This window comes from Cupressus sempervirens, chromosome 2 (assembly GCF_028749045.1).
Source record: "Cupressus sempervirens isolate cs-2001-9-10 chromosome 2, ASM2874904v1, whole genome shotgun sequence".
Lineage (NCBI taxonomy): Eukaryota > Viridiplantae > Streptophyta > Pinopsida > Cupressales > Cupressaceae > Cupressus > Cupressus sempervirens.
Genome location: NC_143119.1, coordinates 620432483 through 620504571, shown reverse-complemented (window position 1 = coordinate 620504571; position 72089 = coordinate 620432483). Strand labels below are relative to the sequence as shown.

General features: G+C 32.8%; 2 pseudogenes; both read right to left on the bottom strand.

Moving 5' to 3' along the window:
* Nucleotides 1-42122: 42122 nt before the first annotated feature.
* LOC149574907 (DNA-directed RNA polymerase II subunit 4 pseudogene) lies at nt 42123-42973 on the bottom strand (annotated as a pseudogene).
* Nucleotides 42974-49972: 6999 nt separating this feature from the next.
* On the bottom strand, nt 49973-50386 carry LOC149574906 (DNA-directed RNA polymerase II subunit 4 pseudogene; annotated as a pseudogene).
* Nucleotides 50387-72089: the final 21703 nt, after the last annotated feature.

The following is a 72089-nucleotide window of genomic DNA, read 5'->3' as shown; positions in this document are numbered from 1 at the left end:
TCAATATTACCTCCCTAGTCTACATCAGTGTAGGCTCTCAACTCAAAATTTTCACTCCTCTTGTAATATAAGCCAAAGTCATATGTTCCTTTTAGGTATCTCGGTATTCTTTTTACTGTAATTAGATGATTTTCTCTTGGATTTGTAGAAAATCTTGCCACTATCCCAACTACTAATGCAATGTCTGGTCTACTATGTACAACATACTACAACTTTCCAATCATTGATCTATACATTGTCTGATTCACTTCAGCTGATTGATCATTCTTGGATAGCTTATGTGTTGTTACCATTGGTGTACTGACTAGTTTTGAATCTTCTAACCCAAATGTCTTGAGTATCTCCTTGATATATTTTGATTGGGTTACAAATATGCCATGCTTTAGTTGATTAACTTGCAATCCAACAAAATTTTTGATTTCTCCAAACATTGACATCTCAAACTAATGTTTCATTTGATCAACAAAATCTTTGCATAGAACATCTTTTCCTCCAAATATTATATCATCAACAAATATTTTAGATATCAAAATATCTTTACCTTTTTTTGCCTTGATATACAGATTTTTGTTGTCATCTGTTCTCTCAAATCCTATCTTCACAATATATTTGTGTAGTCTCTCATACCATGCTCTAAGTGTTTTCTTCAAACCATAGAGTCCCTTGTGCAATTTGTAGACCATATCTTTGTTGTTGTCATCAACAAATCCCTTTGGTTGTTCTATGTAGACTTCCTCTTCCAGTATACCATTCAAAAAAGAAAAATTTACATCCATCTAATAGACTTTGAAACCTTTGTAGGTAGCATATGCAAGTAATGTTCTTACTCCTTCCATTCTTGCAACAGGGGCAAATGTTTCCCCATAGTCTAGTCCTTCTTCTTGTGCATAGCCTTTGCAGACTAGTCTAGCCTTGTTTCTTATGATCTCTCCATTCACATCAAGTTTTTTCCTAAACACCCATTTTGTACCAATTACATTTTTATTAGCTGCTCTAGGAACTAAAGTCCAAGTTTTTTTCTTCTCAATCTAATCTATCTCCTCTTTCATAGCTTTATATCAGTCATCATCTTGTAGTGCATTTTTCACTATTTTGGGTTTAATCTTGCTCATCAGACATGATTCATTCTTTAGTATGTTCCTTGTCATTGTTTGGCATCCTTGTCACCAATGATTTTTTTTGTAGGGTGATGTCTTCTCACATACTTGGCTAGTCTTGGTTCTATCCTTCTTTCCATGTTTGCTTCTTTAGCTTCAGATTCACTTTGCACATCACTGTCTAGTATTTCATCATCTCTCCCATGTCCACTATTTTCAAAATCAAAATGTACATTATCTTCATTCTACAACTTAGCTTCTAAATGTAGCTTGACATTCACTGGTTGTGACTCGGCTGATACTGAAACTTGTTGTTGATTTCCAACTTGATTTGCAGTTTCATCTTTAATAGGAATTCCTTCATAGAAGTATGAAAAAGATCTATAATCTTTTGATTTCCTAGATTCATCAACTTGGACTTCTGCATGCTCATCAAAATTTACATTTGCACTCTCCACAATCTTCTTAGTGTTAGTATTCAAACACTTATATGCCTTCCTTATAATGGAGTATCTAAGGAATATGCCTTCATCACTCTTTGCATCAAACTTGTCATTTTTAGTATCTTTAAGAATATAACATTTACAACCAAATACTTTGAAATGTTTTGCATTAGGTGAGTGACCATACCATAGTTCAAAAGGTGTTACATTTGTACCTTTCTTGACGTGGACTCGATTTAGGGTGTAAACAGTAGTGCTTATAGCTTCTCTCTAGTATTTGAGTACAACATTCTTCTCCATCATTAATCTTCTCACATAGTCTATCATTGATCTATTCCTTCTCTCAACAAAACCATTTTGAGGTGGAGTTCTTGGTGTCAATGTTTCTCTCTTGATTCCTTTATCATTATAATATATCTCAAATTCCTTTGATGTAAACTGATGCAGAGCCACACCTTGGAAAACTCAAGAGAAAAAAACTCACTCAACTGAGTTGCTTCAAGGGGCATCTACAATCTCCAGGATCAGACTAAATCTGAAATTTCATGATTTCCTAACTGCATCTCATTATATGCATACTCTTCATGGACATTTATAATAGGATTTTTATGAATCCCCTTTGCATCAATACTGGATAACCACCATTATATCATAGGACACATTTTTGCTTTCCTTCAACGGCTATCTCTTCTTTAATATGCGAATTATGAGTGACTACACAAATTCGATTCCACCCAATGTTTATCTCATTCTCCCACCTTCACTATGGTCAAGCTATTATCAATTTCTTCTCATAACCGAGCCTTCTAGTTTGCATGTAAATGACTATCTTCACCTACCCTTGCGGTGTCACACGAGCTTCTTGCAACTCACCTCCACATTGATGGCAATCGAGTTCTTTCGCAACCGAACCATACCAATAATAATGGTTCTTGAAGAAATGCCATTTTAACTCTCAAATTTATACCATGATCAATGTGTTTCATAACCACTGAAATTATTTTGCTGTGGTTCTGTTATGATCCTAGGACCCATCACAGAGACTTAGTGAAGATCTAACCAAACTGCGATTCCCAACCAAATTTTATTGCAGTTAAACTATTCAAATCAACTGGCTACGGCTGAATCTTTACAACAGTTCAAAATGATTTCTCTATGACAACGTATCAATATATATAAAAAACTAAACATTCTATTCTCTATGACAGAAAACAGGAATCTCAAAATCTTGGAGAGTTTCAAACAAACAATTTCATTCTAATCTGAAAATGCAGGAAAGCAATATATAAAACTAGACGTACTCTCAGGCTTTCAAATCTAGAAAGAGAGTTAAAAGGATGCCATATTCTCTGCTGAAAAATGCAGAAGAACACCAAAAGAAAAATTGAAACTTTCTAATCTTCCCTACTTTCGAATCACACAATTACATCCAAAAAAAACTGCCCTCTTTCTTCTCTATTCGATTTTTCCCTTACATAAAATTTTCTTTCTCCATAAACTCGTTCATCCATATATTCTTTTCTAAAAAATTGACCCTCAAAAAAATGGACTTTCTTTCCTACATAAAGCATATGAAACATTTTCTTTTTATTCCATAGTCGTTTTCTAAATCATGCATATTCCAAAAAACTGCCTACTACCTATGATTAGATTCTAAAAATCATTAAACACTCCAACTACGAATTAAAACAACTATTCTAATTTAAAATCCACACACCTAGCCCTAAGTGGCTATATCTAGAGAGCTCATCAAACTGCTACTCCAGGTATGCCACCACATGTAGGACGTTATTAAAAACATTTAAATTTAAACACACACAAAACATAAAGATTACTTATCACATTTTCCGCTCTGCTACTGCAGCATAAACTCTCCTCCTCTATCTGATCTTAGGAACTTTAGAATCTTTCCTATTTCCTTCTCCACTCTGGCTAAATATCACTTAAACATTTGAAATACATCATATTTTTGTTTCAAGAACATGGCAACCATCATCCTGGAGTAGTCATCCACAAATAACATTATGTATCTATCTCCTTGGTAGATTTTTACTTCTATTGGACCACATAAGTTAGTATGGACTAGCTCTAACACTTCTTTGGAAGTGTAGGTTATTCTTTTGAAGCTTGACTTGGTCATCTTTCCTAGTTGACATTATTTCCACATTGTATTTTCAGGCTTCTTTAACTTAGGAAAACCTCTGACTTTCTTCCTGTTGCTAATGCTAATCAGATTAACAAAGTTAACATGACATAGCATGTTATGCCATAGCCACACATCATCAAATCTAACAACAAGACAGGTTGCATCTTCCATATCTAGGTAAAACAAGTTAGTCCTAGTTTGTTCACCTTTTCCTATCAAATTTCCATCAATTTCATAGATTTTGGTAGTTTTGTTTCCAAATTCTACTTTGCAACTTACATTTCCTAACTATCATACACTTAGAAAATTGTAGTTCAATACTTCAACATAGTATGCATTATCACATGAGATTTTCTCTGTAAGTTTAATAGAACCTTTTCCTTTGGTTTGACATGGAGCATCATAACCAAATCTAACATTATTTCCATCATACTGAGTAAAGGTAGTAAACTTACTTTTGTCTCCTGTCATGTGATGTGAGCATCCACTGTCTATGATCCACTTGTCATTCTTGTTCACATAGGTTACCAATGATGTTGCTTCATCTTCATCTAATTCATCCTTCATGGCTACATAGACTACTTCATCATCATTCTCATTAGAATCTTCTTCAAAAATGTAGCATATTTTGCCTTTGTTGTTGTAATCTCTACTATCATCTTCTCTTTTGTTCTTGTACCTATTTCCCTATTTGTGGTTCTTCTTTTGTGTACACCTTGCAGCAATGTGTCCTACTTCATTGCAATTTAAAAAAATAATAGGTATCTTACCTTTGAATTTATCTTTGCCTCTATGAAATCTTCTGGCCAATAATGCTTCTAGTTGTTCCACATCTTCCTCATTTGTGCTACTGTTATTGGATGCATGTTTTTCTTTTCTACTCTTCTTCTTTGATTTCATCTCCTTAGTATCTTTCAATGTCAGCTTGGCCTTGAAAGAAGATTGAATATTTTTAGGTTTGTAGTTGTCAAAATTGGACAACTCAAATGCAATGAGTCTTCCTATTATCCTTTCAAAGGTCAATGCATTTCTTGGTACACATATTAACTCTTGGATGGCTAAAATTCTAATAGCATAGATGGGGAGAAAAGTTCTTAAGTATTTGTTGTTAATAGTATCATCTTCCAATTGACCACCCAAACTTATTATTGCACTTACCACTTCTTTCATTCTAGCAGCATATTGAGCAGCATCCTCACCTTCCTCCATTTTCATTTCATCAAACTTTCCTCTAAGGGTTTCTCTTTTTTCTCTTTGAACATTCTAATATCCTCCATAGATATCTGAAAAGGCTTTCCATGTCTTGAATGCAGAATCACATCCTTTGATGTCATCAAATTCAACATAACTGAGTGTAGAGGCAATCTCTAGCATTACCTGATTGTGCTCCTTCCTCTTGTTCAAATCATCTATAGAAAGGGGTCCAGTTGGGTCTACATGTTCCACTCCAATTGAGGTTTTTGCATATTCACCTATTGATCCAAGATGCAGATTCATTAGGATTTTCCATGCAACAAAGTTATCTCTATTAAGCTTGGGAACTTCTCTCTTGGACATCTTGATCTTTCTGCTTCTAGTACCTTTAAACTAAATTAGCAGATGGCTCTGATACCAATTGTTAGAAATTCTTTAGAATAACTGGTGGGGGGGGGGAGAATCAGTTATTCAAGGTCCAAATGTCCAGTTAAAACCTTTTCATCAAATAAAGTGTACCCATCAAAATATTCATTCATCCAAGCTTTAAGCTTTCCTACTTAGGAAGTTACTATAAATCAACATGCAAGCATCACACATGAAAGATCAACACATAACACAATGATTTACATGGAAACCCAATTTGTGAAAAACCACCAATAACATGCCACTCAATTCTCACTCTTTTGAATTGATTCCTTGTGAAAGGCATGCCCTGTTAAAGGCTACAACACACTATTAAATGTAACTTGGTTAAAGGATTTAACCACCCTGTTAGAAGTGGACCTGGTTAGAGGACTTTAGAACATTCACTTGGAATGTCACCCTATTAAAGGATTTACAAATAACCATTAAACCAACCTAAGTCCATAAGATTTTTACCCTAACTGATACAATTTCTAGAGAGTAACAATAAGGGGTTTTGATCTGATTACAACTTACAACTTATCTTGCAAATTTTAGATCTCTTCTTTAGCTCATAACATTTCCTAGCTTTTAGTCTCTACAACTCTGACAACTTGTCCTCCTTTCAAGCTTTTTCTCCTTGAGTCTTCATACTAAATGTACCAATGGAATCCTCTCTTTCTGACCACTTATTGAAGTAGAGTCTCTGTGCTCTGTTATTCCTTCTCCTTGATGTCTTCTCCTTGACACCCTTCAACCACTTCACAATTTGGCACACTAGCAACTCATGAATTGGCCTATGACTTTGTGAGGCCTCACCCCAACCCTTCATAGCATAGTTGATACCTTATTATTTTGATACTCATGACTCGAGATGTCGAGACACTGTCAGATGCTTTGAACATATTATATTATTTCATGTTGAGTGATATTTACTTTCAGATATTTGAATTTTCATTTAATGCTTTATGAACATGTATGTTGATAAAACAAGTAAATGCAAGATTTAACACTTTGATTTCAAAATGGTAATGATTAATAATATGAGTATGATGAGAGAAACCCTGATTGATTGAAAGATGTATGTTTTAATTTATGTGAATCCCTGATATGTATATACATATGTGCATGTGATTTTATGGGACTACTGATGTGTGCAATTAGTGTGCAGGATATTTTAGCCAAGAAACCCGAAGGAGGAAAAGAACTGATCCCCATGTGCTATTTGTGGAAACCTTGTTGTTTGTAACTTAATTATTTTGTGAGATGTATGAATGTATCTTTTCGTGATCAGTAAATGTTAATGTTTTGTAATTGTGTTCTTATAGTGTCACTTGACACTCATGAATTTGCATATGCATTTCAGCATGCTAGTTAGGGTTAACTGTGTAACCTTTGGACCTAAGTCAGATTAAGTTAGTGTCTTTTTGCTAATTTGTTTCTTAATCAAGTTTAGTCACCCCTAATCTGGATTAGTGCTTAATCTTCATTTTGGATTTGTTAGATGGTCCTAATTATTCCTAGCATTTGTTTGGTCCCAAATAATTTCCTAAGGCCTTAAAACATGAAATATTTATACCCAAGGGGTATGGGTATGGGTTGGGGGCATTTTCCACCCCCTAAGCCTCTTTTATTGACTTTTGAGGTCACTCAAAAAGTCTATTTTTGCCTTTTGTGCGAAAATGGAAAGTGATTACCATGAGTTGCATAACCTCAACTCCACTTAGTGGTTAGCCTTAGGATTGGTTGAGTTAGAAACTTCTAGATTTTTAGGTGAGTGGGGGAAGTTATTGCCCTTTTTGGTGGTTGAGTTTGGATCTTATTTAGAGGCCCTTTTTGGAGTAGTTTTGGTTGTTACCCAATCTCTACTTTTAGAGAGAAGTCTTGAAGATTGAAGAAAGGAAGGAAAAGCTCTTCTCAATTTGTTCATTTTACCATAACCTCTTGTGAAGGTAGGAATTCTTCATCTCCTTGTTCATGTTGTTCATGTTTTTTTTCATGATGTTTCATGCTTGTTTCATGCTTATGCTATTGTGTTGTTTATTGGTATGCTTGTATGTATGTTGGGTATGTTGGGAAAGGATTGAAACCATGTTTTCTTGAATGTTTTTCTTTTATGTTTTTGTTTCAATTTCAAAGTTTTCTTGTGTGGGTGTTTTGGCATTACTCACCCTTGGATAGGGAAGAAGTGGCCAATTTCGGGAAAGGTCTTTTTAGTTGGACTCCAACAGTGTAGAGTCTCTTCTCAAGATGAGAAGAGGGAGAGAGGGTAGGGTGTTATGGGCCCCTACCAGTCAGCACAAACCTCGTATGAGTTTTGGCATGTTAAAATGGAAGAACGGAAGTTCTTGAATTATAGCCTCGATTGGGCATCTATTTTGGTGTTGTGTCTGACATCTCCTGTTGGAAAAATCCACCTTTCCCTAGTCTTGATTCATTGTGAATCCTGTTGTGAAAACCTAGTATGAATATGCATGTTTGATTTTGTCTCTTGGTCATGCTTGTTTGACACCTGATTAGATTTTGTTCCCTTCATGATTTTAGAAATGTATTGCAAAAAATGATATGGATCCCTTGATAAGGGAAATGAAGGAAATTATTGGATTGTTAAAAATTTGGGATTGAAATCCTATGCAAATTGTATTTAATAACTTTGTGGTAATGGCAACGAAGCCAAGTTTTCTTCCTAGTTCTTTCCTGGCTGAGCCTTTGAATCAGGTTGTCAATGAAATAGTGATTTAGTATTATTGCTTCTCATGAGTTTTCTTTGTAATTTTTTAATTATATGGATGCACATCAAAAATAAGATGAAATGATGATGTTCAATTAGGAAAAATTCAAGTTTCGTATATGTTGAAAACAAAAAAATTATGATTATGAACGTAGGTTCAGTTTTTGTGATTATTGGAAACAAAACAATTCTTGCATTGTTGTTAAAATGGATCATTCAAACTTTTGGTATATTTAGTTTGTAACTAGTCCTATTAGATTTATTTTTGAAAAAAGAAAAAAAATATAACCCCTCTTGGTAATATATCAACTTGAAAATCTATACTTAGCATAAATAAAGACCTTCCAAAAAATAATATCTATCCTAGAGCCAAAAAGGTCTCTGGATTTTGTATGGAGAAATGATTTATTCTTTTATTTCAATAGAGAATCTTTAAAGATTCTCTTTACTATGTTTCTTTGAATAAAATGAATAAACTAAAAATTGAATTAATTTATATATATATATATATACATAAAAAAGGTAATTCAAAATATCTTTTCCAAAACTCCCTTTACTTCTTACCTTTCCTCTCACCAAGAAAACTTTTAAACTTAAAGTCTCCCCCTCCTTCCTAGGTGTTGATTGGAAAAGTGTCATCATGATGAGATGACATCACCCTGTCATGTCTCTCATTTTGGTCATTGCATTCTATTGTGAGGGAAGTGGTTGTCTTATGTTTTGCTTTAATTCAACCCTTCTCATCCACCAATCACCATGGAAGGAGTCCTTGATTGGTTGACTTGCTATCCCACGTACCTGGGCCAAGTCTTCTTGGGGCTGCGTGTTGTAGACCTTGGTCTGTGTGGGGATGTTTGGGGATTCGCCCAAGCTTTCCATTAGGTGGAAAGTGGAGGGTTAGAAAGGTTAGGGGTTTGGGGTATATTTCTTATGCATGGATAGAACAGGAGTTAGTTTAGTATTTTTTTTATAATGTTTAAATGAGTTTAGTTTAGATTTAATTTAGTTAGTATTTTAAAATATAGTTTAGTTTAGTTTTGTAAATGAATTAAAAATAAATGTTAGTTTATTTTAATTATTAAAAGGATTTAAATTAAATTTTGTATTAAAAATTAAGATAGAATTAAATTGAAGTTAGTTTAGTTTTAAATTAATTTAGTTGTTTTATTATTTAAGAAAGTTTTAAATTAATGATTAGTTAATAATAGTTAGTTAGTTTGGAATTTTATCTTTGTATAAATTCAATTTTTGTGATCTTTTTAAATATTAAGTTTTGATACATGGTTCATATGTTAGTTTGAATCTAAGTTAAATTGGTTTATTTTATTAGTATTTGATTTTAGATAAGAATTGTTGTTAGATAATATTTATTTATTTTTGTTTGTTAGTTTTAATATTAGATTTATTAATATTATTAGAGTAATATGTAGAAAATGGCTTGTTTGATTTATTAGTCAAAAAGTTATAAGTTATTATTATTATTGGATGTAAATTTAATTTAGTCAAATGAAATTTAATTTTAGAATTAAATAGAATTTTAGTAGTTGATACATTATAAGTTAATTAATAGATTTTATTAAAATGTTAATCAATATGATTGCTTTAAAATTATAGCTAATATTGTTTTAGTTTTGTTAAAGTATTGTTAAAATTTGTAGATAATGTTTCATGAAATATTTTATTATCTTAGTCAAATTTAAATTTAATTCATATGGTCATTATATTAGGAATGTTTTATTGGATTTATATAAAATTGTGATTGGAATAAAATTAAAGAAAGCATATTTATGTGTATGTTAGATGTGATATTATCTTAGTTAGTTCTTTGATTTAATATTTCAATTTAATAAGAACCATTTTTAGTTGAATTGTTATTCAATATTCTTTAAATATAATGTTATATTAGTAATGAAATAATGAAACAATTGTCGATATCAGATTAATAACGCGAGTTCAAATTTAACGATTCAATTCCTCCTCAAGACTATAAACTTAAGACATTATGTAGAGAACTTATACTTTAACCTTGCACAAATATATATCAAACTTAGAGTGTGTTAATTTACTATCTTTCAAAAAAAAAAAATTGTGTGTTTTTTCCCTCGTATTTTAGGCATGACAGACTCCTTAAATAGAAGTTTGAAATTTCTTTTCCACTTGATTCTTCCATCCTTTAATTTTAGTTCAAATGGATTAGGTAGGATTCATTTAATCTAACCCATATCTTGTTCCTTCTAGAAACATCTTGAAGAATCCTCTTGAATTTGCTCAAAAATGGTTTACATAAAATTCTGTGCCACTAGCTCATCATCCTTATCCTCCAACTAGTTCACAAAATTAAAGGTAACAACTTTGTCGGCTCAGATCTGGTGAGTCTTTGACTTTTCTAATAATGTAGCAGCTCAACTTTATTGAAATTTTGGTGCTTGGCACATACTGTGTTACTCGGCATCAACTACTTTTTACTAATGCTCAGCGCCTACTATGGATTTACTCAGCATCTGCTAAGTTTTTTGTTTGCTCAGCTCCTTCTATATCATTGGGCACTTGAACTTCACTCAGCACTTGAAGTTCACTCAGTACACACTAGATTTTTCATTTGTTCGACACTAACTGAAAATTTTCTCAGCTCTAACTAGCTTGCTTGACACCCACTAATGAACTTAGTTAAGCTTTGCAGTCAACCTTGTTACAACTTGTTCTCTCACTACTTCTAAGTGTGGCCAACCTTTATATTATCAATACATCATTCTATCATTGTCTTAACCAATCCTTGCACTTCATTACAAAACCATAACTCAACTTTTCCCTTAGGTACTTTTGTTACATCTTGTTGATTAAATCTTCTTCATCAATCAACTAAGTGATAGTACTTGGATCTTACAAGAAATTGTCATTCCAATAAATAGTAGGGCTGATATCAATGACAAAACAATGATTGAAAACACTCTTTATCACCCACTTCCTTCTTCTCAACAATCTCCCTCTTTGATTGTACTCTTTTTCAATAATGATCTTTTCAATCAGATTTCCAACACAAAGATAGGTCAAAACGTGACTCAAGAAGAAAATTCCAAGATCAATAAAAGCCTTAATACCATAAGAAACCTCACCAAAGTCAAATCCACATATTACTCAAACTATTAAGAAAGAACACACCACAAGAAAAGAGAAAGGATAACTCCAATGTCATACCCCCATATTTCTTCATATTTAATTTTATTTAAATATAAATATATGTATTCAATTTATTACCCTTTTTATAAACATTTTGAATAAATAATATTATTGAATATATTATCTAAATAGTAATATGTTTAATTAATAAATTAATATTAATATAAGTCTAAATATCATTTACAAATTAAATGACATTAATAATAAAAATTGAGCACTTAATATTATTACTTGGGGTCGCACCCCTTAGTAATGTGCCACGGGCCACATATAAAATAGAAAATAAAATAAATATGATGGGGGGAAGAAACATATATAGAAAGATATATGAGCAAGGAAAATGAATAACACAAAAAAAGAATATTGTCATTGACCAAGGCATACTGATATAAAACAAGAATACCAAATATAATATATTTGGAAAGAATACTCATCAAACATATGATCAGCACAAAATAAGAAAGTAACATCGACACCATGGAAGGAAGGGGAAAGATTATAATCACTACCCTCAGGACCCCTCAAGTCATCCATCACACCAGTATGGATATGGATCTGTAGTAGAGGAAGTGGTACAATCTATGGTAGAGGTAAGTACAGGAAGGACATTGCATTTCAAAGGATAATAGTAAGTATGACCAAAGGAAGGTAAGTATTTTTTCTTTATTAAATGACTACAACAATATATATTGCTTACATTATTATTCTCATTTTTATATAGATAATTGTACAATAAATTGCTAAGGTATTGGTATTGGTTTAAGAAGTGATATTTATGGATATAAGTTAATTAATTAGTTGGTATATATATTTCTTATAAAATGATTAAAGAACCCATGGTGCTAGTGTAAGGACATTTCTCACCTATATAAATGGCTTCATATCAGTATAGAGTCAGAAGGTGTCTTTATATAAATGGCTAAAATGGGATGGATGAAATATTGTAGTGCCAGTGCAGGAAGCGAGATCCTCATATAAATGGCTATCATGCCAGTGTGAGAGATGAATAACCCTGTATAAATGGCTAAGCGAGATATTCCTACTTTATTTTTATTTAATCCTAACATTTATTTTGCAAGTATCAGTGACCCAACCTAACCCTGATAGTGGGGACATTACATCCAACATATTAATGAATTAGTTTTTGTGAACATAGGACAAGGATCCATGATAGGTCTTGATTAATAATCCAATTGTGTGGAAAGAGAAAGCATGAACAACAAAGGTTGTTCCCCAAACACTAGACATGAACAACTAAAAGGAAATATTTTTGGTTGATGCAAGATTGCCAAAGTACCCAAGATTCTCCTACATCATTTGAGCATTATTATTAACTCAACTTTGGAAATCCATCTACTCTTCTAACCTTGCATATTATTTATACAAATTCTAATCATACTTATTCCATATATTTTATTTAGATTCCTTGACAAAGTGAAAAATACCTAAAAATATGTATGGTAAAAATTATGTTTTAATTCCCAAGATATTTGAAATTTCTAGTTGTTTCTCAATATTAGCATTGAAGAAGAATACTATTGTTATATTTCAATAGATTTTTTTCCTTGAACTTATACTACATTTATCTAGTGTTTCTTTCATTACTCTTGCTTTAAATGAGGATTCTCTCACTATAAGGGTGGCATACACAAATTGCAAATGAGAAGTAATCAGGGAAAACTTTAAGAAAGCCCCTCCTTGGAAAAGTATAAAATCCTGGTGAATCCTACATTATTTGGGTAGAAAAAAAAAATTTGTACTAGCGAATTTTTTTAATTTGAATGTAAAAATTTATTTATACTCACAATTTTTTTTAATTCATATACAAATTCTATAAAATGTTGGAAAATTCTTCATTATGGAGCTTAATTAATTATCATACTTGAAGGTTAAATCTTGCCCACTTTTATTGCTACAATTTCCCTCCACATTATTAAATGGGGGTTTGGGGACAACACCCCCAAAATGGGATTAATGGGTAGCACCCCTTGTGGGGTCTAGGGGATGTGCTTGTAGTGTGTTCCCTATAGTAGTATAGGGCAAGGTTGAGGTGCAACACCCTTACATGGGTTTTAGGGGCATCACGCCCAAAAGCTCAAATAAAGTTTAGTATTTTAGTAAGTTGTCTTACTTAATTTCTAATATCTGACATTTACTAACCTAGTTTTTTGTGATTATTGGATGATCCTATATCAATGGCTTAAATTCTATTCGGACCAAAATTTTAAAGGATATATATTTTTATGAAGTCTCCAAAATAGAGATGCATGCCCAATTTTAAATGTATTTTGGGCCAAATTTTAAAAGGAAAAAATCTTCCTTATAAAGTATAGAGAATAGAAACACATGTAAAATATATATCCTTAACTTGATCCCTATCCTTAAATATTGACCACATATTGGTGAATATGGTCACTAATTAAGGCAAGTTGTGGAAATTGGAAGCAAATATATTTAATTTATCTTGTGGAAATATTAGGTTCTATTGGTAAAGTCATCATTGAAACACAAATAATTTTGTATCATGATTGTTGATTGGCCTATGCATGGGATCTAATTTTTATAAAGTGTGGGTGACATGAACACATTGAAAGTGCAATTTTTTAAGCTAAATTATGGGTCCCCAATGTGAAATTATCCAATTGGCACAAATTAGCCACTAAAGTTATCCATGGAAGTAATTTCAATGCCTTCAACAATTCTCACCCCTTTCCAAAGATCTTATGTCCTCCTACCAATGAATCGCTCTAAATTTTTTACCATTCACACATTTTATTTAGTTATCGCTTACTTAAAGCTCCCTCTACCAACCCATGGCACCATGATCACTGAGCTATGAGATATAAGCCCGCTCCATATGCTACCCTACCCTACCCATGTTCATCCTATGACAAGTGCCCATGGGGATGCATATTCCCAACCCAACCCCAATGATCATAACTTTTGGAAGTACCATGGAAGATCAGGCCTTGCAAGTCACCTGAAAAATGTACATGCACATACTCATGTGTGGTGCACAACCATCAAGAACATCATAACCCAAGGACTAGATGAGAACACAAGAAAAATATAACTCAACCGAAAACAACTTGGGAGGATAGATTCTCCACGAATCCCTAAAGAATCATAAAACCATACATCATGAAATCAATCAACCAGCCTCAATCTGGGAGTATGGATTCTACATGAATCCCAATGATGCAACAAGACCAAACATCATGAACTCACTCAACTAGCCTCAATCTAAGAGCATGGATTCTATGTGAATCCTAGTGTCCACAAAGCAAGAACAAGGGTCCAAAAGAAACCATAACAACAGGTATAAAATCACTCAACTGAACATAACGTCAGAAGTACAGATGTGACATGCATCCCAATGCAACATAAAAGTGAAACAATGGTCTGACTAACATCCTACAGATAATCCAAGTCAATGACCAAACTCGTTCCAAGAAAAGTTGAGAAAACTAGGTGGCATGCAAATCAAGGTAAAAACCCTCAAAACTCAAAAACTTTGAAATCAAAACCCATTTGGCCTTTGGGTACAAAAGCCCCCAAAAATCTAGAAATAATTGAGTTCAGACACCGTATGCAAAAATGGCCAACATAACGGTGCAAAACCTCAAACCCTCAACCTGAAAAATAGGGAAATACTCATACTCGACCAAGTGGGTAGAACTAGCTAATAGAAATAGAGGGAAATACTAGTTCTTAGCCTCCTCAAAAATGGCTACCAAAAATAGAAGTTGAAATAGAGCAGAAACAATAAAACAAGAGAGCCCTACCTCATAGCCAAAAAAGAAAAATGGGAATCTGAACCAGAAAATAAAAAGCCCATAGAAGTAGCTGAAAATCACAACAATCCAAGGTCTCCCCGAGCTAGATCCAATGAGCTCAACCTCACAATGAACAAAATAGTAAATCTTCATGAAGAGGATTTTGGGTTTTACTCTCCAACTTTCTAATTCAAAAGTGAGAAGTGAGGAATTAAATTCTTTTTTGGATATTTATTCATTTTTCAAGTAAATAATTTATTAGAGAAAATAACCAGCCAACCTAGTTAAACCCTGAATAAACCCAATCGAAATAGGCTATTCCTAGAAATAGGAATTCATCTATGGAAAAGTTGCTAGAAATTAAAATAAATCGATTGAAAAGCCCAAAAACATAGAAATTTCCTTAACAACTTTTGTGATAATGTGAAACTCTAAATGCACAGACACACTCATTGGTCTAATCACATGATGCAAATGAGTTTGGATTTAATAATCACTGAAAGGTTTAATTAAATAATTAAAATAAGCATACATCGACCAAATAAGGATGACATTGGTAAAATATGAATAGTTGAATCACTAACTCCATGTGCCACTACCAGGGATATAAATCCTACACACTAAACAACACGATCAAGTGCAATTGCATATAATAACATAGCCAAAGTAATAAATGTATCAAATCCCCTCTTTGAACTATTTATTTAATTATATTATAATAATCTATTTACATCATTCACATTCTCATAAAGCATAACAACGTAGGAATGAAGTAAATAACCATATATTGTCATAAAACACATTGTCATCTCAAAGTGACATCATCATGAAAATAGGATCAACTGAACAATGTAGTAGTCTAACATCTATGCTATTGAAATCCAAGTATAACATCTACCCCTTAGGTCATCTCACATGTAAAACATAACACGGGTAACAAATATCTCTTGGATCAAAATATAACAAAGGTAAATATCCGCAACACATAACCAATGAATCCAACAAGGACAATCCATTCCTAGTGATTTAAGCAGTAATAATGCTTGTTTAAACAAAAACAAGGAACTTAAAACACATAAGAAACCACAATCATAAACATGACTAACCATTGCTATAAGAACCTAGTCTAGTGTAGCATGGTAGTAGTACATAGTGTAGCCTCTACACATATCTTAGGAAAATCATGGAACAACATCATGATACCACATTGATCCTAATAACCACTGGCACAAACCTCAATGAATCATAAATCACATCATAATCTCATAAATTAGTCGTAAGCATAATCAAATCAGCTGATACAAAACATAAATCCAATCGCCTCAATAGTGTAGACTACTCATGGTCACAATCATGATCTCATCTCAATGAAAGATCAACAAGGTTGCATCCATCAGAATGACTTACAAAAGTCAAATGGGAGAGGCACTACATGAACATAGGTTGCATTCATGAAAAAGTTTGTCTGTAATGCCCCACCTGTAAATCCTTGGAATAAGGATAGATAAAATCCAATACTTTTTTTTTTAACAAGCATGGTATCAAACACATCAACATGCAATTGATCAAAAGATCACAATGGAAAACTTATCCAAGAAATCTAGGCATCTAATGAATCTTTTAGTGTCACTACTTACAGACACATCCAAAACCAACTATGAAAGTTTATGCAAACAAGCAACCAATAATCTCTAACCTATCAGGGCCTAAGAAGGGGTGCAATCCATGAGGGTACCCAAAACACTCTTCGACTTTCAACCAACAAGTCTAGAGATACCTGATGTTTTCTCGAGTAGATTTTTGCAAAGAAATCAGGTGATACTTTTCTAGCGTCATACGAAACTTCACAGTACTACCAGGTGATACTTTTCTAGTATCACACGATACTTCTTATAACTACCATGTGATACTTTCCAATATTACATGATATAAATTACTACTATCATGTGATACTTTACCAATGTCACATGATAGAACTTCTTACTATTGTATGATACTTTCCAATATCACATGATATTTCTCTCCAAGGTGTGCAATACTTTTCCAGTATCACCCAATGTTGAACTTTTGTCATCCAAGATTGCAAAGAAGTAGCTTGATGAGCAATTTAAAGGGGGAAAGAGTTACAACCTCCACAGCACAAAGTACCAGATCCACAATAGTCGAGGAGTAAAAACTTGAAAGAATAGGGAAGATTGCATACAACTAACATCTCAACCACACATCTAATCCAAGCATCTAATGTAATCATGTGGAAAGAAACATCACGGTGAAACTACATGAGAATAAATCAACTATCTCTATAAATTGAAATAACATAAATCACATGAAAACATATTCTAGAAGATATAAAGGACTGTGTGAACATCTTGCTCCAGAACTAAACATGGAAAATTTCTAACTCTGTATGTCAATCCCCAACAGTGGTAAAGGCAGCTACACCTCCCAACCATGTGGAACTCGTAGGCCCACTCCCACCATGTTGATGGAGATAGTGATTCAACCACAATCATAGGAGACAATCACCCATGGATAACACACATGTCAATCAATAACATGATACAAAATTTCTATATGATCCAAAAGATAATGCAGTACAATAGGTCACTGGTCAAACTCACTAAGGATAACTATGCAAGGACTCTAGTGGAGTGTCATTACTTGCGATTAGGTAGTGCAAGTACTTTGAGACTTTGATCAATACCCTTGAGAATCTAGACTCAAAATGTACCTTCAATCAATTCTCATAGGAGGCCAAATATTGTGCCTTCGATCAACTCCCTTAGGAGACCAAACACATACACCTTTGCTTGACTCCCTTGGGAGGCCAGGTGCTCTTTAATCTTATCTTTCAATAAGTTTATTCTTTTCCTTTTTTATTTTTGGTTATCACTTGTTAAAAACCTCTTCACGTTTCCTTGTCAGCCACTTCTAGGCTAGGGTACATGAGAGAAGTCACTCCACACATCTACCCTATATACCCATGGTCATCACATTATGAGTGCCTGCAGGCAATGCAGTTTCCCAACCCAACCTCCAAATGAACATAACTCCACTGATATCAACTGGGAGTTTGAACCTTGCAAGAACCCAACTAGTGTATGTTCACATGCTCGTGTGTAGGCATATCAACTACACAAAGATCATAACTAATAAGATTTGGATTAGAAACATATAAAATACAAATAAAAATAGATCACTCAACTTACCTATATCTGGGAGTACATATTTGGCATGAATCCTAAGGCAATAAAAATACATCAAGGGTTAGATAGATATCCCTATAGATAATCTCGAACTGTGACCAATTTCCATGCCAAGAAACCCTGAGAAAACTAGGTGGCACACAAATCAAGGCAAAAACCAAAAATGACAAAAACCTTGAAATAAAAACCCATTGTCACTAGGTATAAAAATCACAAATATCAAATAAAATTTGGTTTCATAATCTGTATGCAAAAATAGCTAGCATAATAGTACAAAACCCCAAACCCTAAAGTCCAAAAAGGGACAAACACTCATACTTGCCTAACCAGGTAGAGATAACATGCAGAAATGGAAGGGAACACTAGTTCTTAGCCTCCAAATTTTTTATTACCAAAAATAGACTCCAAAACAAAGCAAAAACAAATAAACATGAGAGCCCTACCTTGTAACCCAAAAGGGATAAAATAGGAAAGCGTGCAATAAAATAATCACCCCATGGTCACCATTGAAAATCTCAACAAATGAAGGTCTCCTCATGTTTGATCCAACAAGCTCAACCTCGCAATGATCCCACACCTGTAGCTCCTATAGTGAATAGAATGATAAATACTTTAAAGAGGATTTTGGAATTTGCTCTCCAAATTCCTATTTCACAAGTGAGAAGTGAGGAAATAATTCCCTTTTGGGATATATATTCACTTTTAAAAGTGGAATATAATATTAGGAAATTAACTAGCTCACTTAAACAACCCTTTTCAACCTAGAAAAAATCAGGCAAATTCAATTAAATGGAATTCAACTACGAAAAAGCTACCGAGAATTAAAATAATTAAATTAGATATAAAATTCCCAAAAATTATTAAATCATAATATTCCTTAATAACTTTCATGACAATTATGAACCTCTAAATGCACAGAAATGCTCACGGGTCTAATCACATAATACAAATGAGTACAGATTTATTATATTATCGGAGGATTTGATTAGTCAATTTATTAGGGTACATCAACCATACAAGGACAACATTGGCTAAGTAAGGACAGTCAAATCACTAACTCCATGTGCCACTACTGGGGATATAATCTTGCACACTAAATAACACGCTCAAGTGCAATTGCATATAATAATATAGCCAAAGTGATAAATGAATTAAATTACATTAATAACCATTTATTTAATCACATTAAAATAATATGTTTAAATCACTCACTGCATCATAGAACATCTCAAAGAAAGAATGAAGTAAAAAACTATAACATCAAATCAAAGCATCTAGAATCCAATAAGTCCATCATATAATCATAAATAGAGTATATGTCTGAATATAAAATAACTAAGTATCATCATAAAGCATCATGTCACATTAATAAGCATCATCATGCAGATATACTCAAACTCAACAACATAACATCTAACATCTATGATGCTAGTAAATTAGATATAATATCTAACCATCAGGTCATCTCGAATGTCATCCAACATGAGAAACAAAGTATCTCTTGAATCCAAAAAATAACAAGGTACAAAATGAAAACACGAGAGGCACTACATTATCATTGATGTCAACGTATTGATTAGTTTGTGAGACTGAAAAAGCAATAGATAGAGTTTGGCTTTGTACGATTCAAGGATTGTATATTAGCTTATGTGTAGTTGTGGAAATGTTCTACAAAGTATCTTGATGCTAAAGCTAAGTGCACATATGGAAATATAAATATAGTGTAGAGTTATTCGAGATTTGTTGAAGATAATGTTTAGACAAAGTTATTTTTTGAGAATTTTTTTATGTTTTGAGTATATCTCGTAAAAGAGATAGAAATTGGTTAAGTGAGGTTGTATAGAGGTAGAAGACATGCTCAAGATGGCATGGTAAAGTAAGGAAAGTTAGATGTTACACATGTGAATAGTTATGAATGCCATGAGCTAACAGTTTGGTTGTAATTTTGAAAAGTTGCAATATTGTAATTTAACATGTAAATGTAATATCTTAAGTTGGTCCTATATTATTATTGTAAACTAAGAAAACCCTAAGGATGACTCAATAGCTTATTATAGGACTTTTTATAAAGGAATGATGTTTTCCTTGTGGTAGAGTGTGACTTTTATGTAATATGAGTATGCAAACTTGTATTTGAGATCCAGTGAACCTGATATCGAATATGTTTTTATCATAGAAGTATTTGGTGTAGTCAAGACATGGTGAGTGAACAAAGAGACTATATCTAGCAAAGAATTTTTTATTGAATAGTGTTGAGGTAGATCTATATTATTCAATGAGGATAGTACAAAGATTATTTGGATAATGGGTCCTTCTGTCTTCCCATCAACTCTAACAAGGTTGGAATCTCCTAATAGGGATTGATATGTACTTAATGTATTTCATTGACTCCTAACAGGGTCCATCCTCTTACAAGAAACTTATATATTAATACATCATTTTGTGGGTACCATCCCCATTGGGGTTTTCCTCTGATCAAGTGTTTCCCTAGTTAACAAATATAGAGTTATTATGCATAATGATCTTTATATGGTTGTTGTATCTAATGTTTACATGTTTTGGAATTAATAAGGATATTGATTTTTAAAAAATGCATGATTGATTCAACCCCCCACCTCACCGTCTCTTATTATCTTGGTGGAATTTAATTTCGAACAATTGGTATCAGAACATCAGGTCCTTGGAGGAAAATCTTAACAACTTTAGGAGATCTATGGAGAATAAGAATTTTAGAAAAGAAGGTTTGAAGTTTTATGGAGTTAACTATGATAGTTGGAAGGAGAAGACGAAGACATGTTTTCTATGAATGGGTCTAGGATATTATTTGATCTATAAGAGCAAGAAGGATGTGGTTGATAAAGATAAGCTTGAGTCTTGTATAGAATCTCAAAGAGACATGTTTATGTGCATTATGCTTGCTAGAAAAGAACTCTTGACATCTCTTCTTGAAAATGAGTTTAGTCATGTAAAATCTTTACAACTAGCTCATGAAGTTTGGAAATATTTGGAATCTATATTTGAAGGTGATAAGCATGCTAGGAAGGTTAGACTATAGAATTGGATATGTTTATTTCAAGATGATAAGATGATGGAAGATGAATTCGTAAGAAGTTATTTTGAAAGAATATGAGATATTGTTGTAGGAATTAAGTCTTTTAATGGAACAAAACGTGAAGATGAAGTTATATGGAAAATATTGAAGACTTTGAACTTGCATAGAAACATACAACACATATTATTGCACGAATTATTCTGTACACACCTAATTTCACAAGAGAGACTCTTCTTGAAATATTGGAATCAACTGAGATGTGGATGAGACAAAGTGAATAATTTCCAAGAATTGAGACTACTTTTTGTGCATCAAATGTTTGACCTATGCTGACAAGAAGTGCAAGTACAATTGGAGATTATGCTAGTAGAAGCCAAGGAAAAATAGAAGAAGACAAGAAGATTGAGGATGGACTTACCCTACTTATCCATAGAGAACCCAAATGTACAAAAATCTTTAAATATTGGACATGTAATGAGTATGGTAATTATTCTTCTAAGTGCCCGAAAAGAGAAAGAAAGTTTAAGAAGAAGCCTTATAAGTTAAAGAAACGTCTATTTGATAATGATGAGAAATTAGATGCTTGTGTGGAAAGTGAAAAAATAGGATTTGTTGCGATTAAGGAAGAAAGTCTTGAAAAAGAAGAAGTTAGAGAAGAAATGACATTAGTATCACAAGTTAGAAGAAATTTGGTTGGGTTATAGATAGTGGTCACTCTCATCATATGACTAGAGATATGAAAAAATTTATTGAATTCAATAGCTATGATGGTGGAATTGTTAGAGTTGGAAATAATGCAGTCTATCCGATTAAGGGAAAATGATCTATTACACTTGATGAAAAGACTAGCATTGATGATGTTTACTTTATTGATGGTTTGAAACATAATCTTTCAAGTGTTGGACAACTAGTGAACAATGGATATCAGTTATAATTTACAGAGAAGACATGTATTATTAAAGATAAAGATGGTAAGTTGATTAGTACTAGTACAAGGACAAGAGGTAATGTATTTTAGTTGAATCCTATTGAGATGACATACTTAGTTGCTAAAGAGGATGAGATTCAGTTATGGCATAAAAGGTCTTGTCACATAAAATTTGATAATATTGTAAAGTTTAGTATTGCATATCTGCATATGATGTTAGAGATTTTCCTAAGATTGTGAAACCTACTAACAAGGTATGTAAGGAATAGAAAAAGAAAATTTCATTTCCAAGAAAGGGATTTATTACATCTACAAAGTTGGAGATTGTACACATAGATTTGAGTGATCTCACAAAGATAGGAGCTTTCTATAGTGAAAGTTATTTCATGATTCTTGTTGATGATTTTACAAGAACAATGTGGGTAGCATTTCTTAGAGAAAAATATGAAGCATTTGAGAAGTTCAAGTTGTTTAAGAATAGAGTTGAAAATGAAGCTGGATTAAAGATTAAATGTTTGAGATCTGATAAAGGTGGAGAGTTTACTGCAAATAAGTTTAACAGTTTTTGTGAAGAAAATGGCATTAATAGACATCTTTCATCTCATAAGACATCTAAGAAGAATGATATAATAGAGAGGATAAACATACATGTAACTGAGGCACCAAGAGCTATGACGTTGGAGAATAATGCAGCAAATATATTCTAGAGAGAAATAGTAAACATAAGAGTATACACTATGAAAAAAGTACAAATTAGACAAGGTACTTGTAAGACCCCCTATGAACTCTGGTTTGGACATGTACCATTAGTAAAATTCTTTAAAATCTTTAGAAGTAAGTGTTACATTAAAAGGGATTATAATATTGGAAAATTTGAATCAAGGAATGATGAAAGTATGTTTCTTGGTTATTCATTGAAAAGAAAAGCTTACAAATGTGTTAATAAGAGAACTAAAACTATTGTTGAGAGTGAAAATGTTAGAGTGGATGAAAAGTTTGGAATTCAATAAAGAATACTTGATTATAGTTCTAATGAAGAGACTGATCCAAGGAATAATAGAGAAAATGTTGAAGTGTTTTATGAGACTAATACAGACTTGCAGAATGAGATACAAGTATAGGAACAGAGAGAGGAACCTAGAACTAAACCTAGAGTAGAAACCAGAGTTGAACTAGTGAAACCTAACAAGAATTTGATAAAGAATCACCTTGTTGATCAGATTATTGGAAGCAAAGACAAATGAGTTATGACAAGGAATAAGGTACATGAAGAACTATGTTTGATTTATCAAGTTGAAACTAAAAGTGTTCATGAATCTAGTAAAGAGGCCTTTTGGATTAAAGATATGAAAGAAGAACTAGAGAAGATTGAAAATAACCATACATGGGAATTGGTTCCTAGACCTAAGGATAAGAATGTTATTGGAACTAAGTGGGTATTCACAAACAAGATGAAGTTGTAAGAAAAAAAGAAATATCGGTATGTGAAGGTTATTCACAACAAGAAGGTATTGATTATGAGGAAATATTTGCACCTGTTTCTAGAATAGAAGTAGTTAGAATGTTTTTGGCATATGTAGCTAACAAGAAATTCAAAGTATATCAGATGGACATCAAATCAACATTTTTGAATGGGGAATTAGAAGAAGAAGTTTACATTGAGAAACATAAAGGATTTCCTTTGAAAAAGGAAGGAGATATGGTTTGTAAGTTGAAGAAAGCATTATATGGATTGAAATAAGCACCTAGAGCATGGTATGCAAGATTGGATAAGTATTTGTCAAAATTGGGATTTCCTAAAGGCAATGCAGATAGTGATTTTTATTTCAAGGAGATTGAAAATGTCTTACTAATTATTGAAGTATTTGTGGATGACATCATCTTTAGAGGTGATGATGAAGGAATTAAAGCATTTGTAACAAAAACTGAAGAAGGAATTTGAGATGATTATGATTGGTGAGATGAAATATTTGTTGGGATTGCAAATTGAGGTGAACAATGATGGTATTTTCATATCACAAGCTAAGTATTTGAAAGATTTCTTGAAAATATTTGGTTTGGAAAGTTGAAAACCTATTGGAATGCCTACAATAATTGGTCACCAGTTATCTAGCAAAGATGAAACCCCTACCATTGAGAAGAAAAAGTATAGGTCTATGATTGGAGGATTTCAATATCTAACACACACTAGACCTGATATAGCTAATGCAGTTGGTATTGTGGCAATATTTCAAGCTAATCCTAAGGAATCACATTATCCAATAGTGAAAATAATTTTCAAATATTTGAAGGGTGCATCTGATAATGGATTATGGTATGATAGATCAAATGACTTTACCTTATGTACATACACAAATGTGGATTGGGTAGGTAGTGTAGATGATAGAAAAAGCACAAGTACTAAAGCATTTTTCTTAGGAGGAAGATTGGTTTCTTGGCTAAGAAAGGAAGAAGACTATATTTCATAGAGTATGGCAAAAGTAGAGTATATAGCAGTAACAAATAGTTGTAATCAAATCATTTGGATGAAACAAATGTTGAAGGACATTAGAATTGAATTTATAGAGCCTATTATCATACATTGTGATAAAAAAAAGTATAGTGAGAATGTCAAAGAATCATGTTTTACATTCTAAGACAAAGCATATATCTATTAAGAATCACTTTTTAAGAAAAAAAGTTGCAGAGAAGGAGATCAAAGTGAGTATGTGAGTACAAATTAGTTTATAGTGGACATATTTACAAAACCTTTATCAAAGGATACATTTGAGTACTTGAGAGGCATTCTTGGGGTTATGTCCCAATGTAATTTTGAGTAGTTGATGTAGAGATTGCATTAGTCTGCTGGTAGCACACCACTATTTATTTTATATGGATTGGATAATTGATGCTTCTTCTATGGGGGATCATCTATGTTTGAGATGAGTCATCAAGCACTCTTGTTAATTGGTACTTGATAGTTTCTTTGAACACTTGAGCTTATTTAATATCATATACAATAGATTGACATAATGATGTCTTTGTCATTAATGTCCATGGGGGAGAAGATACACATGAAAAACATCTCTTGATATGTATGTTTAGGGGAGAGATATATTGATGTCAAAGTGGGGGATTGATATTCCTATGAGAAATTGATTTGATTGACAAAGAGGACTTGAAAAAATGTTGATGGATGTATATATGACATTCATAAGTAACATGAATGCAGGAGCAAATGCAAAAGAGATATGTTTGGTATTCATGGAACTTAGATGTTTTTGATCTATGTTGTGATCAATGTCAAAGGGGGAGAATTCTAGCATGAATTTTGATGATATTCCTATGGGGAGTATCCTAGAATTATTGGAGAGATGATACAATGATCATATGTTGCATTCATGATAGAGTTTGTCATTGATGTTAACCTATTATTTATTATGTGAGACTAGCAAAGAAGTAGATAGAGTTTGGTTCCACACAGTTTGAGGATTGCATATTAGCTAATGAATAGTTATGTATGTGTACTATAGAGTGTCTTGATGCTATGGAAAAATTTACATAAATAAATATGAATATAGTGTAGAGTTATTCAAGATTTATTAAAGACAATGTTCAAACATAGTTATTGGTTACGGATTTGTTGATGAATTGATTATATATCCTAAAAAAGATAGAATGTGGTTAAGAAATGTTGTACACATGTAGAAGATATGTTAAATAGGACATGGTTAAGTCAAAAAAGTTATATGTTACATGTGTGAAGAGTTATGAAGACAGCGAGCCAATAGTTTGGTTGTAATTGTGAAAAGTTGTAATATTGTAATGTAACATGTAAATGTAATATCTTAAGATGATCCTATATTATTATTATTAATTGAAAAAGGCACAAAGACAACTCAATAACTTATTCTAGCACTTGGTATAAAGGAAATATGTTTTCCTTTTGGTAGAGTGAGGCTTTTATGTAATGTGAGTATGTGAACTTGTATGTGAGATCTAGTAAACTTGGTATTGAATATCTTTTAATTAGAGAAGTATATGGTGCAGTTGAGGCATGGTGAGAAAAAAAAAAAATTATCTAGCAAAGAAGTTGTTGTTGAAGAGTGTTGAGGTACATCTATATTATTCAGTGAGGATAGTACAAAGATTGTCTAGACATTGGGTCTTTCAATCTTCCCATCAACTCCTAACGTTATTGGAATCTCCTAACAGGGATTCAAAGTCTCCTAATAGGGACTTATATGTACTAAATGTATTTCATTAACTCCTAATAGGGTCTATCCTCTTACAATGAACTTATATATTATTACACCATTTTGTGGGTAACATCCCCATTGGAGTTTCCCCTCTGATCAAGGGTTTCCCTAGTTAAAGAATGAGATGTTATTATGTATGGTGATCTTTATATAGTTGTTGCATCTAATATTTACATGTTTTGGAATTAATAAGGATATTAAGAATTTTTTTAATTGCATAATTGATTCACCCCTCTCCCCCTCACCCTCATAATTATCTTGGTGGGCTTTACTTTCTAATAGAGTTGGAGTCTCCCTATACTATCCCTCTTGATTCTCGAAATAATCATTATGGACTCTCATTAAACATAATATAAAAATGAGGACTGTAATAGGATATCTATTTTTGACAAATTCCACAACAATCAATGGGAATTTCCTCTTAACTTGATTGTAAGATTTCCTAGTACATGGTCTTAAAAAAATCCTTTGTTCAAGCACTTTGTATTGAATGATTTTTTTTTAGCAATAATAATACCTTATACAAATAACCTATTAGGAGCAGAGCCTCTCTACTCTCTAGAAACAATACTAGCTTTTGAGCCAATATTCCTTAGATTTTTTTTTTACTGGTCAAAGGTCAAAGCCCTATAGATTATATTAATCATAAAATTTTTACAAGAGTATCCATTCAAACAAGCACTAGTAGGAAAGAATGAAGAAGAAAACCTCCAATCTTGCTTGGGAAAGTCCTATTTTATTACACAAAAAATGGGGGCATACCCTAGTTTACAATTTTTGTTAGGAGACATAACCCCTTTTATGTCTAATGTCAGACATCTTAAATTTCAAAAATATTCTATAGATCCCCTTTCTTATTTGGGGTTTGGGAAGGTATTTCTTCCTTTATATTTAATTTTCATAATTTGGATTAGGATATCTAGAGGCTTGGTTTGCTAAATAGGACTAGGGGAGAAGATTGGGAGTTGAAATGATTAAGGAAAAATATTCTTTAAACTCCCAAGAATGAGGGGTGGAGTTTTAAGTTCTTTAAAGTGTATGGAATGTTAATGGACTTTCTAAGGTGTGAGGCTTTCCATAAGATACTTATCTTTAATAGTTTATTTAGTTTGAGAGTTTCTAAAGTCTTTTTTAGGGATTATATTTTCTTAATTGGCCACTGTATTTGCTAGCTTATTATCTTTCTTGTTCCCTTCACAATAAATGTGTAAAAATTGAATTTCTTTGAGTTTATCTATTAGAATTAAAGCATTCTCTAATTTTGAAATGAGCTTCTAATTTGGCATGATACTTTTTTATTAAATCATTTATAATTATTTGAGAGTCTCCTTCTATGATCACTTTTCCAATACCCAAATCTTGGCTAAGATTGAGACCCTCTATTGTGATTTCTAGTTTTGCAAAGTTTTTTTTTTGTTGTTTTGATTGGTTTTTCTCATTTCATTATCCATTCACTGGATGTTGAGTTTATAATACAACCTATTCCTACTACACATGAATTCCCTCTTAAGGCTCCATCAAAATTTAGTTTAGACCATCCTGGGGGAGGAGGTTCCCATTTGTAACTTGTTCTTGCTTGTGTACTCACTTTTGAATACAACTAAGGGGGGTTGATTAATTTATTTCAATTTTTCTTCATTTATGCATCCTAGTCTAAAATGGTTCCTTCTTCATTAGATGTATTCATTAGGTTATCATTGACTCCTTCAACTATATTGGTTGTTGGAAACTACAATTGGAGCAATTATGATATTGTCATTGATGTCAAACCTATTGGTGAGACAGCTTGCTATCTGATCTAAATGTCATGTCTATTTGATTGATGAAGAGGATTTGAGAAGTTGTGCATAACAAAAGAATCTAAAGGATAGGTTGATTTATGAAGAGGAAACTAAAAATGGACATTTAATTAGTTAGATTTTCACAAGATAGATTGATTGTTTAAATCATGCTACAAGTGGAGAAGACACTAATGTTCAAGTCTTGAAAGTGTGAACAAAGATAGATCAAATGCATAGGCTTGACCAAGTAAGAAAGGAAAACACTAAAGAATTTTGAAGTACGTTTTGAGTGATGCTAGTGTCAACCAAGCCACTATAAGTTTCAAACAAAATTAGTGTTGATCGAGCATCAGTATCAACCGAGTGATAATGCATGAGTTGAGAAAGAAATTTAGTAGTGACCGAGTAACCTAGTGATGACCAAGTTTAGAACACATTGTTGGCCAAGGAACAACATTTTAATTGTTTATTAGAAATCATAATTTCTAGCTGACAAAGTTAATTTCTTGGAATATGGAAAGCATGTTGAAGATAAGGATTAATGACTTGGATCATTTAATTCTAGGAGAGGATTAGGTAAATAACCTAAGGGATGGTTTGCAAGAGAAGTTTCCATAAAAGAAGAGATAAACAAAATGTCAATTAGATACATTATATTTTATGGATCTAATCGCAAACCTTAAGATCTACAATGTTGATTAAGTGGAAAAAGATCATAATTACCTACTTAAGAAGGTACAAGGGTGAACTTTCAAGAGGCTCAAGTATGTGCAAAGAGTATATGTGTGTGTGAAAGAATTCCAGAGAGTTGGAGAAGATGTTGATGTTATTGACTTGTGAATCTAAGCTGAAGGATGAGATGAGTTGAGAAGAAGTGAAGTGTGATTGCTTGAAGGGTTGCCAAGAAAATCTGAGATAGAGATGACAATGGATGCCTATCAGTGAATCAACTCAAGAACTGAACATAGATCTATACATGCAAAGTGAGTTTTTCTTAATAGAACAAGACCCTATTATTACTTTCTAACCATTGAAAATAGTATTTGAAATCCTTTAATCGAGGTTGACCTAACAAACATATGTAAATTATTTAACATGGTAACATTGTAATTGAATGTTCTAAAGTCCTCTAACAAGGCCACTCCTAACAATTTGATTAAATCTTTTAACAAGATCACATTTAACAATGTGTTTTTTAGCCTTTAGCAAGAGTGAAAATAAGTGACATGTTGCTAGTGGTTTTTCTCAAATTGGTTTTCCATGTTGAATTCTAGTGTGAAACTTGTGTAGATGTTATTATGGTGATTAATGTTTATGTTCTGCAAGTTTATTATATTTAGAATAGTGGATAGCTAGTTGATGTTGCTAATAGTTGATAGTAGAGACCAAGATATGGAATGATAAGATCTAAAGTTATTTAAGTATTTTTTTATTCAATTGGTACACCTAGACCTTCAATAATTGATTCACCCCCTCCCCCTCTCAGTTATTCTAAAAATATTCTCACAATTGGTATCAGAGAATTAGTGCTTGTAGAAAGAAGTTTAAAGGTACTCAAAGCTAAAGATAATGGCATACAAAAAGGAGGTACCAAAGTTGAACAAACAGAATTCTCTAAATGATATATGTTGATGAGGCTACATATAGCTAGTATTGGTGATATTGCATTGGAGTTTCTAGACAATGCACATGTGAATATAACAACAGTCCCTCTAACTCTCAACAACTGAAAGAAAAAAAAAACATAATTAGTCAATGTTGGAGATTTCTTCATCCCTAAGTTATGTTGAGTTTGACGACATAAAAGAGTGCAAGAATGCAAATAAAGGAGATGAAAATGTCTTAAGAGAGAAATTAGAAAGTCTTAGAGGTAAGTTTGATGAAATGAGAATTATAGAAGGTGAGAACATAGTTCAATACTATGCATGAATCAAAGAGTTTGTCAATGCTATTCAAGGAGAGAATGGAAAGATTAAAGATGAAATAGTAATCAGAAAGGTATTAAGAATTCTACTTCTTATATATGATATTAGGGTTTATGCAATACAAGAACTAATATTTACACTAGGTAATGACTTAACTCTAGAAGGTGTAATTGGTAGGCTTACTACTTTTGAGATGTCTAATTTTGATAATTAAACTCCTGCTACTATTGAATTTTCTTTTAAATCACAATTTATTCTTAGCAAGAAAGTAAAAGGAAAACATGTGAAAAGTGATGGTGATGCTTCTGATGATGAACTTGATGAACTTGAGACACTGATAGTGAGGAGATTTGGAAGAGGGAAAGGAAAATACAAAGGTAAACTTCCTATAGTTTGTTTTTCATGCAACAGAGTTGGTCATATTGATGCTAGATGTCATCACAAAGAAGACAAGGATGAGAGAAAGGAGAGAAAATACAAAGGAATAATAGATTACTAAGACTACAAGAAAAACAAGGACTATAAAGAAAAAGGTAAGAAATGTTTTTATATTGCTGAAGAATAAACTGGTACTAAATCTAAAAGTAATGATAAAGAAGTAGTCTATGTTGCTATGAGAGAAGACTCTGATGAAGATGATAAAATTGCATCAATCTCTTATGTGAACAAAAGTGATAGATGGATAATTGATAGTGGTTATTCAAATCACATGACTGGTGATAAAAGTAAATTTGAGAACATTAGATCATACAAGGGTAGTTGTGTTAAATTTTGTAATGATGTTCCATGCCTTGTGAAAGGTAAAGGGTCAATTCAACTAATTGATAAAATCAAATGTGACAATGTTTATTTGGTTGAAGGACATTACCAATCTATTGAGTTTTTCATAGTTTACCAAATAAGGGTATAGAGTTGAATTCCATCATAGAAATGCCAAAATATCTGATGTTGATGGTAAACTAATTGGAAGTGGTGATCAAACAAGAGGTAACTTGTTCTATCTAGATTTATCTAATGAGACATGTATGTTTGCACAACATGAAGATATTTGGTTATGGAACAAGAGGTTGTGTCATGTAAATTTTGACAACTTGGTTAGCATAAGTAAAATGAAAAGAGCAAGAGGTTTTCCAAAGTTAAAGAAACCTAACAATGTTATGTGTAAATAATGTCAATTGGAAAAGTGACAAAGTCTAGTTTCAAGAGAATAACGCATTCATCTAATGATATTGTGGAATTGGTTTATACTAAATTATGTGGACCTATTGGTGTTCAAAGCTACTATGGACACAAATATTTCATTCTACTCATTGATGATTACTCTTGACTGATGGTTGTGATGTTTCTTAATGAGTTTGAAGTGCTTGAGATCCGACAGAGGTGGTGGATTCATTTCCAATGAGTTCAACATTTTCTACAATGATAGAGGAATCAAAAGACATATGTTAGAACCTAGGACCCCTCCTCAAAATGGAATAGGTAAAAGAAGGAATAGATCAATAATGGACTGTGCTTGAACATTGATGATGGAGAAAAATTTATCACAAAAACATTGGAGAGAAGTTGTAAGTACAATTGTTTATACTCTAAACAAAGTGCAAGTCAAGTAAGGTACAAATGATACATCTTTTGAATTGTAGTATGGATATGCTCCTAATGTGTAGTGTTTCAAAGTTTTTGGAAGAAAATGTTACATACTTAAAGACAATAGAAATGGAAAAATTGATGCTGAAAGTGATGAAGGTATATTCCTAGGATATTACACTAAGAGAAAAGCTTATAAGTGTTTGAACTCTAACACTAACAAATTTGTGGAAAGTGCAAATGTGAAAGTAGATGAATATACAAAAAATAATGAAGTTGAAAGAAAGAAAGAACCTAATGATTACAACTCATTCATATATGTGAATGATAGTGCTCTAAGCACTCCACCTGAACATGAAAACAAAGTTGTAGATCCTCAGCAGACTGGGAATTTCAAGTTACAACAACCAGTTGTTAGGTAGTAGTTTGTAGGTGTTGAGCAATAGAGAAATGATGTTGAGTCACAAAAAAAGGAAGTGGAACATCAGGAAGGAAATTTTAAGAGTGTGAAACATGAACCAGAACCTGAACAAGTGAGAGTAAATGGACTTGAAATCATTTTTCAGGATAAATTTGTTAAAAAAAGAAGAAGAAAAGAACCTAATATGTGAGAAGAAACCATGCACCTAAAAAATAATTGGAGATAAAGAATCTAGTGTTATGACAAGAAAAAGACTTAGAAGTGATACATGCTTAATTTTTGAGTTTGAGCCCAAATCTATGAAAGATGCTTTGGAGAATGAAGATTAGATACAAGCAATGAATGGACAAATTGAACAAATTGAAAAGAAAAAAACATGGACCCTAGTACCCAGACCTAAAGACAAGAATTTTATTGGAACAAAGTGGATATTTAGGAACAAGCTGAATGAAAAAGGTGAAGTCACAAGGAACAAGGCTAGACTAGTATGCAAAGGATATGCACAAGAAGAAGGTGTTGATTATGGGGAAACATTTTCCCCTATAGAAAAACTAGAAGGAGTTAGAACACTACTTGCATGTTCTTCTTATAAATAATTTAAGGTATATCAAATGGATGTCAAATTTGCATTTCTAAATGGGATAATAGAAGAATTATACATAGAATAGCCTAAAGGATTTGTAGATTCTAGCAAGAAGAATACATTGTGTAAGCTGCACAAAGCTTTTTATGGTTTGAAACAAGCCCCAAGAGCATGGTATGAAAGATTGCATAACTATTTGGCGAAGATTTGTTTTTCAAGGAAAAATGATAACATCAATCTGTATTTGAAGACTAACAAGAACAATGAGGTATTATTATCTGAGATTTTTGTTGATGATATCATATTTGGAGATAAGGAAGCATTATGAAAATCATTTGTTGATGAAATGAAGAAAGAATTTGAAATGTCAATGTTTGGTGATATCAAATTCTTTTTTGGTTTACAAGTGTATCAAATGAAACAAGGTATCTTCATTACTCAGTCTGAATATATTGAGGAGATACTGAATTTTTTTGGGATGGAAGATTCAAGACCAGTGGGTATGGCTATGTCTATTGGACATAAATTATCTAGGAATGATGATTATATTGATGTGAACCAGACACAATATAGATCAATGGTTGAAAAATTGTAATATGTGGTTCATAGAAAACCTAATATTGCATTAGTAGTTGGGATAGTTGAAAGAATTTTTCAAATTCTAAAGAAAACCATATGATAGAAATGCAAAGGATATTGAGATATCTAAAAGAAACATAAGACTGTGAATTGTATTACAAGAAGAGTGTTAGGTTTGAACTAAAGGTATTCACTAACTTTGATTAGGCAGGAAATGTTGATGACAAAAAAAAGAACAAGTGGGGGAGCATTCTTTCTAGGAAATACGCTATTTTTTTGGACTAGCAAGAAGTAAGTATGTGGTAGCAACAGTGAATTGTTAAAATATCACATGGATCAAGCAATTTTTGAAAGGTACAAAGGACAAAATTACCGATCTAGTGGTTATCTTCTATAATAACACAAGTGTTATTAACATATCAAAGAATCATGTAATGCACACAAAGATAAAGCACATTGGTATCAAGTATCATTACTTGAGAGAGCTAGTTCAAGACAAAGAAGTGAAATTGGAATACATGAATACTAAAGAGAAAATTACTTACATATTCACTGAATCTTTTCCTAAGGATACTGATGAATATATTAGAGGTAAATTAGGTGTGATTCTCTTAGACAAAGAAACTTAAGAAAAGATGGTGCTTTGCATCAAATGTGTTGATCAAACTATCCTACACATTAATGCAGATAATTCTACTTTTGGAGTTGCCTAAGGTAGTAGTGAGGAAGAAGAAGAAATTATGGATCCGTTATACAAAGATGAGAGATGATGTTAAATTTAGAACTGATATGAAATTTACTACATGAAAAAGATGCATGAGATAAAGATAAAAGTTTCTTTGGCATTGTTGTCAAAGAGGGAGAGATTATAGATTACCTAAGTTACCATGGAGGGAGAGATCAAAATAAAACTAAGGATATTAATGAATATCTTATACATTGAGGGTGTTTCTCGAGAATGTACACATTTTGGATTGAATGGTAACTTAAGTATTCTTGAAGTATTCTTGAGGTGTTGTCATCAATGCCAAAGAGGGAGATTTCTGGAAACTAGAATTGAGGGAATTTTTGTGTCATCATTGATGTCAAATCTATTGGTGAGATAGTTTTCTATCTAATAAAAATGTCAAATCTATTTGATTGACGAAGAGGATTTGAGAAGTTGTGCATAACAAAAGAATCTAGATGATAGGCTAAGTTATGATGAGGAAACTACAACATTTGATTAGTTGGACTTTAACAAGATAGATTAATTATTTAAATCATGTTACAAATGGAGAAGATAGTAATGTTCAAGTCTTGAAAGTGTGAACAAAGATAGATCAAATGCATAAGCTTAACCAAGTAGCATAAAAAAAGACTAAAGAATTTTGAAGTACATGTCGAGTGATGCTAGTGTTAATTGAGCCACTGTAAGTGCTGACCAAAATCAATATTGATCGAGCATCAGTATTGACCGAGTGACAGTGCATGTGCCAAGAAATAAATTTAGTAGTGACTGAGTAACCTAGTGATGACCAAGTGTCAGAACACAACATTGGCTAACTAGCAACATTTTAACTGTTTATGAGAAAATTGTAATTTATAGCTAACTAAGTTGATTTCATGGAATATGGAAAGTGTGTTGATGATAAGGATCAATGATTGGATCATTTAATTCTAGGAGAGGATTAGGTAAATAACCTAAGAGATGGTTTGTAAGAGAAGTTTCTACAAAAGAAGAGATAAAAAAAATGGCGATTAGATACATTACATTTGATGGGTCTAATCGTAAACCCTAAGATTTATGGTATTGATTAAGAGGGAAAATATCATAATTACCTATTTAGGGAGATACAAGTGCAAACTTTCAAGATTTCCAAGTATGTACAGAGTATATGTGCATTTGAAAGAATTCTAGAGAGTTGGAGCAGATGCTGAAGTTATTGACTAGGGAATCTAAGTAGAAGGTTGAGACAAGTTGAGAAGAAGTGAAGTGTGATTGCTTGAAGGGTTGCCAAGAAAATTTGAGATATATATGACAATAGAGGCCTATCAGTGAATCAACTCAAGAGCTAAACAAATATTTCTACATGTAAAGTGAGTTGTACTTAACAGATCAAAACCCTATTGTTACTTTCTAACCATTGTAAATAGTATTTGAAATCATTTAATCAAGGTTGACTAAAAGTCATATGTAAATCCTTTAACAAGGTAACATTCTAATGGAATGTTATAAAGTCCTCTAACAAGGTCATTCCTAACAAGGTGATTAAATCATTTAACAAGGTCACATTTAACAATGTGTTTTGTAACCTTTTATAGGATTGGCTCCTAAAAAAAGGTCACTTTAGAAGAAAAAAATTAGTGACATGTTGCTAGTGGTTTTTTCCAAATTGGTTTCATGTTAAAGCCTAGTGTAAAACTTGTGTGGATGTTATTATGGTGTTTTACTAATTAATGTTTAGATTCTACAAGTTTGTTATATTTAGAATAGTAGAAAGCTAGTTGATATTGCAAATAATTGACAGTAGAGATTGAGTTATGGAACTATAAGATTTGAAGTTGTTTAAGTGTTTGTTTGTTCAATTAGTACATCTGGACCTTGAATAACTGATTCACCCCCATCTCAGCTATCCTAAATATTTTAACAATGGCTTCCACTTTATTTAAGAAGGATTAAAATGTCATTTCTTCATTTGTGCATATTCTTTTGTTTATCTCTTTCCAAATTTTCCATAGGAGGATTGAGGGGGAAGACTTCCATATGTTGTTGTAATTTTTATATTTCCCATTCTTAAGCCAACTTGTCAGATGGTCTCAAAGATTTTCTAGTAGAGTTTTCTTCCAATTGAGTTTGTTACATAACCATTGCCAACAACTTTTGGCAAAATTGCATTGAAATACTAGGTGCTCCAACATTTTATAGTTGGTTTTGCATAAGGGGCATCTTGATGGGCCTTAAAATCCTCTTTTATTGAATATGTCTTCTATAAGTGTTCTTTTTTGTATTCTTGCCCATAGCAAAAATCCCTCTTTGGGAAGACATGTTGGATCCTAGCATTAAGATAGAGGGATATCAATATGTTCTTATCTTTGAGAGTTGATGATTAATTAATACCCCCTTTTAATGCTATATTTCCCAGTATTTGATGCCCCCAAAATTAGTGTGTCTTGTCTTTCTTTTTGGTTTACTTGTCTTTAATTAATGAATTGATTATAGATATTATTTTCTTGTTCTGATAGGTTAATCCTTATATTCCCTAAATTTCTACTACCAATACATTTAATCCTTTTCCAGATACCTCTAAGTATTGTGAATCCAAAACATGTTCCTCCATGAAGCCACATTCTTCCATTCCTTGTTGGATAAACTTACTATATAATTCTTTTAGTTTATCTTCAAAAATGACTTTGTCTTCATAAATATTGTTGAAGTGTACCCTATTCCATTACTTCATGCTTGATTTCAAAATTGTAATTTCTCAAAGATATACAGTCCTCCCTTCCTAAACCTATGATATATTTCACCACTAAACAATAAAATCTCTAAATCCTTCATCCCTAAGCCTTATTTCCTAAATTTGAAGGGGCATCTAATGTTAATTTCATTATTTATTGAATCAAAGAAATGAGATAATTACCTAATTCCTTTATAGGAATTACCTTTAATTAAAAAGCCACACGTAAGTTTTCTCATATTCCAACAAGATAAAATTGATTTAATTTCTTTACTATATTGTGAAATCCCTGTCTCAAAGAATTAGTTTGTGTGCAAGTCTTATTGTCACATTTAATATCCAAGATTCCATTACTTAAGATGAATTTTTGAAAGTATGTTTAAACTTTTTCAGAGGGTCATGATCCTCCTCTTTTATATCTCATAATGAGTGTAGTACTATAATCTCCTTCCAATATCAAAGCTTCATTTTAAAACTTTTTGCACAAACACCTTACTAGTAGCACTAACCAAACCATAAATATCAAGAAGATAAATAATTCTTTTTGTAGGAACAACAAAATGCATTTGGAATTTTTTTCTTGACAAACTAACTTTTCTTTAATTGTATTTAGGTCCATACAATCCCTAATCTCCAAGAGACTGCATCAACTTCTACCAAATATTTGTTCCACAATTATAGTTTTTCATCAATATTTTTATCTCAAATATATTTAGTTTTATTTCTTGAAGTAGAGAAATAATTGGTTGTGTTTGATCAAAACTCTACTTGATCATACACCTCTTGTTAGGGGCATGGAGATCCCTAAAATTCTATTAAAATAATTTCATGGCATTTGGGGAAGGGACTATCTCTTCCTTGATATGAGTTTACTTTGATCTTTTGTATTCCATTTAGTTCAAATTTCATCTTGGTCATCTTTGAATCTTTTATTTTATTTTATTTTTTGCAGATATTACTACTACACAACTTTGAGAGTCATTATGATATTACTAAAATGGGCCTTTATCAAAATATTATTTCTTCTCACTTTGGCCAATTAGCTATAATCTTTTTGTGGACCTATGGTATTTTTTTCCACGTAGCTTGGCAAAGCAATTTTGAAGCCTTTTAGAGAATTAGCTTGTTTTTGAATTATGACTTGAGTAACCAAAATACCTTCTAAATCCCTTATCCCCAAAAATACATAATCATTTGAAAAAATTATTTGAGATCCCTTTGGAGTTTGTTGAAAAAGAAGAAATTTCATCTCCATCTTTATTTAATGCCCAAGTAGCAACCATATGTGGATACTTTAAATTGGACTTTCAATTGACACTCTTCATCTATTAATTCCATACTCATTTACAAATTAGAATCCTCCCATATGCTTTGAGGATCAATCCCCTATAAGAAATTGTCTTGAGTTATTTTTTTATTATTTAACAATGTTCTACTTTGAGCTTACCACATCCTATTCTCATAAGGTTTAGACAGAGATTCTTTCAAATCCATTATGTTGACCTTAATAAGAAAGGTTGAATTAAATCCCTTCCTTTGTTATCCATGGCCTTCAACATTATCTCTTTATCAACCCACATACACAAATCATCCTTCTTTTGATTTATCTTTTCCCTATCTGGAGTAGGAACCTCATATACATTTTCCATATGATTAGGGCTCAAACTAGAATCACCAAAAAGGTTGAGAAATGATACTAGATTGACCAATAAAGACTCAAAAAATGGCCCAAGTTCCACTTTCTAAGGCTTCCCTTATCATATATAATGCAATAATCATTTGAATTTTATGCTTCTTTACATATCTTGAATGTTCTATGATATTATCTATTTCAATCTACTACCACCAGACACATTTGGCCAATTGTATTTTAATATCATGAGGGGGGTGTGGTGGAGCTTCCAATAGATATAGATTCTTGTGTAAATACTATAATATTTTAGTTTAATTGCTTTGTTTTCTTTGATGAATTTGACAACCTTATTATGAATGGTTTCTAGGGTTCCAATCTCCCAATACTCGTGTAGGATATTTGTAAAGACAAATCCATTCATGAACTTTTTGTATTGGTATATTTAAAGAGTCAACATTTAGAACCCAATCTTTAATCTAAAAACTGAGGCCTCCCATAAAAATGGTTCGTGATTCACGATCCACCATTTTTTATGAGCATTTTGACAAATGGCCAAGTAAAATCCATTTTAGAGACTTTTGACCATAAATTTCCTACCTCATTGTTCATCAAACCATTTACAAACCTTGGAGAAACTTAAACTTTCAATTACCCATTTGAATTTTTTCCTCCTTGTATAACTTGACTACATCTCTCCATCATCTTTTATGAATTTACACATAAACCACTAAGTTTTGCATCATATTAAATTTTGGTTTCTCACCCATTATTGTTAGATACTAAGACTTCAATTTCCACACTTTACCATTAAAGCTCTTTAAATCATTTCTTGTCCTTGTGAATTGTTGGCTCCTAATTTAATAGTTTTGAAAATAACCAAGAAACCAGACCAATGCATCTAAGGCTAGCAAATTCCAATGATGGATACACTCGACTGCAGTCTTGGGCCAACTATAAGGCATAACTCCTTCTTCACTTTAGGCTCTGCAAGACCTAGGCAGGTTAACCTTGAGGTTTTGATATATGGTACCAATGCAATTAAAACATAAACCTGAACCTATTAATTGTAGATGCAACCCTTATATCTTCTAGTACTTATGCAATGACATAGGAATGAGATAGCTACAAATCATAACCTATGAACCCATAAGGTAAGAGAGGGTTAATTTTTTTCAGCCCACTACAAAATATGAAAAACCTAAATTGATTTTTATTAAAAAGATTTGAGCAAACACCCTTCATCTCAACTTGCATCTGATTTAGTAATCAATGCCTTATCCATCGAAACATAGAGTCATTACTAGCAGGAAGACCTAACTTGATTGCCTTACAATTAAGTTTGTCAACTGAAAACCCCAAATTCCATTCTTATGAAATATCCCCTTCATATACCCAGAAGCCCTATCAGAACACCGAAGCATTTACTTGACTCCTTGAATCAAAAGCAACAATAGATATGATATACAACTCATCCAAGATGTCTCAAATCAAATGCACCTTATTCACTAAATCTCAAAGCTAATAGCATATGAAGAATTAGGAGACAAAATAAGAAAACCTAGATAATTCATTGTAAATCCCCTTTTATATTCATCCTTGGAAAGACCAAATACATTAAACTAGTAATACTGAATGCAACTCAAGATACCTCACATGATCTAGCATCAATTACCATTATCACACAAAATAATACATGAAATGAAATGAAAATCTACACAGGAGCAGATGTGTGGCCTTCACTATTAGAGCATAGCTCAATAGTTAGGAAGCAAAACCAACAACAACCATGGTTTCATAGTGAAAACTAGAACTGTATTGGTATCATAGAGAAAACTGCCAAATTGGTATCACAATAGTGAGAAACTTCTCCAAAACTAGAACCAACACAATGAGAAAGAAAGAGGATGATAAAAGAGGAAATAATTCCCAGATTTGTTCAAAAGCTGACAAGTGTCCCCTCATAATTCTTTCCCAAGAAGTTGAGAAACCTCTCTCTACCCTCTCTTTGTAATTGTAAATCAAATACCCATAATTTTTCTCTCAACAACACAAATATCTCAGATATTTGATAAAAATCATAACTGATTTGGTGCCTGATCTAGAACAAGGCAAATGCAAAATTTTGTTAAAATTGAACTCTAGAAGCCAAGAAAACCTTTTAGAATCACTTTAGGTTTCAACAATCTTCAATTTTTGCTTCCCAACTAACTCTGATGCTCCATGATGAATTCTGGCCCTTTTACTAAGAATGCCCCCAAAAACATAAATTTTCTTGTAGAGCATACCAATGAAGACCTGCTCAAAAACTAACCTCAAAAATGGAAAATTTACTTCTTCCCAGTTCCAATGGTATATTGAAGTGCCTATTTTGGATTTAAAAAACTCCTGTGGTGGCCATTTGAAATTCTGGCTCCTATTCATGGCTTTGCATTAAAATTGAATTTTTTTAAAGATTTATATAGTATAAACTATATAAAAGATTTAAATTTATTTAAACCTTCCAACTGAAAACATCATGTGTTCAACCACTTTGAATTTCACTTTATATTCACACTCTCCCTCCAATCTATAGATGCCACATGTCAAAATTTCATTGGCTCACAACTTGGGTGGGTACCACATCTTATTTTCCATTTGAAATATTTCAATTTTTATCCCGTAAAATCTCAATCTTCACACTAAGCCTCTCTTGATCATACACTAAGAATATTAATATATTATTAATGTTTTAAACCCTTAAACTCCTTCGTAGCATCGTGAGCCTCATTATTTTCCTTTACATTCTTACGCTAGGTGGACATATTAATATATTTTTAATATTATATAATCCTTCTCCCATAGCACCAGAGGGCTTTCAGATCTTGCTTTTCATTCATACGCTCACATGAACCCTGTAGCATTGTGAGACATGAAAAATTGGTTTATGATCACACGTTGGGCTTCAATTTTCGTAACATTGGAGAACTGCCTAATCTCACCTTTCGCTCTTGTGCTAAGCTGCCACGTGGAAGGTCAAAATTTTCCTCAGTCTTCATGCCCATTTGGCTGACCATGGGCTCCACGTGCATAAGCACTCAACTTACAAAAGTCGTTTGTCTTTTAAGACACTATACAGTTGTGTTCTTTCATATTTAAATTGTTGGGAAAGCTCTCCCCTCCCCAATGTGGGATTAATTCTTTTCACTGGCTCCCTCCACGCGTCTACTCTACCATTCCTCATACAATTTCTTCTGCTTCTCTCTATCTTGTTCACTCAACAATGTGGATTTTTGCTTGCCTACAACAATACAATATGCAAGTGCTTTGTGTCAATTGTGTTGGTAGGAACTTGATGAATTCACCCCGCCTCTAAAAAAATCTACATTGTTTCCTTTTCTAGCCTACGAACTCTCTTTTATCTTCGATGGGCATCATGTTTTGCAAGTTCCTTAGTGATATTGGCATCTAAAGTTATGTAAAAAGAAAGGAGGAGAATATAGTTCTTGGTTGCATGGAAGAAAAAATGCTTGAGGCTCTCCTTGCGCTTGGTTGAAACAACTCCCTCCTTGATGCTACAAATGGTGATCTTTTTCATTTTTGTCATTTTGTCTTCATGTTAGCTGGCTACTGACTCTTCATGTGAGATGCCTTATTTTTTGTGGGTGTCTCCTCTTAAATTCGCAAGTCTTGGACTCTTTCATGTTCTTCCTAGTAGTTGGCAACTTCCACCAGGGTAGATAGCTATAAGTAAATCATTCATGAATTGATCAGCACCCTACATAATCTGGGAGTATATAGAATTTGTTATTCAAATTTCCTTATCATAGCAAGATCACTAAGAATTTTTTCAATCTTTTCATCATCCAACCCACAGCCCTTATGTTTAAGTGATGGAACCATCATTGTAGCCACCTCTGTAGTGTCTAGGAAAAGATTCCCAATTATGCAAAGCTTAGATTCACTCAATGAATTTCTACTCAACATGTCTCAAACTTGTTTCACAGCATCTGGATTTTTGTAACAACTAGACCGTGTCACATACTGCAAAGACCTCTCAAACACTTGAGACACTTGAGATGAAGCATCTTCAAATGCTTGCTGGAGCTGATTATATTTTTTCTCCAAAAGTAAGGCCTTAGCATTCATGAGACATTTAGCTTTCAAAAATTCTTCACCAATCTTGAGCTCTATAACATTTTCTTCTTTTTTATGTATTCTCTATCATCTTCTTTATTGGCATCTTTACTTCTTTACATGTGGGTGTTCCTTTTAAACATGTCTCCTACTCTCTTCTAAACGAGAGCATCGCTTAGCTAGTGCCACAAGAATGCCTTTTAGATGCTTGTCCTATAAGAAACTTTTATGCAAAAAGGTATAGAGCTTTTCAAGGGCATTTTCATTGAAGGCTAAGTTTTGCATTTCCTCATTGTTAGCAACAAGGTCTACTAAAGCATATGGAGCTAATTCTCCAACTTGACCAAGTTCTTCAAGTAGCTTGATTAAGATGGATATCAAATCTATCTTCAACTCCCTTTCTAGTGGATAGCTCGATGGAGAAGCTTGGTTGATATTTGAAAGGCACTTGTAGGAGAGCAATCTTGTTCGAGCAAATTTGTCCCTTAATAGCCTAATTATTATAGCCAAAGCACCTTCATTATCCAAAGAAAATAACATTAAGGAAATTCTAGTACTATTTTTGAAAAGTGCTACTAATGCATCTAAGTTGGCTTCTCTTACATTCAAGGAACCTCCTTTTGTTAAACTACTTTTAATCCCCACCTTTCTATTCAGTCTGATGCAATTAGTTGGGCCCCAAGTGGGTTCGGCTAAAAAAAATTTTTGTTCTCGAACAACTGAACTACAAAATTGACTCATCCATCCTTTGGCACTGATTTGGAGAAAAATCAACCGCTGATCTATCATTAAAAACTCATTTTATCACTTATCTGCAAACTGTGACTTTCTGCTAATAGGGCTTGTCAACTGGCTTTAAAAACTGACTCAAATATCTAATCGAGCCTAGAAATCAAACACGTTGATTCTTTGTTCTGCATACTTGCACCCTATCAAATATCATCTCATGAAAAATTCTCAGTCAAAAGATATTAACTATCAAAGTTTCCCTTTCAGAACTGCCTGCAAGAAAACAAGTCAGAAAACCATAAAATTCTTTCAGATTTGGCTTTGAAAACTGGGTAAACAAACACTTGGGGAAACAAAAAATAGGGTGTTGGATCACTATCATGAGGAAAACATGAATCTAGGATTTGGGCTCATGATGAATAACAAGGAAAAAATGGTGATTAGTCAAAGTGGGCTACTCAAATTTGCAGACTGGAAGCACTAGCAAAAATTTTTTTTTTGCAAATGGAACAAACTTGGGAAACTGTGCAAACAGATTCGTCAAAACTTGAAAATTGGCACACTTAGAGTATTTTAGGAGTACAACATAGTGGTTCAATCCATTTAATCTTTTCTATCATGGATTTTTGGATACAACATTATGAATAGGGCTATTGACAACTCTGCAGTTCTTGACACCAATAAAAAGTCACAAGTTGCATTTGGAATTGCATTCGAAAACATATCAAACGAATTCGTCATAAGCTCAAAATTTAAAGATAACATATCTCTGGCCTCTAGAATAAAATTCAATATAAATTTCATCATTTTGGTCAACTAGGTGAAAACTATAACAAGTCAAACAAGGCTACCTAGAATTCAGAATTAATTGCATCAACATGACAGCATTAAAAGACCAACTTTGAGGGATTCAAAACCTAGTCAAACGTATTCAAAATGACTCAAAATCTGAAACATAGGCTCCCTAGTATGGACACTAGACACTTCCAAAGTGATGAGTCATGAAACATAATTGGGTGTGAGATATTTAGATGCAAACAAGGCCTCCTGTCGCTATTGGACACTTCGGTGAAAAATGCAGAATTGTAAATTGTTCAAAACAAGACTTCACGAAATGACTCAGAACAACAATTTATCTTCATGGAATGCATAGGCATACTGAATGCAAGGTGTTGGAAGCATTAAACACCTCTTGGGAATCAAAAGTACAGTTGGGTACATATGCATTTAAAAGCATTTATTGGGCTTAATTTTCAAAGGTACTCAAAATCGAGGCTTTGATTTTGGGTCCCAACAGTGGCTCTATCTAGGGATGCATGCCCCTTATGGGCATGGCAAGGATTTAGATCTCTAGAAGAAGCAGACCACACACCTGGCTTCAAAAACTCCTCTTGCACAACTTTATTGATAGCAAGAAAACTACTCTACTATGTACAAAAAATGGCCCCGGGCCACTGGAAAGTTTTCAAAACTTCTTACCTCTATCATATACCTGATTCTCATTGACATCTTCTTAAGATGAACAAAAATTATCATTCTCCTTTGTTTCACCCAACAAATTAGCACTTTCAATCACTTCATTAGGCAAAACAAGGATATTATCATTATCTTCATAGTGCATGTACAAATCAACATTAATTTCTTCATCTTACTCACTATGAAAATATGAATCAGCATGATCATAACTAGTAATATCTAACTAAAATTGATCATCACTAACTAACTCATGGGCACCTTCAACTAGAAACACAAAAGCTTGGTACTCTACTTCATTCAATGAGTTACATGAATCAAATGGTAACTCACCTTGTGCATCCAGATACAAAGAAAATGTAAGATCTGATTTCTCCTCATTTGCAATATCAGTACTCCATAAATCAGATTGAACATATGTTGCATTTTCTTCACATTCCAACAAATGATTAGATACCAAATCACAAGAATCATCATGAAATTGCCTTCTCAAAATATGTTGATCCGTATCAATGTTTTCCTTAAATAACTCATTAGAATGAACTAATTCATTACTATTTCTTTCCTCCTCACATGAGCAATCTGAATGTATCTCAGCCTCATAAAAACAAGAAAATCATGAACCAACAATAGACCTTATCTCTACATTTTCATTCTCAAGATAGAAGTCATCATGTGCATTGATATACAGATTACCATCACATACACCTCCAAAACTTGACATAGCATATTCTAAAACCATACTCTCTTTAGAATCAAATTTAGGGGAAATGACTTCATTATATGAAATTGCAAAATATGGCAAAGCACAAGCATCCTTGGATAGATTAGCATACCTTTCAAAATCATGAGCCAACAAATCAAAAATCTCATCAATACTTAACAAGACTTCATTACTAGTTTCTTTTCCTTGGTTGTGATTGTTATTTAGATAGCTTGACACATTTATAATAGAAAAATTGTTGGTAATACATTGTGAGAAATCAGAATTTTGATCATCCCATAGATCTTCTTCTTTAGACAATACTTCAACAACTTGCATCATAACACATTCACATTCATCACTAGAAGAAAGACTCTTACTGTTGTTACACGTTTCCTCTTCTTTACAATCATCATCATAACAAGATGATTCCACATTATGCATGTCATCAAATTGCTTATTACTATCCTCTGATTCATAAAACTGAGACTCTTCATTTTCAAGATCATTTTCCACTAATTCATTGCATTCATTATCATTAGATTTATTAGCATTCAAAGCACTTTCAATCTCCATGATAAAATCTTGGATTTCACAAATCTTATCTAATCTTGACTTTTTTGACCAATCAATCGAATGTGGCATAAAAACTTCTAAGAGTACCACTGGTGATCAAGACTCCTCAGATCTAAAAAAACTCATCAAGATTCATAACTACTAATTTAAACTTCATGTAAATTTGAAATCCACTAAGACCCTTAATATCACCAATTGTATTTCTTATCATTATGACAGTCTTATTATCAATCTTTCTTTTCAACCTAGTAATATTTGCACGAACACTTTTCAAGAGTTGGCACATAATTTTCAAACCTAGACTCAAAATCCATCTCTTGAAATAAAATTTCTACCTTTTTTTTCTTAGTGCTGAAACCACTAGATGGAAGCAACCATTTTATTGATTAAATTTTCATGAAAAATGGATACATGAAAATTGTAAATACCTTTATGTGTTGTTGTTTGAAACTTCAGATCTGTTGATTGGCATAGGTGCAAATAGGAAACCCTTCACACCACTAATAGGATCCTTGTAGAGCCACCACCTCCTTGAAGAAGAAAATTAAATAACAATAGTGACTCACTTTTTTATTCAAACTTCTTATAATAGCAGATCAACACAACACTTTAAAACTCATCAGTCAAGAACTCATATATCTCTCTTCTTACTTAAAACTTAACATAACTTTTAGATCTACCTAATTTAGCTGAAAAATCTTGAAAAAATTTATACGTAACTGATCTACACTGGTACAAAGATCCTTTAGAGAGTCGCCACTCACAATTGTGAGAAAGATTTTAAAAATATGATTTATAACATGATAGATCTGAACTAGATTTTCAACTTGTAGAATTTGCAAAAATTGAAACACTTAGAAGAGAGAAATCACTTTTGATCAATTCTAACTCTAAAATTACAATAGTACTTTGAAAAAAACAACTGGCTGAATTGACTGAAGATGAACACCTTTTAGCAAAATAATTCACATTCAACCTCAAAGTTACTATTGCAAATGGATAAAACATAACTAGGGAACATGAAACCTTGCATACAAAACTGAATATGCACAATATATTAGAGATTTCAAGCTCCATAATTCAAGCAACTACAACCTTTGTCCCCAACAGAGTCACCATTTTGTTGGCTCTTGATTTAACAGTTTTGAAAATAACCAAGAAACCATACCAATGCATCTAAGGCTAGCAAATTCCTATGATGGATACACTCGATTGTAGTCTTGGGCGACTATAAGGCATAACTGCTTCTTCACTTCAGGCTCTACAAGACCTAGGTGGGTTAACCTTGAGGTTATGATATAAGGTACCAATGTAATTAAAATATGAACTTGAACCTATTAACTACAGATGCAACACTTTTATCTTTTGGTACTTATGCAATGACATAGGAATGAGATAGCTACAAATCATAACCTATGAACTAATAAGCTAAAAGAGGGTTAATTATTTTCAGCCCACTAAAAAGCATAAAAAAATTGAATTGATTCTGATTAAAAAGATTTGAGCAAATTCCCTTCATCTCAACTTGCATCTGATTTAGTGATCAGTGCCTTATCCATTGAAACATAGAGTCATTACCAGCAGGAAGACCTAACTTGATTGCCTTACAACTAAGTTTTTCAATTGAAATCCCCAAATTCCATTCTTATGAAATATCCCCTTCATATACCTAGAAGCCCTATCAGAACACTGAAGCATTTACTTGAGCCCTTGAATCAAAAGCAGCAACAAATCTGATATACAACTCATCTAAGATGTCTTAAATCAAATGAACCTTATTCACTCAATCTCAAAGCTAATAGCATATGAAGAATTAGGAGACAAAATAAGAAAACCTAGATAATTAATTGTAAATCCCCTTTTATATTCATCCTTGGAAAGACCAAATACATTAAACTGGTAATACTAAATGCAACTCAAGATACATCACATGATGTAGCATCAATTATCATTATCACAAAAAACAATACATGAAATGAAATAAAAATCTACATAGGAGTGGATGTGTGGCCTTCACTGCTAGAGCACAACTCAATAGTTAGGAAGCAAAACCAACAACAACCATGGTTTCATAGTGAAAACTAGAATCCTACTGGTATCATAGAGAAAATTTCCAACTTGGTATCATAGTAGTGAGAAACTTCTCCAAAACTAGAACCAACACAATAAGAAAGGAAGAGGATGATAAAGGAGGAAAGAATTCTTAGATTTGATCAAAAGCTAACAAGTGTCCCCTCAGAATTCTTTCCCAAGAAGCTAAAAAAACCTCTCTCTACCCTCTCTTTGTAACTGCAAATCGAATCCCCATCATTTTTCTCTCAACACCACAAATATCTCATATATTTGATAAAAAATCATAACTGATTTAATGCCTGATCTAGAACAAGGAAAAGGAAAATTTTGGTTAAAATTGAACTCTAGAAGCCAAGAAAACCTTTTAGAATCACTTCAATTGTTGCTTCCCAACTAACTCTGATGCTCCATGATGAATTCTAACCCTTTTACTGAGAATGCCCTTGAAAACACAAATTTTCTTGCAGAGCATATTGGTGAAGACCTACCTAAAAATTGACCTTAGAAATGGAAAATTCACTTCTTCTCGGTTCCAATGGTATATTGAAGTGCCTATTTTGGACCAAAAAAACCCCTCTAGTGGCCATTTGAAATTTTGGCTCTTGTTCATGGCTTTGCATTAAAATTGAAAAGTTTTAAAGATTTATATAGTATAAACTATATAAAAGCTTTAAATTTATTTAAACCTTCCATTTGAAAACATCATGCATTCAACCACTTTGAATTTTATTTTATATTCACACTCTCCCTCCAATCTGTAGATGCCACATGTCAAAATTTGATTGGCTCACAACTTGGGTGGGTCCCACATCTTATTTTCTATTTGAAATATTTCAATTTTTATCCCATAACATCTCAATCTTCACACTAGACCTCTCTCAATGATATGCTAAGAATATTAATATATTATTGATACTTTAAACCTTTAAACTCCTCTGTAGCATCATGAGCCTCATTATTTTCCTTTACGTTCTTATACTGGGTGGACATATCAATATATTTTTAATATTATATAATCCTTCTCTTGTAGCACTAGAGAGCTTTCAAATCTTTCTTTTCGTTCATACGCTCACATGAACCCCATAGCATCATGAGACATGAAAAATTGGTTTACAATCACATGTTGGGCTTCAATTTTCATAACATCGGAGGACTGCCTAATCTCACCTTCTGCTCTTATGCTAAGCTACCATGTGGAAGGTTAAAATTTGCCTTAGTTTTCATGCCCAACTGGCTGACCACATGCCCCATGCACATGAGTGCTCAACTTCCAAAATTCATGTGTCTTTAAAGACACTATGCTATTGTGCACTTTTGTATTTAAATTGTTGGGAAAGCTCTCCCCTCCCCAATGTGGGATTAATGCTTTTCACTATTTTCCTCCAAGCATTTTCTCTACCATTCCTAATTTCTTCTACTTCTCTCTATCTTGTTCACTCAACAATGTGGGTTTTTGCTTGCCTACAACAATACAATACACAAGTGTCTTTGTCAATTGCATTGGTGGAAACTTGATGAATGTGCCCCGCCTCTAAAAAAATATCAATTGTTTCCTTTTCTGGCCTGTGAGCTCTCTTTTATCTTTAGTGGGCATTATGTTTTGCAGGTTCCTTAGTGATATTGGTGTCTATAGTTATGTAAAAGGAAAGGAAGATATTATAGTTCCTGGCTATGTGGAAGATGAAACACTTGAGGCTCTCCTTGCACTTGGTTCAAACAACTCCCTCCTTGACATTGCGAATGGTGATCTTTTTCATTTCTATCATTTTGTCTTCATCTTAGCCAATTGTTGACTCTTCATGTGGGGTGCCCTATTTTTTGTGGGCATCTCCTCTTAAATTCATAGGTCTTGGACTCTTTTATGTTCTTCCTGGTAGTTGGTAGCTTCCACCAGGCTAGACAATTACAAGAAAATCATTCATGAATTGATCAACACCCTACATACTCTGGGAGTATATAGAATATGTTATTCAAATCTCCTTATCATAGCAATATCACTAAGCATTTTGTCAATATTTTCATCATCCAACCCATGGCACTTATGTTTAAGTGATGGAACCATGGCTTTAGTTGCCTTCGTAGTGTTTGGGCAAAGATTCCCAATTACACAAAGCTCAAATTCGCTCAATGCATTTCTGCTTAGCACGTCTCAAACTTGTTTCACAACATCTGGATTTTTGTAACAACTAAACCGTGTCACATACTGAAAAGACCTCTCAAACATTTGAGACACTTGAGATGAAGCATCTCTAGATGCTTGCTAGAGCTAAGCATATTTTTTTTGCAAAATTAGGGCAACCTTAGCATTCATGAGACATTTAGCTTTCAAAAATTCTTCCCCAATCTTGAGTTCTACAATATTTTCTTCTTCTTTATGCATTCTTTGCCATCTTTTTTACTAGCTTCTTTACTTCTTTACACGTGGGTGTTCCTTTAAAACCTGTCTCCTACTCTCTTCTAAATGATAGCATAGCTCAACCAATGCCACAAAAATGCCTTTTAGATGCTTGTCCTGTAAGAAACTTTTATGCAAAAAGCTATAGAGCTTTTCAAGGGCATTTGAATTGAAGGCTAATTTTTGAATTTCATCACTATTAGCAATAAGGTCTACTAAAGCATATGGAGCTAATTCTCCAACTTGACCAAGTTCTTCAAGTAGCTTGATTAAGATGGATATCAATTCTATTCTCAGCTCCCTTTCTAGTGGATAGCTCGATGGAGAAGCTTGGTTGATATTTGAAAGGCACTTGCAGGAGAGCAATCTTGTTCGAGAAAATTTGTCCCTCAATAGCCTAATTATTATAGCCAAAGCACCTTCATTATCTAAAGAAAATAATATTAAGGACATTCTAGTACTATTCTTGACAAGCTAGCTTCTCTTGCATTCAAAAAACCTCATTTTGCTAAACTACTCTTAATCCCCACCTTTCTATTCAGTCTGATGCAATTAGTCGAGCCCTAAGTGGGTTCGACACAAAAAAATTGTTTCTAAACAACTGAACTGCAAAATTGACTCATTCATCCTTTGGCACTGATTTGGAAAAAAATCAACCACTGATCTATCATTAAAAACTCATTTTATCACTTATTTGCAAACTACAACTTTCTGCTAACAGGGCCTATCGGCTGGCTTTAAAAACTGACCTGAACATCTAATCAGGCCCTAAAATTAGACACATTGATTCTCTATTCCACATAGTTGTACCTTGTCAAATCTCATCTCATGATGAATTCTCAATCAAAAGATATTGACTATCAAAGTTTCCCTTTTAGAACTACCTACAAGAAAACAAGTCAGAAAACCATAAAATGCTTTCGGATTTGGCTTTGAAAACTAGGTAAATGGACACTTGAGGAAACAAAAAATGGGGCGTTGGATCACTATCATGAGGACAAGGTGATGCTAGGATTTGGGCTCATGATGAATAATAGGGAAAAAATGGCGATCAATCAAAGTGGGCTACTGAAATTTGCATAAGGGAAGAACTGGTAGAAAAACATTTTTTGCAAATGGAACAGACCTAGAAAAGTGTGTAGACAGATTCGTCAAAACTTAAAAATTGGCACACTTAGAGCATTTTAGGAGTACAACATAGTGGTACAATCCATTTGATCTCATCTATCACAGATTTTTGGATACAACATTACAAATAGGGCTACTGACAACTCTGCACTTCTTGACACCAATAAAAAGTTACAAGTTGCATTTGGAATTGTGTTCGAAAACATATCAAACGAATTCATCATAAGCTTAAAATTTAAACATAACATGTTTCTGACCTCTAGAATGGAACACAATAGTAATTTCATCATTTCGGTCAATTGGGTCAAAACTATAACAAGTCAAATAGGGCTGCTTGGAATTCAAAATTAATTGCATCAACATGACAACATTAAAAGACCAACTTTGAGAGATTCAAAACCTAATCAAACAGATTCAAAATGACTCAAAATCTGAAACATAGGCTCTCTGGTATGGACAATAGACACTCCCAAAGAGGTGACTAATGAAACATAATTGGGTGTGAGATATCTAGATGCAAACAAGGCCTCTTGTCATTGTTTGACACTTAGGTGAAAGATGCAGAATTCTAAATTTCTCAAAACAAGACTTCACATAATGACTTGGAATGACAATTTATCTTCATGGAACACATAGGCATACTAGATGCAAGTAGCTAGAAGCATTAAACACCTCTTGGGGCTCAAAAGTATAGCTAGGTACATATGCATTTAAAAGTGTTTATTGGGCTTAATTTTCAAAGGTACTCAAAATTGGGGCTTCAATTTTGAGTCCCAACATGAGTATCTTAGAAAGTCCCCACCATTTTTTAGGGGGTTTCTTGTGTCATATTTTTTCTTTTCTCTTCACTTAAATTTTGTAGATTCTTCTATTTTCTAGATCCTCCCAAGCCCTACCAATTGGATTTCAAGCATTGTTCCTTAACCTATTCTATTCATAAAAATATTTGGTTTGAGTTGTGTGTTTGCATATTGATCTCTAAAACCTGATCCACTTCTCCTACTTTGCAATGGCTCAAAAATCTAGAAGTAGATATTCAAGTTTTTGTAAATTAATAATGTTGTAATATTAGTTATAATATAATACTATGACTATTTGATAATAGCAAATATTTTCTACATCATGTCATTTTTTTATAGTGCTATTATTATTCAATTGCGTATTCTTGAGTCAAACCCATTGATCCATGTTTCATGAGTAGTGAATCATAAGAACCCATCTCTCATGAGAATGAATAGAACACTTAGAACCCAATGAATCTACTCACAAAGGTGAAACATTGATCCTTCCAAGGAGGTCACCCATCCTGATAGGACCCAACTCAAGCACACTAAACTTTGGAGTGTCCTTCAAGGTTAGACCTTCATAAGGCACATCAGCTACTAAAGGTTTTACAAATGGTGTTGTAGCAAACTAATTGGGTTTAACATTGGAAGAAACTCCATGGTTAAACACACTTTAATTGGAGTAGTTGAGATGGGTGACTTCTTCAGAAGGCCCAATGCTTCACCTCTACAAGCATCACCTAAAAGTGATGAGGGTTAAGTACCATGCGTTCTCATGAGAGATGAGTTCTTGTGAATTACTTACTCAGAAAACATAGTTAATGAATTTCTCTTGAAAATACACAATTGAATCCTAAAAAGAAATATCATAATATAATTATATTTTAAGTAGAATGATATATTATAAGATTTGTATTATTAAATTGTAATATTATTCTATATTATATTTTTATTATTATAATCATATTATTATTACATTAATAATATTATTAAACTTTTAGAGATTTATTTCTATTATAATTTTGCACTCGTGAATCATTTAAATTTTTAATAGAAGATATTTTTACAATAGCAAAATTACGAAAAAATAATAATAGATGAACTTAGAAATGCGACTTTGGTTTAAGAAATGAAATAAGAAATTTTTTAGATTTAAATAAAAAAATAATAATATATTTTGTCAAAAGATGATTTACAATTTGAATATATTACAAAAATGTATGATTTATTTTAATATAAAATTAAATATATAAAGAGACGTGTTTTAGGTGGTCAAATATTTATAATAATACAAATTTATCGGTAAACAACTGAAGCCTTATGGAATATGTTAATAAATGAGCACTGGTAGGAAAGAATGGAGAAGAAAACCTCTAGTCTAGCATGGGACCTAAGTCTTCTTTGAAATTACATAAATAAAAGTGGCATACCCTAGTTTTAGATCTTTATGAAGGGAAAACCCTTCTTTACCATACTATCTATTTTATGCTTCATTTCATAACTTATTTGAGTTTATGTACATATGCCCTATATACAATTAAAGTCTGGGGAAGCCATTCCTCCCTTTACATCTTTAATAATTTGATAGAAAAGAAATCTTGTTTAGATATTACTCCATTTTTTAGTTTCTAGAGTGTAGCCACATGTAAGCCTCTCACCACCTTGATTAGAATTTTCCCTTTTAATATGAGTTTCCTTCCTGGCTCCCTGCATCTTAAGAACACTTCAAACTTACATTTAAATGTTAGTCGTCCAGCATTATTATTTTGTTATCTTGCCTCTAGGGAATATTATTATTAAATACCATTTAAATTTCCTATCTATGGGTTCAAATTCTTTAATAAGATATCTTTGAATTAAGTTGTGTCTTATGAATGAGTTTGATGCTAATGTTATTTAGTATCTTAGTCTTATCTTTAAATGTAAGCAATCTATAAATAGTGTAGATATTAAATATATAAAAATTTGAGGAAGTTTTGAATAAATTAAAATAATTTTTACATGTTTCAATAAGAAAAATTAAATAAGTTAAGATAAATTTTAACATATTCCAATAAGAAAAGTTTGAGTTGTAGGGTAACTGCAGTATTCCCCATAAAATGTTTTATTAACCTGTTCTTGTGAGTCTACTATTCTAGTGCAAGGATTTAATGTATCTTTATAGATTTAGTTTATTGATGATAGAGAAAAAAGAAAAGAAAAGAAGGAAAGCTATGGATTCGCATTAGAAAACAAAAAAGCTATGTAATGTATCAAAATAATTTGAACTGTGTATTGGAAATTATTGCCTCTAGAAAAATTGACTAATATGAATATTCAATCTCTTCCAAACCATCTTTATTATGTTGGTCCTTTCAACTTGCCTTTATATTTAACCCTGAAGATAAACTATTCAATGGTCAGTCATGATCAGAGGAGAGGAAGGTTCATTTTCCTTAACTCCTTTATCCTAGTTTTGGTTCGATAGCTCAAGCATATTGGAATCTAGGGTGGAGTTACCATCCAAAATGTAACACACCACAAACAAAAATAAAACTAAGCTACGAACAAACATAAAGAACCATGGAATTTTTTTATTTAATCATCAAATTGCAAGATCAAGTACAAAGATTGAATCATTCTCAGAAATATAAACCTCAACATAAATGAATATATCATCAATACGTATTTCCATAAAGATGTCTATACATAATGAGTTCAGTACAATATAGATGAATAGTATCATACAAAGACGCCTAGGTCCAACAAATAAAATTTTACAAGTATCAAATTCAGTTTCATGAAGTAACTTCAACAGTCTTCCTTCAAACTAGATATTTAACTTGAACACTTGAAAATAACACAAACATACAACACAACACACAAAGGGCTCAGTACACACTAAGTTAAAAAGTGTAGTCCACTTGCATACATGTCAGAATTAACACACACACACACACACACACAAACAAACATATATATACATATATATACATATATATACATATATACATATATATATACATATATATATATATGTATACATATATATATATATGTATATATATGTATACATATATATATGTATATATATATGTATATGTATATATATATGTATATATGTATATATATGTATATATATACATATATGTATATATATATGTATATATGTATATGTATATATATACATATATGTATATGTATACATATATGTATATGTATACATATATACATATGTATATATATACATATATGTATATGTATATATGTATATGTATATATACATATATGTATATATATACATATGTATATATGTATACATATACATATATGTATACATATACATATATGTATACATATACATATATGTATACATATACATATATGTATACATATACATATATGTATACATATACATATATGTATATACATATATATATACATATATATATAGATATATATGTATATATATATATATATATATATATATATATATATATATATATATATATATATATATATATATATATATAAAACCTTAAAGCAGATATCCAACTACATAACATAGTGCAATTCTAATATTACTATGCAAGAAGTAGCACCTTCTATACAATGTAAAATTAAACTCACACTAAGCATAACTAGTTAATGAACCATATATATACTAAGGTGTCATCACTATGGTGCTAAGATACTGCATCTGTATATGGTAAGCCCTTAGACAACACATAATGGGGTTCTCTATAATACTCGTGAAATGACACCATAGAGACCTGCCTTATTCTCTATACCTAACCTTACTAGTTAAAGTCATAGGTAAGGCCAATTATCTTTTATATATAATTAACCCTCCCAATTCATTTTAAAGTTATCACTAAATTCAATTAACTGAATAGAATAAATTGATATTCAACCACCTCGATATACGTTCACTACAGCTATCCTTAACATACACATCAAATAGATATTCTAAGAATGCACATGTAACTAATAACAAGTCAGTTTTCTCATGATATTACATTCTTCATCTTTTAAAACTGTCATCTTTCACTGCCAATTTGAAAGTAAACTTAGGTTATTATAAAAACAGAAGTAAATACTACAATATTACAATCTTGTAAATATCACTAAACTGCTATATCAGTTGAATGATATTTACCAGTCGTAGTACTGTACTACTTATCTCTACTATTATAACAAGCTAAGTGTATCCTTTGAATTGACCAATATAATAAACAATACACCTATGATAATCTGACTTCAATTGACAAATCTTCAAATGTATATCATAAATTTGCTTCACAAAATGAAATAACTTACATTTCAATCACAAACTAAAATATATCAGTATGTAAAGAATTCTGTTTCAAAATCTTAATCTCTAAACAAACCCTAAATTCTATAAGGTACTTCATATCCTAAACTAAACACAATTGAATCCAAATGTAGCCAAAAGATCCTTGCAATATCTTAGGATATTCAAATGTCTATAGAAATTTCATTGCTATTTAATAATAAAATTCCACCTAGTTTTAACTACAATCAACAGTTATCAAAAAATAAAATATAATATCTGAGATTAATTCAAAATACACTTCACCAATATGCAAAGTAATTTACATAATACTAATGGCCGGAAGTCATTAGGATTTAAATCCCTAAGCTAACAGAAGCACACAATCTCTTCTCATAGTGATCCTGTCGATATAACAACACCTATCTATATCTATGTTTTTGAAAAGAATTCCTTATTCATTTGCAACTAATTTCCACAACAATAGATATTTAACACTCAATTTCCATTATAAATTATGGAATAATTTATGTTGTCACAGAGTTTCCAGTTCGAAACAAGTTTCCTTTTTAAAACATTTGACAAAATGTCATTTCCAAAACCATTATCAAATGTTAACTAAGTTAGTGTTTTCAATATATAATTTAATCATATTATCAAATTTGAAATACTTCTAAAGAAAAATAATGAAAAAACCCTCGAATTACTCTTCAATATCATAAAACAAGATATCTATCATAAGAAATTTGATACACAATGTTCAGACTGTATAATCGACCATGATTCATGAAGAAATTTCAAACATTTCATTACCCATAAAATTCTATGCAAGTTAACATAACAATTTTAACATTGCTATGGTTTCACGCAAACCATTTGACAAAATGTCTCTACCCTCAACAACAGACACGAGCACATTTTAAAACATTCTCAAGTCTCTAAGGCTGAGCCTCTCAAAATTTGCTTTATATATTACCATGTAAGCTGGAGGTATGGGTTCTCACAAGCTCATACCAATGAAAGCGCAAACTTGCTCGCTATTACACAATAGCTGACATGCTCAATGCCGCAACCATATGTTTCTCACAAAACTCAACTTGCTGGGAAACATATGTTTGGGGTAAAGCTGTATAAACATAAATGAAGCAACTTGCAAACATATCTCACCACAACTTCCATATTCAAAGGTGAATACATGCAGAACTTTACATAGCACGTAGTGAACATACTCATCTTTGAATGTAAAATTTCACAATATGCAAATCTGATAACTTTTACATTATGCAAAATGAAAGTAACATGGCATTCACAAATAGAGTGAAAGAGTAGGGTAAGAAATTACTCCCTACCTGAACAACTGAAGATGGAAGATTGTTCCTCAAACCAAGTTGATGCCAAAACCCCAAAAATTGAATCCAACACTGGTGAGCAAACTCTACAATGTCGACTCACACAATTCACAGAAGACTTCACAATGGAGTGAAATAGAAACTCCATAAACCACAACAGCCAAACTCTGAGAAATAACTCCATTGAGTTAAACCAAATATGTATGTTAACCTTCCAACCAACTCCCATTAGAATGCCAATATCTCAGCATGAAACCACAAATGTAAAATCAACAGAGCAATGTAGCTCAAAAACTGGCCCATAACCAGCAAAAAACTCGACTCACATCAAGGTATGGCTGACTGCAACTTCAATGCCATAAGTTCGGTAGTTCCAAGTCCACTGCCATGAAAATGGCTCAAACAAAATAACAATGTTACCCTCCTTCATAGCAACTGATACCCATTTAGTGTTACATCAATGCTAATTGCTTATGAGGTGATTTAACTCTTTTTTTTAAAACAAATACAAATGTATGCCAAGCTCCACTAAGGTGTTAAACCTTAATCATAAGAAAACACATATACCAATATGAGTCAAGAAATGAAACCATCTTAAGGGTTAAAACGATCTAAACATTAAATCCTTGTATAGTTACATGTATGAAAGTAAAATGAAGGATTCTGATTAAATACAACATATAACCATTTATAAATATCTGCAACATCATGTCAACATATAGCATGAAACAGAATGCAGTAAACAAAGAGTCAAAAACATAATAACATAATCGATAATTTATCAACTTGAAATCAATGATATGCCAAATGCAATTCATAAAATCCTAAATCACATTTATTGCTAAAACATAGTTCTTCACAAAAAATACGCTCAGCATCAGTCTCATGATTCAACAACAGTATTATAACCAAGTTCTATAGAAATTCAATCATAACATTAGAACAAAATCTTAAAACAACAAAGTCCTAATTTGCAGAAAAACTCAGAGTAGTGGTCAAGCATGACACCCTCCCCCTCTAGGTTTTGATTTTCTCCTAGAAGTCAGTAAACAAGAACGGATGAGCTACTCTCATCATTTCAGTTTCCTCCCAGGTAGCAGATGTTTCATCATCAGGGTCCCATAGGACCTTTACCTGCCTTATTTCTCTCCCTCTTAAACTCATAGTTCTACTTTGAATGATCTGCACTGGTTCCAACATGATTTGTCCATCCATAATCTGCAAATTTTTCCAATCAAGAACGTGAGCAATATCAGGTTTATACTTACGTAGAATTAAAACATGATATACATTATGAATGCATGAAAGACTTGGTGGTAAGGCATGTTTATAGGCAACTGGTCCAACCCACTCCAAAATTTCAAATGGACCCACAAATCGAGGTGCTAACTTGGAGCCTTTTCCATAATGAATTGGACTTTTACGCGGTCTTACCCAGAGAAACACTTTATCACCCACCAAGAATTGACGGTAAATTCTATGCTTATCAACATATTTCTTCTGTCTATCTTGAGCAGTAATAAGGTGCTCTATGATCCTTTTAACTTGCTGCTCCAAATCTAGCAACATATCAGGCCCTAAAAGAGTCCTGTCCTCCAAATTATCCCAATTGAGAGGCGTTCTACAAGGTCTACCATACAATTCTTGAAATGGTGCCATACCTATGGAACTGTGATATCCATTATTATAAGCAAACTCTATCAAATGTAGATACTCCTCCCATTTATTTTGTCTATCCATTACGTACATCCTAAGCATGTCTTCCAGAATCTGATTGACACATTCAGTTTGTCCGTTTGTCTCTAGGTGATAAGCTGAACTAAAATTCAGCTGAGTACCTAACTCTCGCTGCATGGATCTCCAAAGAGATGAAGTAAACACTGGATCCCTATCAGAAATAATCTTTTTAGGAATTCCGTGTAACTTAACTATCTGCTCCATAAAAATCTTGGCAACATTTGCTGCATTATAGGGTGATCTAACTGGAATAAAGTGGGCAACCTTAGACAAAAATTCCACTACCACCATAATAGCATCATGCCTACAAGCTGTAATAGGCAATCCAGTAATAAAATCTATAGAAATGGTATCCCATTTCTATTCTGGAACATTATGTGGTTGCAATAGTCCCGCAAGGTGCTGACGTTCAGCTTTAACCCGTTGACACTCCAAGCATCAAGCCACAAAATCTACTATGTCTCTCTTCATTCCAGGCCAATAATAATGTTGCTTAAGGTCAACATGCATTTTCTTGACTCCCAGATGAGCTGAATATGGTGCTTTGTGAGCCTCAAACATAATCAAATTTCTCAAATCACCCGAATCAGGAACGTACATGCTCCCTCTAAAAAGTAGTAATCCTTCAAAATTTACTGAATACCCCTCAAAACACCCTTCCAAGATGCTGCCACTATCGATAACTACCTTAACATCCTAAAACCAATGATCTACAGAAAGATTCTGAAGAATCTTATCCCTAAGATCCACTGTTAAGATCAAAGAAGATAATTCATGTCGCCTTCTGCTAAGTGCATCAGCAACAACATTCTCCTTCCCTTGCACATACTTAATCCCAAAGTCATATTCACACAAGAACTCCATCCATCTTTGCTGCCTAGCATTAAGGTCTAGTTGTGTGAAAAGATACTGAAGACTTCAGTGATCAGTATGTAACTCAAATCATTGTCCCAAAAGAAAATGCTGCCACTTGGTCAAAGCATGCATGATCGCTGAAAGTTCGAGATCATGAGTAGGGTAATTCACCTCATGACTCTTAAGCTTTCTAGACTCATAAGCTATAACACATCCTTCCTACATCAAAACTGCTCCTATGCCATCCAAAGATGCATCAATGCAAACCAAAAACTCCTTAGCTAAATCAGGGACTGGCAGAACAGGTGCACTGGTCAAACATTCCTTAAGTTTCTGAAATGCTACCTCGCACTCCTCTGTCCAAACAAATTTCTTCCCTTTTCTTTGAAGAGACATGATAGGATGTGCTATTTTGGAAAAGTTTGACACAAATCTATGGTAAAAGCTTGCTAAACCCATGAAACTTCAAACCTCGGACACATTCGCAGGTGTTGGCCAATCTACAATAGCCCGAATTTTGGATGTATCTACAAAAATTCCATCCCCAAAAATGATATGACCTAATTAAAAAATCTCATACATGAAGAATTCGCACTTCAAAGGATTGGCAAACAGTTTATTCCTATGAAGGCACTCCAAAAATTGCTCTAAATACTGATCATGCTCCTCCGTAGAGCTAGAATATACCAAAATATCATCCAGAAAAGCCACTACGAACTTATCAAGGAAAGTTCTAAGCACACTATTCATAAGGCTCATAAAAATAGAAGGTGCATTAGTTAACCCAAATGGTACTACCATGAATTCGTAGTGCCCATACCTGGTGCAAAAAGCTATCTTATGAATATCTGCTTCTTGGATTCTAAGTTGATGATATCCAAATTTCAAATCAATCTTTGAAAATACTCGAGCACCCTTGACTTGATCAAACAAGTCATCAATTCTAGGCAAAGGATACCTGTTCTTAACAGTGACCTTGTTTAACTATCTATAGTCTATACAAAGTCTTAAAGAACCGTCTTTCTTCTTGAAAAAAATTATCGGAGCACCCCAAGGTGATACACTAGGATGAATCAAACCTTTCTCCAAAAGATCCTCCAACTAAAATTTAAGTTCAACCAGTTCTTGAGATGTCATCATGTAAGGAGTCTTGGAAATTGGTTCCATTCCTGGCACTAAATCGATCCGAAAATCAATTTCTCTTCTCGGTGATATTCCCGAAATCTCTTCAACAAATACATCTAAAAAACTCTGCAAGACTAGATGATCGTGAGAAGAACCCTTATCCATGGAATCATTTAAGTTGTTTACTGATATGGCAAACAAACTGTAGCCTTTTTTAGCACACCTTACCAATTGCTTGGTAGAAATTGTCTGTAAAGAGATGGGTCTCTTGATTCCAGCAATAACTCTAGCTGATCCAACATCATCTAAACAAGTGATTGTCTTATCCTTGCAATTCAAAATAGCTTGATGTTGTTCTAACCAATCCATTCCCAAAACTATGTCATATGATCCTAAAGATATAACCCTAAGGTTCACTGAAGTAGTAAAAGGTTTCATTTAAATCTTACAATCAGGAGCAACTATATCAGCGTTCACCCTAGAACTTGACGCTAACTCCACTTGCCATCTATTACTTGCCTTAACCACATGAATTCCACTATATGCAACTAAAGTAGAAGAAATAAAGGAATCTGTAGCTCCAGAGTCAAATAAAATAGATACTTTCATACCTTGAGTATTACCCTGAGCTTTAATAATCATGTTTTGATGTTCTACTTGCTTCTGATCCAGGGTAGAAAAAACATGGTGGTTCCTGGCAGAATCACCAACTATCACTTCAGACCTAGTTGGCTTAGGTCCAACCTTTGGGTTGTCTCAATTAGGGCACTGAGACTGGTAATGACCTATCTGACCACAATGATGACACTCAATAGATTTTTGAAATCCCATATTTTGACCAGAAAGGTTAGGAGATGGGTTATTACTCTGCACACTTTGAGGTGGTTGAGATGGTTTAGGCTGTTTTGAACCCTTGGAGTTCTTACTGAACTTTCTCTTCTTGAATTTCCCACCTGAAAATCCTAATTTTGAACTACCTTGTGGAGGCTTTTGATTCCTACTGACATCTAGAGTAGGTGGATTCATGATGGCTTTGTATGAAGCCCCATGATATTCAGACTTCATCTCAATCAGCTTTGCTCGTTCCAAAGCCTCCTGCATAGACACAAGTCTAAAAGTTCTCACTTCCTCCCCGATCTTGGGCATAAGCCCCCTAATGAAATGTTGTATCACAGCTTTATCATTTTCTACCCAGCCAAAAAACTTCTTAAGCTCGTAGAACCTACGTTCATAAGCTTCCACTGTAGAGCTAGACTGCATAATCTAAAAGAACTCCTCTGCACGAGCCTGTTGCCAATATTCTGACATAAACCTCTCCTTGAATCGCCCTACAAAGAGCTCCCAAGTAACTAGAGAGATATCAAAACCTAGCTTCTCGAACTCCTACTCCCACCACAAGGAACCAAATCCTCTCAAATGCATAACTGTCCATCTTACTTTCGCATTACTCAAGTAATGATGTAAGACAAAGTATCTCTCAATGTTCAGCAGCCAAGCTTCTGCTATTGTACCCTATTCTGTACCGTAGAATAATGGCCCTTTCATCTTGGAAAGATCCTTGAGCTGAGCTCTTGCCACTAGATCTTCCTCGACAGGAAGGTTAATACCCTGCACAAGAATTACCCACACATTTGCACCCCCACCAGGAATCTGGTTATTAGTCTCAATATTATCGAGACGTTCTAGTATCCATTGAAGTACCATAGCTTGATCTGCCTGGTTATCTTGATTGTTTCCAACCCTAGCATTCTGATCAAACTAATCATCCCCAACATTTCCTTGGTGCCTAGGACCTCTACCACGGCCCCTACCTCTACCTCTACCTCTGCCAACAAGGTTATCTTCAGGAACACCGTGACCTCAAGTTCCTCTAGTGACGGGAGGCATGGTAACAACCTAAAATAATTAACTGTTAATAACACATCGAAGACGAGAAAAACCCTAAAACCCAAGAGTCCTAGTTAATCTAAACAAGGCGCTTTGATACCAAATGTAACACACCACAAACAAAAATAAAACTAAGCTATGAAAAAACATAAAGAACCATGGAATTTTTTATTTAATCATCAAATTGCAAGATCAAGTACAAAGATTGAATCATTCTCAGAAATATAAACCTCAACATAAAAGAATATATCATCAATATGTATTTCGATAAAGATGTCTATACATAATGAGTTTAGTAAAATATAGATGAATAGTATCATTCAAAGATGCCTAGGTCCAAAAAATGAAATTTTACAAGTATCAAATTTAGTTTCATGAAGTAACTTCAACAGTCTTCCTTCAAACTAGATATTCAACTTGAACACCTGAAAATAACACAAACATACAACACAAAACACAGAGGGCTTAGTACACACTAAGTTAAAAAGCATAGTCCACCTGCATACATGTCAGAATTAACATATATATATATATATATATATATATATATATATATATATATATATAAAACCTTAAAGCAGATATCTAACTACATAACATAGTGCAATTCTAATATTGCTATGCAAGAAGTAACACCTTCTATACAATGCAAAATTAAACTCGCACTAAGAATAACTATTTAATGAACCATATATATACTGAGGTGTCATCACTATGGTGCTAAGATACTGCATCCGTATATGGTAAGCCCTTAGACAACACATAATGGGGTTCTCTGTAATACTCGTGAAATGACACCATAGAGACCTACCTTGTTCTCCGTACTTAACCTTACTGGTTAAAGTCATAGGTAAGGCCAATTATCTTTTATATATAATTAACCCTCCCAATTCATTTTAAAGTTATCACTAAATTCAATTAACTGAATAGAATAAATTGATATTTAGCCACCTTGATATATGTTCACTACAGCTATCCTTAACATACACATCAAATAGATATTCTAGGAATGCACATGTAACTAATAACAAGTCAGTTTTCTCATGATATTACATTCTTCATCTTTTAAAACTTTCATCTTTTACTGTCAATTTGAAAGTAAACTTAGGTTATTATAATAATAAAAGTAAATACTACAATATTACAATCTCGTAAATATCACTAAACTGCTATATTAGTTGAATGATATTTACTAGTCGCGGTATTGTACTACTTATCTCTACTATTATAACAAGCTAAGCATATCCTTTGAATTGACCAAGATAATAAACAATAAACCTATGATAATCTTACTTCAATTGACAAATCTTCAAACGTATATCATAAATTTGCTTCACAAAATGAAATAACTTACATTTCAATCACAAACTAAAATATATCAATATGTAAAGAATTCTATTTCAAACACTTAATCTCTAAACAAACCCTAAATTCTATAAGGTACTTCATAGCCTAAACTAAACACAATTGAATCCAAAATGCAACCAAAAGATCCTTGCAATATCTTAGGATATTCAAATGTCTATAGAAATTTCATCACTGTTTAATATTAAAATTCCACCTAGTTTTAACTACAATCAGCAATTATCAGAAAATAAAATATAATATCTAAGATTAATTCAAAATACACTTCACCAATATCCAAATTAATTTACATCAGACTAATAGCTGGAAGTAATTAGGATGTAAATCCCTAAACTAACAGAAGCACACAATCTCTTCTCATAATGATCTTTTCGATATAACAACACTATCTATATCTATGTTTTTGAAAAGAATGCCTTATTTATTTGCAACTAATTTCCACAAAAATAGATATTTAACACTCAATTTCCATTATAAATTATGGAATAATTTATGCTGTCACAGAGTTTCCAGTTCGAAACAAGTTTCCTTTTTAAAACATTTGACAAAATGTCATTTCCAAAACCATTATCAAATGTTAACTAAGTTACTATTTTCAATATATAATTTAATTATATTATCGGATTCGACATACTTCTAAAGAAAAATAATGACAAAACCCTCAAATTACTCTTCAATATCATAAAAAAAGATATCTGTCATAAGAAATTTGATACACAATGTTCAGATTGTATAATCGACCATGATTCATCAAGAAATTTCAAACATTTTCTTACCCATAAAATTCTATGCAAGTTAACATAACAATTTTAACATTGCTATGGTTTCACACAAACCATTTGACAAAATGTCTCTACCCTCAACAGCAGACATGAGCACATTTTAAAACATTCTCAAGTCTAAGGCCGAGCCTCTCAAAATTTGCTTTATATATTACCATGTAAGCTGGACGTATGGGTTCTCACAAGCTCATACCAATGAAAGCGCAAACTTGCTTGCTATTACACAACAACCAACATGCTCACTGTCGCAACCATATGTTTCTCAAAAAACTCAACTTGGTGGGAAACATATGTTTGGGGTAAAGTTGTATAAACATAAATGAAGCAACTTCCAAACATATCTCACCACAACTTCCACATTCAAAGGTGAATACATGCAAAACTTTTCATAGCATGTAGTGAACGTACTCATCTTTGAATGTAAAATTTCACAATATGAAAATCTGATAACTTTTACATTATGCAAAATGAAAGTAACATGGAATTCACAAACAGAGTGAAAGAGTAGAGTAAGAAATTGCCCCCTACCTAAACAATTGAAGATGGAAGATTGTTCCTCAAACCAAGTTGATGCCAAAACCCCAAAAATTGAATGCAACACTGGTGAGCAAACTCTACAATGTCGACTCACACAATTCACAGAAGACTTCACAATGGAGTGAAACAGAAACTCCATAAACCACAACAACCAAACTCTGAGAAATAACTCCATCGAGTTAAACCAAATATGCATGTTAACCTTCCAACCAACTCCCATTAGAATGCCGATATCTCAGCACGAAACCATAGATGTAAAATCAACAGAGCAATGTGGCTCAAAAACTGGCCCATAACTAGCAAAAAACCCGACTCACATCAAGGTATGGTTGACTGTAACTTTAGTGCCATAAGTTTGGTAGTTCCAAGTCCACCACCATGAAAATGGCTCAAACAAAATAACAATGTTACCCTCCTTCATAGCAACCGATACCCATTTAGGGTTACATCAATGCTAATTGCTTATGAGGTGATTTAACTCTTTTTTTAAAAACAAATACAAATTTATGCCAAGCTCCACTAAGGTGTTAAACCTTAATCATAAGAAAACACATATATAAATATATATATAAATGCAAACCATGGTTCCCTCAATTAACAATCCAATATGAGTCAAGAAATGAAACCATCTTAAGGGTTAACACAATCTAAACATTAAATCCCTGTATAGTTACATGTATGAAAGTACAATGAAGGATTTTGATTAAATATAGCATATAACCATTTATAAATATCTGCAACATCACCTCAACATACAGCATGAAACAAAATGCAGTAAACAAAGAGTCAAAAACATAATAACATAATCGATAATTTATCAACTTGAAATCAATGATATGCCAAATGCAATTCATAAAATCCTAAATGACATTTATTGCTAAAACATAGTTCTTCACAAAAAATACGCTCAACATTAGTCTCATGACTCAACAACAGTATTATAACCAAGTTCTACAGAAATTCAATCATAACATCAGAACGAAATCTTAAAATAGCAAAGTCCTAAAATGTAGAAAAACTCGGATTAGTGTTCAGGCATGACACAAAACTTTAATCTCTTCTTCTTCTAGATATAAACCCATCCAATTTTTATAATTAGATGGCCTAATGTGGAAGAAAATAAACTAAAAAGCATGGTTTCTCTTAATAATTGAGAACTAGCTAACCAGTCTATTAGAATGAAAGGATAAAAAATGTGGATACAAAGGAATAAGTTGTCTCTAATTGATGGAACATCATAATGGTAAGGTTTGTAGATGTAAATGTCATTTATGATGCATGCTACCACTCTATCAATGTTTCCAATGTAGTCATGTTTGAATAACCATTTGCGTAGTATCAAGATGCTAGATTCATTTAATTCTAATAGACATGCCATGGCCAAAAACATGGTTGGTATATCATTGATTTCTCTATACCAATCCTTATTATTCACAAACTCCTTGTCTAAGATCCTATAAATGACTCATTCTATCAAGAAATATGAATTCTGCAAAACCAATGAAACAGGATTATCTAAAATGGGTTCATCAAAGGAAGTTTGATGAGAAGGTCCCTTTAGCTTAATAATAGTATTCATATTGGGAGATTTTACTAATGATAAGTCTCAAGCCTACTTAAAATACTATTGATTATTGAGAGTCCAAGAAATTATAAGGTTGGAGGTAACTAAATGGATCGTTGTGGAAGACTGAAGGTCAAAAACTATCAAAAGGAGCAGGAAACTTCTTCTTTTCCCTCTATTTAATGGGAAAGGATGTGAAACAACAATGGTTTGAAGTTGTAAACTATATATATTAATTCTTAACAAGGTATTTATATATATTTTATTTAGTTGTTCATCTCCATAATTAGACTTGAACAAATTCTTATATTTCCAACTCAGCTTAGGTTTTCAATGATTTTACTATGCACATTCCTAACCTACTTAATGTTCCAGAATAGGAATTGCTTAGCCCCTTCAAACCCTTCCATCGTTATCTTTGTATAAAACTTAATTCTTTTTTTTTTTTTTATCTCCTTCATTATTTATTCATTATTTCCATTTACATACATAATAACTCTTGCCTAATTCATTTAGTGAGACAAGATCTAGGATAATTTTTATGAAGTTTTGAAGATATATATGTTCAAAATGCTACTAAAAGAAATAACCATCTTGCTATATTTTTTGAATAAATAATAAATATTTAATACATTTTGTGAACCTCATATATGGTATCCCATTAAAATTTGATTACACCTCTATTCATAAAAGATAGTCACCATTCTATTCATTTATCATTCTATATTGTTTAAAACATAAAGGAGAACCTTCGTCCTATACTATTAACTAGATCAAAGCCCTAAACAAGAAATTACTACTGTTAATACATATTTACTATTTACACACACTTAATTTTACTTAAGTTAATGCATTATTTTATTATATTGCATTATTTTATTATTTATTTGGTGAGACACTTAGGAGTTTGCATACTTTTATGAGTTGTCATGTTGACAACACAGAAGTAAGCAACTCTAATTCAGCACATGGTGTCTACAACACTAGAGTTTGCATCATTAACTGAGTTAAAATGTAGACAACACAATTATTTTCACTCCTAATTTAGCACATGATGTCTACAACATAAATTTAAATGCTACACCTTTGTAGGCTTATCCTCTCATCATCACACTTACTCCTATGCTTAATGGAGGATAACCCATATGTAGTGGACATGTGCCCGGTTGTATGACTTATCATGTTCTTGATTCTTATACATTCTAGAAGCATTCTAGAGGCCTTTATATACAAGCACTCCTAGTGTACTTTCACATTGAATCGAATACACATTGATATTCTGATCATACTCTTTTTGGTCTACTATTGTGCTTGTGTTTAAGTTCTTTGATCTTGGGTGAATTTTACCCTAAGGTAAATTCTTACATGGTATCAGAGCTCTTGGAGAATCTCTCTTCACATAGCCATTTGAGACCATTGTTACTTCAGCACCTTGGCCCAAATCTAGAGTACCACAGTCATTGGGAGCATCTAGAGCTAGAAAGGACCTCGTCATTGTGTTTGAAACATTAATTTGGTAAAAATTGGCTATAAATTTAGCTATCCTACACCAAAGTCGATCGTGAGGAAAAAAAAATTTACAAATCATAACCCAAAGGCCTAATTTGCAATACAGGTATGATCATTTGTAGATCTAATTAATTGTTTTCATATCTGATATTTCTATACATTTTTCAGATAGATTTTTTCTATAAAAAAAATTAGCTGGGCGACCTTGTAGAGAATTTTTTTTTGCACAGGTACCAGGCAGTCACACCTTGGCCCTATGTAGAATATTCTATAGGAATATTTCTTTATTACATTGGCAACATCAACCATTCAAATTTTGGTGAGCACATAAAACTCTAGCCGAGCACATCTGGTGGTTCACCACAACTCGGTAACACCAGATAACACCACTAGTAGTTTTTATTCTCACTCCATGGCTGAAAGCTTTTATGCAACATTGAGTTCCGAACTCCCATCGATGTGGGACTATTCTATGTAAACCTAACCGTTGCAAAAATGATCTCTGGCACCTGCAGACAAGGCTGAAACCGGCAGTCATCCCTGCTCGCCATGAATTCCAATTCTGGCCACATCCTTCATGCTCGCCACATCGGATCTAACTCAGACAACCATGTCAGTAGAAAAGACCCTCCCACATGTTAGCAAGTTACATACACATCCATACAAGTCTATACATCTAACATCATTACTCATACAGGTGACATCATTGCCATTCAGCAAGGGCCCATTTTTTGTTGATGTCAGCATTTCACAAAGTTAAATTTGACAACCATATGATTGTCATTTCCAAGAATTTTATAACTATTGTGATATTCATTTGACCATCAAATTAAAGCTCATAGTTTTCTGCCAGACCCCTCTTTAGATGCATTTTTTATTTGGCAGCCTAACTTTGAGAAGTCATAACTTAGTCATCCGGACTCCAAATCAGGTGCAATTTTTTATGATTTTGGGTAGAATTTCCTGAACTTCTTAGTGGTGGTGTTATTTTTTGGTTTTGGTACAAGGTTTTGTTATAAATTGTGTTTTGGGTGACTATACTTGTTCAGTCCTACATTTTGCAACTTCAAATGCTCTATACGGGCTCATCTGGACACATTTTCAAGTTCTATTTTTTTTGAAAGTGCGTTATTTTTTGTCTAATTTCTAGATCTACAATTATATTATAGGGTTGTGTGGACAAAAATATCACTTTCAGACTTAGGACCTTTTTCTGCATTGTATTGCTTTGATTACTTTTCAGACTCATTGTACATTTGAGCTACAATGCTTAGTGATAGATTTGGGCCTCAAAAGGTAGTTGTAAATAGCAAAATTAGAAGTCCACTTTATACATTTTGACAAGTGGCCTATTGTACACGCACCACATATAAAGTGCCAAAAGCATCTTTTTTGGGGGGGTCTTTTGATTGAGTGAAAAGGGGGGGGGGGGGGGGGTATTATGTTCTTGTGTCTCTATTTTGTGCTCTTTTACCTTTCTACATCATGGGTTCACCTAAATGTCCACTTCTAACTTCACATAATTATTCTACATGGAAAGATATTGCATGGAGTAGATTAATTGAAAAAGGTTTAAGTCTTTATGTTGATGGTACAATTCCCAAACCCACTGATGCTACAACACTCATTGATTGAAAAAAAAAGACCAATAGGCTTTAGGAATTATCAAGAATTTTTTACATAGAGATCTCTTCTTCCATATTTCTAGTTTCAAGGAATTCAAAACTACATGGGATAAACTTGAAGCATTGTATGGTAAGGTGGATAAGGAAAAGGATTTTCAGATTAAGGATGATCTACTTCTCTTGTATCCAAAGAACTTTGATACAATTCAAGATTACATCAACAAAGCCAATGAGTATAAGGCACTACTTAAAGATTACGAAAATCCCATGAAGGATGAAAAGTTGATTCATCACATCCTGAAGAGACTACCTTCATAGTATGATTCCTTTGTTTCTAGTTATAATACTCATAGGTTAACCATGGGAAGTGCTTTCCAGAAGCCTACATCTTATGCTTTTGTGGAGATGTTGATTCTTGAACAATCTCACTTGATAGATTTGGGATTTTTCATGACATCAAAGACCAAAGCATTGCTGGCTGGTGATGAGAACAAATCAAGTAAAGGAGGAAAAAGTTCTAACAACAACAACAAGAAGCAGTGGAAGAAAAAATCACAATTTGAGACACAAAAATCCTCCTCACAACAAGATAATTCTTCTTCCAACAAGAAGGGAAACAATGAAAAGGACAACCTTTTTTTGTGCATATTGCAAGAAGTTGAATCATGATGAGCATCATTTCAAAATTAAGTGAATCGATGAGTTGGAAAACCTACTCAAGAAGAACAAAATTCAAGTGCTAGGTACTTCCATAGATTCAACTCCACCCACTTCAAAGGGAAAAGGGCAAGCACTTATGGCAAACACAAGTTCTTCATCAGAATGGAATCTTGACCCAGGTACCTCCTATCACATGGGTTTTTCAAAGGGAGACTTTTCTTCATTAAAGTAGTCATAGGTACCACACATCTTTGTGAGAGATGGTGCCAAAATGTAAGTTGAAGGGAAAGGACATGTGGAGATGGAAAATGGGAAATTCAAAGATATTCTCTATGTTCCAAACCATAGCTCTAATCTCCTCTCAATTTACCAAATCACGCACCTTGGAGATGGCAACAAAGTTGAGTTCCTTCCAAATTCAATGATGGTGCATAGTCTAAAAGATGATTCATTGGTTGCAGTAAGGAAAGTCAATCATGACAAGAGGCTTTATTCCTTCTCCCACTT